The following is a 72,089-nucleotide window of genomic DNA, read 5'->3' as shown; positions in this document are numbered from 1 at the left end:
TAGATATAAACTTTGCTCCTTCATCCAGTGGGCCTTTTACATTCATGAACTAGTTGATGAGTTGGGCGTCCGTAAGATGAAGGTGTACTGAGAGTTCAACCTAAATGCTCCTGAAAGCATAACTTTACCACGATCTTTCTTTGTCAGTGAGTCAATTGTTGCGGTAGATAGCATCAACAGTTTTCATACTGGATGTGATTGGTGAAGAGAGAAAGTTCCTCAATCATGCAGGGGCTTGTGATGTAGAGAAAACCCGTTAATGAAGTTTCACGGAATCACCTCAGGTTGCCCAGTATATATTGAAGGAGTTAGTGCCATCCATGTGTGAATGATGTTGCATATGCTTCAGAAGTCTTATCATGGGAAAATGAAGACTTATTGTTTAGTTACACTTTGATCGTGCTGGTGTTGAATCAATGTGTCATCATCGAGATATTTGTGCTGAAGCTGTACTCTTTGATTGGGAGTACAATTTGATAGCTTTTTAGATGCTTGAGTGTTTAAGCGTATATTCCTTAAGCATCGAATATCTTAGGGGTTTGATCGTCTCGTCCCTGGAGTATCTTCTGTTGATTCAACATCCATTTCGTTGCAGTAGTGGGATTCGACACTTGTGCAGATATTAGAGCTTTCTGATTTTTTGGAACACATGAACTAGCAGGAGAAACGCCCGAAGTGTTCTTTGCCATGTTTGGACATCATCTCGGTAATGAATGTTTCAGTGCTTGATTCGGAGGAGCGTCAGATTCAACCACTTGGTAAAATACTAATGTGGTGAAGTTACCATTCATAACTTCTTGCAGAGTTGCTAGCAGAATTGAGTCTCCATGCTAGGATAGCATGTGAGGAAATAAATGACATAGACATGGGATGAGACTTGCCTGAGTGCGGAACCTTTTAATGGATGTATATGCATCTTTTGCAGGTTCTTTCTTCAACCTCGTCAAAGTTTGAAATTCCTCCAAGTACTCTGATGATGGAATGTCCGTCAAATCTTCTGGATCAGAACTTTCTTCGTTGGAGAGACGTGTAACCAAAGGCGCTCTGTAAGTACCCATATTTTCAGCGTGGATCCACGCTCGTCTGAAGGACATGTCATATCCTGGATCTTCCTGATTATGTGAAACTTGGTTTCTGTCCAGTGTTGAACTTATGTTCACTTTGAGAGTGATGTAGCCATAAGTATTCCGAGCGCTCCTTCAAGGTCTCTGATTGAGATGGGAGCATGAGTAGCTTCTTGTCGACTGATGCCTGCGGCTCTGAGGTTTTCAGTGGAATGATGTTGATGGCGGTGCCGGCATCGATCAACGTTCTTCCAAATTCGTTTCTTCGACTGTGGTAAGCAGTCCCCAGTCGTACATCTCTTGGTTTGTGGCTGGAGGCTCAAGAAGTATTTCCGGAATGGACTTCTTGACACGATGTGGTTCAGTGCTGTGAACATGTCTCTCTTTTGTGCCTTCGACAGATAGAGCAATTCACGTTCGACCAAGGATTGAACTGCCTCTTTGATAGGTTGTTCAGAGAGTGTAAAGGTTATGATTGGGAGAGGATTCTTGTGTACTCCTCCAGTGCCCAGTTGAAGCTATTTGGATCAACCTTCTCTTTGGTGACGTGCTTCAAAATATTGCAGTTACTTGTCGAATGATTGATAAATCTATGAAGGTGACAGTACCTTGGATTCTTCATGTTGGCTCTCTATGATGAGCAACAGTTTGATTGCACCGTCTTGAACCCAGACTTCCAGTAACTCGATCACTCCTTCATGAGAAGTTTAGTCTGTCCGATCATTTTCCCGTTCGTTGATGCCAGGTCGAGGTTTGTGCAAGATTGGTTATCCTTCGTGATGCTTTTGTAGGAAGAGGTGTTGGATGTCGCATGTTTGAGCAGAAGCTTTCCTTTTTCTTCCTTGAGCAACAACGTTCATGGAAGGTTGGACATCGTACTGTTTGTTGATCAGGCGTCGGCTGCTCCGAGGTTCCTCGACCTTGTAGACTTTGCTCAGTAAAGCAGGTGTAGTAGTCGCTGATCGTTTTGGCTGCTTCATGAAGTTCTGAGAAAGTGTGGAACCGGAGGTTTTCCAGCAAGGCTCTGTAGATAGGGATCATTTTGTTGACGCACAAGTCTACAAGTTGTTGTTATGTGACGTTTGGGTCGTGGAAGTCCAAGGCTTGAATTCTGAACCTTTTAACATAATCATCATGATGTTCGCTGCTCCTTCGAAACATCCTTCCTATATCAGAGAGAGTGACTTGCTCTGACACGAAGAAGTATTTTCTGTAGAAAGCATTAATCATCTCTCCCCAATCGGTGATACTTCACGATGCGATGTTGTTGTACCAGGTGTATGCCCTGCCTTTCAAGGATTTTGAAAATTTCTCCAGACGGATGACATGGTTGTGCTCGTGTTCGCCCAATAATTCCAGAAACCGAGAAATATGTTTTTGAGTGTTGCATGTTCCATCATAAAGAATGAATGTTGGAGCGGTATAACCTTTTGAAAGAGGAATCCTCTGTATGGCAGTATGGAGGTTGGTGACGATGGACGGATGATGTCTTGTCTTTTCATCGATCCTCAAAAAATCACTCCATATCTTCACGAGTGATGAAACTTGCAGGTTCCGTTGCTGGAGAGTCATCTGCAGCTTTGCGAAATTCTTCATCATGTACAACATGGATTGGAGAGATTTCAGGATCAACGGTTGAAGATGTTTCTTTAGCTTTTCCTTTCTCGCGCTGAGGATGAGTTCGTTCAGACGCAAGCTTGTCTGTGAGAGTTTTAATATAAACACACAACTGCTTCTGTGTTGCAGCCACGTCAGTCTGAACCTTCGTGAGATCAACTATGGTAGGCTGATTTCCTCTGGTTTCTTCAGGAGACCGACCGAAGAGTGGATTGTTGATGGCGCCAGTTGATGAGTGCCAAATATTGTATATATTTATCCCTTTTTGTTGGCATTTTAACTCATCTTTTATGCATTAATTCTACATTTTATCCCATATTCTGTATTTTCATTGTTTTCAAGAATAAATATTTTTCTTACTTAATTTTGAATTTTTAGGTAATAAATAAAGTTCGGATGAGTCGCGGAGCGAAAAGAGCAGAAAAGTAGTGAAAAGCCGGGAGAAATCACGCAAGGAAGCCGCGAAGAATGGTGCGCACAACCTCATTTTCTACACACAAAAGCGCCTCCGTTCTCAGCCGTCAGATCAGTTCCCAGAAGCATCCGATGGTCGCTCCTTCATAGAGCATCAAAATCTGAAGTCTCTGCCAAGCACCACAGCGCTGAAATTCCAAGCCTTCAGATTAGATGGTAGTTGAATCCAACGGTCGCTCCCTTTATGTTCATCAACGTTTGATATCTCCGCCTTACACTACAGTACCTAACCCCATCAAGTACCGTTCATTTTGTTGTATCATATAATCCAACGGTCGATCATCGCTTGCCTCCGCATCACCGTCCGATCTACCTACCAGCTTCGCATCCAATGACTCAGCGTCGCAGAACATCAAATTTGATGAAGCCGCCTCACACCCTAGTGACCGAGCACCATCCACCTAACCAAACAACCCCTTCTCCCAACCAGTCGACCTTCTCCTCCACCCACCCCTCTGCAGAACCATCTCCCTGCAACCATGTCCTGCCACCACCTTCTCCACCTCTGTCACCACCTGCTCCGCCACCCACCTCTGTCACCACGTCAAACAATGATAACCCATCATTGTTCCCATCCCCCTAGTCCATCTAATTCACTTATTTCACACATTTTCAACCGAAACCCTAAAGTGTGAAATAGGTAAATTGGGTTGAGCTAGAGTGAAATTGAAGGCATGGAGAGGTAGAGAAGGACAAGTAGAGTAATGGGTTGCGTTCAATTTGATGTTGCTACATCAAATTAGGTAAGAATTCACCAACCCTAGCTCTGTCAGTTTGGGAATTTTTTTTGTAGAACCCTAATGTGTTGTGGGTATATATAAGACTGTGGGTATGTTGTAATAGTTATGCTTGGAATAGCCAGCATCCAGGACTTTCATGTCCTGTTAATGTTTTTAATTTCAGCTCAAACTCATTTCTGTTCATGTGTGTTAGTTTTAATTTCATTTATTTTCATATCCTGTTAATGTTGTTCACTGTTAATGTTTGGATTAGCCGACATCCAGGACTTTCATGTCCTGTTAATTGTTATGTTTGTGTTCATTGTTAATGTTTGTGTTAATGTTTGTGTTCATTGTTAATGTTTGTGTTAATTGTTATGTATGTTTGGACTAGCCTACATCCAGGACTCTCATGTCCTGTTAATTTTCAGTTTACAACTCAATTTCAATTTCATGTTCATTATGTTCTGTTAATGTTGTTTTCTTTTTCAATTAGCTGCTTTGTTTGATGTTCATTGTTCCATGTTAGACTTTTCATATCCTGTTTGTTTCCTGATTAATGTTAATGTGTGATGTTCCTGTTGTTAGTTATCCTCATTGTTTTGTCATGTTAGTTCAATGCAAATGTATCTGTTAGTTGCTGCTCACTATGAAATAATGGAGTGTTAGATTGAACTTTGCTGCATAGTGTTAATTGAGTAGTGGGGAGAAACTAGTGCTCACTAGTGACAATGAGCAAGCTAGCTCTCTTCCCACTCTAAAAGAGTGCCTTAGTTTAGCTCCATGTTAGCTTAACCATCTTCCCCTGCCTTAGGCTAACTGCCTTTGTGTCATTTTCACTTTGCTCCTTTGTGTTTTGTTTTGTTTTTGCAGTTTAGTTTTTCCATTGCTTTTGCCTTGTTGTTTCTTCCCTGCCCTGCAACTCTGTTGCTTTTCTCTGGTTTGCTTCCAATTTGGCCTAGAGCCACTGTTTACCACCCCTTGTGCTGTTGTGCACTGCTTGTGCAGCTGCTGCTGCTTTCCTTCCCTTGCAGCTGCTGCTGCTGCCTTTCTGCATTCTTCTGCTGCAGCTCCACTCTCCTGCTACAACTCTGCTGCCACTTCTGCTGCACTGCTGCTGTAGCTGCTGTTGCTTGTTCTGCTGCAGTTGCTGTTGCTGTTGGCCTTGCTGTGCAGCTCTTGCTCCTGCTGCTGCCCTGCCACTTCTTCTCCTGCTGCCTTCCAAGGCCAACTGAGTCCAAAGTCCAACTGAGCCCAAGTTCAAATCAGTGAAGCCCAAAGGCCCAGATTCTTGACTGAAACAAAAGCCCAAGGTTTAGTTCACTAAGGCCCATTTCATTAAAACCAAAGCCCAAATTCATTAAGGCCCAATCCAATTCAGGCTTAATCAAAAGCCTAAGTTTAAGACCAAAGCCCATTTGCATTTCAAAGACCAACTGAGCCCAAACTCAGTTCATTTTATTGTGAACAAACCCATTAGTACTCAAAGCCCAATTTGAGCCAAAAGGCTTCATAGCCCAATAGCAATTTAGGAACCCAATTAGCTAAAACACTTCCAAAACACACCCGATCTCTGTGGATCGACCCGTACTTGCACGAGCTATAACTGACGACCGTGCACTTGCGGTATTACTGTAGGCCCCCGTTTTCATTGCGCTTAATTTCTATACCCTTTTCGGGACTACCAAGTTTTTGGCGCCGCTGCCGGGGATTGGTGTTGTGTTTTTCTTGTTGTTTTTTTAGCTATTTTTGCATTTCACTGCGTAGCATTTGCATCTGCATCTGCTTCACTTCATTTGCTGTTGGACCTGCTGTTCTGAGCCTGTTTTTCCTCTGCTGGGACGCCACCAAGGAAAAGAACCAAAACCCAACTGGGTTTTTGCAACAATATCAGAGCAGCTGGGCTGTGCTAAAAAGGTAAGCCTAAACCCATTCCATTGAGAGAACCCAACCTGTGGGCTTCCAAATTTCTTTAATTGTGGGCTTGTAATAATTAACCCAATTTTTTGGGCTTTTTTATTTTTCTATTTTGGGTTTGTAATAATTTATTTGTGGGCTTGTTGTTTAATTTGTGGGCTTGTTTAAATTCTTCCATTGGACTTGTATTTTGTATTCTGGGTTTAAACCCAGCTGAGCTTATAACCGATGTGGACTTGTTTCACTCAAGAGTGACCTCGAAAACCAAAGTTTAAAACAAAAGTCGGGCCTTAACAACTGGGCCAAAATTAAACTTTCAAAATTAAAAAACTTAGTGTTTCTTGGGCCGCAGACTTCATTCCATTAGAGGACAAACCGTGGGCTTGCTCCCAATTCAAAAACAAATTTTATTTTCTTAAAAAAAAAAAACAAAAAAAAAAAAAAAATACTTTACTCTTTTTCCTGTTTAAAAACCAAAAAAAAAAAAAATGTTTTATTTTTCTCCCATTAAGTCCAAGTTAGTGTTTGAAACTTTCCATGTCTCTACACTTTTTCTTTTGGGTTGATCCTCAACTCTTTAGACTTTTGGGTATGGTGATTTTGTTGTATATAATCCAGTAGATAAATTTCTTTTAAAAACCCTTTTGTTCCTTTTGATATTTTGCTAATCCAATATGATCTCGGCTGAAATATGTTGGATTTTGTGCCTTGAATACGGAGTTTAATTCTGCTTTCGCCGAAATCGGGTATATCTCTCTCCTTTACTCTACTCAGCCCATGTCCCTTTCCATATGTTGCATTTTTAATATGTCTTTATATTTTGAAACATTGAGGACAATGTTAGTTTAGGTTTGGGGGTATAGAGTAGATACCATGATAATATGCTATAATTGAAAACGAACTCCTTCTTTTGAAAAATTGAAAAATTCCAAAAAAAAATTGAAAAATCAAATTCTAAAAAAAAATTAGAAAATTAGAAAAATCATAAAAATGGAGCTCATTTACCTTGAATGTTGACTCTTGTGCAAATATGTATTTTTATTAGGAGTCTTAGTCTAGATATTTAGGCACCCTGATTCTAGCATAATTCACATAGTGATAAGAAATTTGCACGCGCACAATCTACCAATACATGTATGGCCTCGATCTTCAAGGTGTTTGATAGGAAGTTACGATTGCCAATCACTTTAGAATAATGAACGAAACTTGACTACTTGTTCTTTGGTTGGTTGGGATAGAAGGTGGAGGTTACATTAAGAAAAACAACCATCGAATTTAACTGGGTGCATCAAAAGGGCTACCTCTTGCAAAGTGTCATGTAATCTTTTGTTTCCTTTTGTATATGTATCAAAGTGTTTCCTTATTCAAAAAAAAAAAAAAAAAAAAAAAAGAAAAAAAAAGAAGAAAAAAAAACACAAAAAAAAAATAAAAAAAAAAAAAATAAAAAAAAAAAAATAAAAAAAAAAAAAAAAAATCAAGTATTTATCATTCCATCATCTCTTGTTCCAAAAATAAAAAGAATAGTCAATGTAAATAAGAGTCATGTAAAGAGTCATCTTTTGTGTTTTATTGTAATAAGCAAGGAAGGGTGTATGCCATTGATGTACAACGCGAGTAATTGTGAAATACCTCCAACTCATTCACAATTCTCGTAAAGTCCGGACAGCTAGCTAGATTTCGACCTCAGTTCTTAGCCTGAGAAACTATCTCTTGATTAGTAGTCATAACTTCAGATCTTTCTTTACACATGTGTAGATACACTTTACACTCTTATCACATGTCTTTTTTTTGTTATCAGTGCTAGGATTGTGCCTTCGATAGCTAGATGACATCTCCATTTTGCTGTGAGCTTAACTGTTTTGCACATGTCACATTTGATGGAATCTGAGCTTATATTTTGTCCTTAGGTTTTGTAGGCACACCTCTGGTAAACCTTCACGAGACTTCAACTCGTCCACTAGGGACACTTAGTGGTTTAAAAGGCTTAGTGCATACGCTAAATGCATTCGAGAGACCAGCGACAGTGGTATAGTTAGGATTTCCTTAGTTTTGTTTACTTGAGGACAAGTAAAATTCAGGTTTGGGGGTATTTGATGAGTGCCAAATATTGTATATTTTATCCCTTTTTGTTGGCATTTTAACTCATCTTTTATGCATTAATTCTACATTTTATCCCATATTCTGTATTTTCATTGTTTTCAAGAATAAATATTTTTCTTACTTAATTTTGAATTTTTAGGTAATAAATAAAGTTCGGATGAGTCGCGGAGCGAAAAGACCAGAAAAGTAGTGAAAAGCCGGGAGAAATCACGCAAGGAAGCCGCGAAGAATGGTGCGCACAACCTCATTTCTACACACAAAGCGCCTCCGTTCTCAGCCGTCAGATCAGTTCCCAGAAGCATCCGATGGTCGCTCCTTCATAGAGCATCAAAATCTGAAGTCTCTGCCAAGCACCACAGCGCTGAAATTCCAAGCCTTCAGATTAGATGGTAGTTGAATCCAACGGTCGCTCCCTTTCTGTTCATCAACGTTTGATATCTCCGCCTTACACTACAGTACCTAACCCCATCAAGTACCGTTCATTTTGTTGTATCATATAATCCAACGGTCGATCATCGCTTGCCTCCGCATCACCGTCCGATCTACCTACCAGCTTCGCATCCAATGACTCAGCGTCGCAGAACATCAAATTTGATGAAGCCGCCTCACACCCTAGTGACCGAGCACCATCCCCTAACCAAACAACCCCTTCTCCCAACCAGTCGACCTCTCCTCCACCCACCCCTCTGCAGAACCATCTCCCTGCAACCATGTCCTGCCACCACCTTCTCCACCTCTGTCACCACCTGCTCCGCCACCCACCTCTGTCACCACGTCAAACAATGATAACCCATCATTGTTCCCATCCCCCTAGTCCATCTAATTCACTTATTTCACACATTTTCAACCGAAACCCTAAAGTGTGAAATAGGTAAATTGGGTTGAGCTAGAGTGAAATTGAAGGCATGGAGAGGTAGAGAAGGACAAGTAGAGTAATGGGTTGCGTTCAATTTGATGTTGCTACATCAAATTAGGTAAGAATTCACCAACCCTAGCTCTGTCAGTTTGGGAATTTTTTTTGTAGAACCCTAATGTGTTGTGGGTATATATAAGACTGTGGGTATGTTGTAATAGTTATGCTTGGAATAGCCAGCATCCAGGACTTTCATGTCCTGTTAATGTTTTTAATTTCAGCTCAAACTCATTTCTGTTCATGTGTGTTAGTTTTAATTTCATTTATTTTCATATCCTGTTAATGTTGTTCACTGTTAATGTTTGGATTAGCCGACATCCAGGACTTTCATGTCCTGTTAATTGTTATGTTTGTGTTCATTGTTAATGTTTGTGTTAATGTTTGTGTTCATTGTTAATGTTTGTGTTAATTGTTATGTATGTTTGGACTAGCCTACATCCAGGACTCTCATGTCCTGTTAATTTTCAGTTTACAACTCAATTTCAATTTCATGTTCATTATGTTCTGTTAATGTTGTTTTCTTTTTCAATTAGCTGCTTTGTTTGATGTTCATTGTTCCATGTTAGACTTTTCATATCCTGTTTGTTTCCTGATTAATGTTAATGTGTGATGTTCCTGTTGTTAGTTATCCTCATTGTTTTGTCATGTTAGTTCAATGCAAATGTATCTGTTAGTTGCTGCTCACTATGAAATAATGGAGTGTTAGATTGAACTTTGCTGCATAGTGTTAATTGAGTAGTGGGGAGAAACTAGTGCTCACTAGTGACAATGAGCAAGCTAGCTCTCTTCCCACTCTAAAAGAGTGACTTAGTTTAGCTCCATGTTAGCTTAACCATCTTCCCCTGCCTTAGGCTAACTGCCTTTGTGTCATTTTCACTTTGCTCCTTTGTGTTTTGTTTTGTTTTTGCAGTTTAGTTTTTCCATTGCTTTTGCCTTGTTGTTTCTTCCCTGCCCTGCAACTCTGTTGCTTTTCTCTGGTTTGCTTCCAATTTGGCCTAGAGCCACTGTTTACCACCCCTTGTGCTGTTGTGCACTGCTTGTGCAGCTGCTGCTGCTTTCCTTCCCTTGCAGCTGCTGCTGCTGCCTTTCTGCATTCTTCTGCTGCAGCTCCACTCTCCTGCTACAACTCTGCTGCCACTTCTGTTGCACTGCTGCTGTAGCTGCTGTTGCTTGTTCTGCTGCAGTTGCTGTTGCTGTTGGCCTTGCTGTGCAGCTCTTGCTCCTGCTGCTGCCCTGCCACTTCTTCTCCTGCTGCCTTCCAAGGCCAACTGAGTCCAAAGTCCAACTGAGCCCAAGTTCAAATCAGTGAAGCCCAAAGGCCCAGATTCTTGACTGAAACAAAAGCCCAAGGTTTAGTTCACTAAGGCCCATTTCATTAAAACCAAAGCCCAAATTCATTAAGGCCCAATCCAATTCAGGCTTAATCAAAAGCCTAAGTTTAAGACCAAAGCCCATTTGCATTTCAAAGACCAACTGAGCCCAAACTCAGTTCATTTTATTGTGAACAAACCCATTAGTACTCAAAGCCCAATTTGAGCCAAAAGGCTTCATAGCCCAATAGCAATTTAGGAACCCAATTAGCTAAAACACTTCCAAAACACACCCGATCTCTGTGGATCGACCCGTACTTGCACGAGCTACAACTGACGACCGTGCACTTGCGGTATTACTGTAGGCCCCCGTTTTCATTGCGCTTAATTTCTATACCCTTTTCGGGACTACCACCAGTGCCGTCACTTGCAGGGGTGATCACTGGAGCACCAGTACTTGGAGGAGTAGTAGTAACATGTGGCATGACATTGATGGCTGGAGGAGTGGTATTAGCAGTACCACTGAAGCCTGCAATGTTGAGAGGAGTAGTACTTGCGATTGCAGTATCACTAGAAATTTCGATGCGAGAGTCGGGTGTTGAACCCGGATTGGTAACTGAACCGGACCTAAGATCAACCATCTTTGTGAGATTGCAACCGAGATAATGATCTCCCACTGTGGTCGCCAATCTGTAGATGGGAAAAAACGATTTGCTGGTTTTAAAGAATTGAGGAGACGACCGTACGGAGGAGACTCCTCGAACCGAGCGAAATGTTAAACCTCACACGGATGCACCGTTGCAAAGGGGGTGCTTTAGATTCGAGAGATCAATCTGTAGTACTCCGTCCTAAATCAAGACAATGACCGTTCCAGAGTAAATTCAGTCACAAGAGAGGATGGGTTGATCTGTAGGAGGGAAGCTGAGAAATGCGTGGAATCAATGGTAATCAAAGATTGTGGGTGTGTGAATTCTGAATATGATAAGCTCTAAATGATTTAAATTCCTCAATTGAGAGTAGTTGCTCAATTGATGAGTTGATGATCTCGTGTTGTCAGTTTGACGTGAGATTGATGATACTGATGATGTTGATGATTCAATCATGATTCATATACTTATTTATATTACTGGAATTTTAGACACCATGACCCCATGAAGTGTGATAGTTGATGGAATCAAGGAGTGGGGAAGTGGAGATCGTGTTTGAAACCAATTGTTCAATGTGTGGAGACTTGGTCGATTTTCCACCCACTACCTCTTGAATTCCTTCAACTGATTGCACGACTTGCTCACATTCCATCGTGTGTTTAAACACACGTGTCGTAGACTGCCAGACCAAAACCCTAAGTGATATCCCCCCAAAGTGACACGATTGACGTCTCGTGGTATGTTAGTCAATTGATGACTTCGTGGTTTGATGGGACGATGAGTCCATGTAGTTGCTGAGTTGAACATGATGTTCTGAAACTCATGAGTTGAATATGTCATGAGACAGAGGTATAGTTCTTACGATGAAGTGAGCAAGTATTTCTCATTCGATGGATCGTTGAATATTGATTGTTGAACCAATATTCCTTGGTTTGAGCAAATATTTATCATCTGATCAAGTGTTGCTCATGTGATGAATTGTTGAATATTTGATCGTCTGAGCATGTGTTGCTCGTCTGATGGATTATTGGCAGCGTACCAAAAATATTAATTAGAATACTGGTCGTTGAACCGAGCATAATTAATAAAATTTATGACCACGAGGCCGTCGTAAAATTGTTAAGGTTGGAATCTGGAATGATGATCCTTGGATTCAGAAACCCTAATTTGATCAATTAATGATCAATTCATGGTTCGTCAGAAGTTTAACCATAGGACGAAGGAGGGAGCGACTATATGTCGTGGATCAACCATGTAGTGTCCATATGCTCACGTGAGTAAATACGAAGAACTCCTGAAGAGTTGACGATTTATTGGTGGAAGAATGATTAAATGCTGGCTTAATCATTTATTCAAAAATGCTCGTCTGAGCCTTAGGTGAGAAAACCTAATTAATTATGATGAGGTGAGGGACCGACCATGGAGTCATGAAACCGGCCTTGGGTTGTCACGTGACCGCCTTACGATCACTTCATGAAAATCCAAAGTGTTTGGAAGAGTTTTGGACCTAATACGAGCAATTGTGCAAATTAGGTTAAAACTGTGAAAATTGATGGGACCGGCTTCCGTGATCCAAAGAGCCAATCTTGTTCGGTCAAGATAGCGTGCTCGTGTCCCCAAGGCGTCCGCGTCCCAGTTCAGAGAATTTTGATATTTTCTGGCGTGCAATTGAGCATCCATTCGAGAAAATATGCCAAAATTAGGGTTTCGACGAAACTGAGGAAAACACCATGGGATGATGAAAAATAATTATAAAATAAGGAATGAGGAGGCGTGGGACCGCCGTGGTCAAGGCATGGTCGGCCGATCGTGACCACGGTCCCGTGGTGCCTTTTTCTTAATTTTATAATATTTTGATGATTTTTATGAAAAATTCATGAATTTGGAGAAATTTGATGAATTTAGGGAGTTTCCATGAATTGAAGGAGTTTTCATGAGTTCATGGAAGCAAATTATTAAAATAATAAAAAACACGGGTGTGTGGGATCATGGAGGCATGGCCGGCCGGCTATGGACCGGTCCCACGAGTTTTTCATAGCTTTTTAATATTTTTAGGTATTTTTGATGGTTTGAGGGAATTTTTCCTGATTTGAGAGAAATACCATAAAATCAAGGAATTTGATGAATTCAAGGAAAAATAGGATAAATAATAATAAAATAATAAATCAAAGGGAGTGTGGGACCGGCTAGGACATGACCGGCCGGCTAGTGGCCCGGTCCCACAAGTTTTCATAATTTTATTTTATTTTATCATTATATGATGATTTGTGCAAAAAATACCATGAAATCAAGGAGTTTTTTCATGAAATTAGACAAATAATAATAATAAAATAATGAGGATCCGTGAGGTGTGGGGCCGGCTGGGTCCAAGGCATGGCCGGTTGGCCAACGGTCACGCCCCACACTTCTTTTCTTAATTTTATATTATTTTTTACGAATTTATGAAAATATCATGAAACCGAGGAGTTTCCTCGAGACGAAGGAGATTTGATAAAATGAGAGAATTTCCATCAAATCATGGGAAATAATAAAAATGAATTAAAAATATAAAACTGGCGTGGGATTGACCACGACACGGTCGGTCTGACGTGTGTCCGTGCATAGGTTCATCGTTTCGTTGTATTTTGAAATACTCGTTCGTGCGGTGACTGTTAGTGCATCTTCTCTGAACACACTTTCACCATTTGGATCAGGGATTACTTAGAGGTAGCTCAGACGCCCGGTTGTTGATTATTTATTACTAATTGTGGAATTCAATGGAGAATAATTCACAAAACTGAGTAATAAGATGTTTATTATTAATTCATAGGATCAGCTGAGGATTCGACTACGAATTCAGAATAATAAAGTGAACATTACCATTCCATGGGATCGTAGATTCGACCATAGAATCGGAGTAATTAAGTTTTGTCTATTACCATTTATGAGACCAGTTGTGGATTCGATCATGAAATCGGAGTAATGAGATAATATAGTTATTGTTATTCTATGAGATCAAGTCGTGGATTCGATCATAGAATCAGAACAATTTTCTATTGCCTTTCCATGGGACCAGTCATGGATTCGACCATAGAATAGGAGAAATTGTTATTGCCATTCCATGGGACCAGTCGTGGATTCGACCATGGAATAGGAGCAATAATAGATTATTCTGGGAATTCAGTAGTGAATGTCACGACAGAATTAATCTTAATTAGGAATAATTAACTTTGTGGCTCTACACTAGCAGAGCAAGCTGTCTAGGAGCATTAATTATCCCGATATGAGCTTGTCGGTAAGTCATATCCTTTATATAGTCAGGGTAAAATCGTTGTTTGTTCCTGAAGACGTTATCGCTCTATACTAGCAGAGCAAGCTGTCTGGGAGCCGTCCATCTCGTGATACTATACAGAAATAATCACTGAAAGTGTTCAGTGTTCATGAGATATGTCGTTGTCCAGTCGTGAGACTACATATCTACATGTACTCTGAGAGAAAGTACTCTCCGTTCATAATTCGATGAGAGACCCGTGTCTCAATACTCACGTCTGATTGCTGGATCAGAGCTTCATATAGTTATCATTTCACGATTTTATCCCTTGTCTAAAATCCACCATCTACAGTTATGCATCGAATATATTCAATATGCATGAAGCATCGCTGTTTTAAAGCTTAACGGAGTAAGTCACGAATTAAGCGTCTTAAAACAGCATCACGTCCAACCATGTTCGAGTGACCGTTTGGAGGCTGCATGGGCGGGTCATTCCTTGGCCGATCACTCTACAGGGAAGAGTGGCGGACGGTGATCATGGTGATGCCTCACTGGTCGCCCAACTCCTACCCTAGGCCGTTCGTCCAAGCTAGCGAAGTTGGATGAACGAGATGGCTTGTGACCGTTGGATTAGGGTTTGGGAGTGCGCAAGCACCCACTTTCAGCTGAATCGAATTTGAGCTTAAGGAACGATTTTGGAGGGACCGATTGGTCATGCATGGAGGTGGCCCACCGGTGCTCACGTCCATGCTAGCTCGTCTCGCGAAGGTGCGATCTAAACCACTCGATTCGACCGGCGAAGAGGAGTATTCGATATCTGTTTCCAATAGGAATCCTGTGTCGCAAGGGATTCCTTAAGGAGGCGTGACATGCCACCTTTGGGCGCACGAATCGAGGCTTCTGGTCCTGCCTTGCTCTGGTTGGTCGGACATAGAGGTATACGGTCCCACGGTGATCATGTAGATACTCTCTGGACCTCCTTAGTCTATTCCTGCACCCTTCATCCAGGCTGGCGAAGATGGACGCTCGTGATCGATTTACGACACATGTAATATGCCGCAAACCCTAATTAGGGTTTTATGTTGGTCGCGCGCATGCTACTTTGGCCGGACGAATTGGCATGCTATGCTCTTCGTATGGACTGGCTGATCAATTTGGATTTCCACGGTTTCCTAAAGCATCACTCCAGCCATGTTTGGGAAATCGTTTATTGCTCCATATCTTGGATGTGGGAGAACCGATCAGGTAGGTGGAAAGTGGTCCCGGCAATGGGTGTGACAACACTTCACCAATTGATCGAGGGACAATCCAATCCGTCCAACCGTGCCTGCGAAGTTGGACGGTCGCGACTTATTTTGAGACCATTTTTTGACAGTCTTGCGCATGCTAGCCACTCCATGCCTGCTCGACCATCCTCTTCAAGGTTGGCGTTTGGCGGATATTTGGGGGTAAGGCATGCGTTCGACCAGCCAGGGCATGACCGGGCCCGCTGGTGGTCATTATGGTGATAGTCTGCTCCTACAGAGGATCGTCTAGGCTATCGAATCATGCGGCCAACCTGCGTGGTCATGATTATTTCTGAGACTAGCACGGGAAGTCCAGATTATACTCAATCGGGCTAGTATAACACACCGATAGGAATGCTCAATCGGGCTAGTATAACACACTGAGAGACTTTACTCAATCGGGCTAGTATAACGCACCGAGAGATAGCCTGTACGGGAATTTCGTGCATGCCTCACTATTGACACTCAGAGATTCGTGTTACTCTGTTAGGAGCAACACTCAGTTCTCATGCCGCATCAACGGTGAGGGTTCCCGGGAACAGCACAGGAAATACAAGGCTAATAAAGCATTAATTAATTATGCTATAAATCCACAGAAAATCGGGATTGTTGCTACATGCTCTGTTCTGGGTGTATTTAATTCACAAGGATTGTTGCCACATGCTCCATTCTAGGTGAATTAATAAAGTGAAGAAGTATCCATCACTCAAATGGCCTTATCCTTTACAGGATGTCAGCCTATTATATTCGGCTTTTACAATTTTAGCCTTAAACGAAAATCCACCATCAACAGGAAGATGATTTTTGCAGTATTAATCTTTATGGTTTTATATATTGCAATATGTTATGGGATATATGTGTTTGCATCTGTGAACTATAATGTCCCATACGATGTCAAAAGTTATCTCCTTCATATGTCGATATGCATGTATTGATAAAAGATCGATGAACTTTTGACTAAAACAAAAATTGAACCTATTATGTCGTTATGCAAATAATTGATGGAAGATGGGATGAATTTTTGTCTATAAAGATTATGTCTATTATATGTCGTTATGCAAATAGTGATGAAAATAGAATGAATCTTTGTCCATTCCGCAGTATTGATCTTCTCTGATCCATAGTTTATGTATATATACTGTGCGGCTCCATGAGTATTCTTATGTGAGCATTTCCAACTAAACTAATCATGAATTCGTTTATGGTTAACTTGGTTGAGTATTCCGATTATATAGTCTTCAAATCAGGTTTGCAATCAATGCTACCTTGGTAAAAAAGCATTCAATATTCGCCGTTAGATGAAAAGCTGGTTAGATTCAAGCTAATATATTTCAACCGTTATATTAAACTTAGCTTGCTATACACAAATGAAATGTGACTTCATTTAGATATGGGTAACCGTACATAAACGTGTACACATGGTTGGCTCAACAATAGTTAATCGAAGTTAGCCGTATGAACACTTTCATATCAACCTTGTTCATCTTAATCATTACTAGTTCAAATGAATCAAATGAAACTAGTTATAGAGTTTTTCAATTGTTTATATTCTCATAGAAGTATACAAGACACAATTGAAGCAAAATCGTTATTGATTCACTCGAATCAATTCATGAACATTATAGCCACGGTTTGCAAAATATTGCATTCCTTATTATATAAATGTATTTTTCATGAACAAACTGTTTTTAGAACTTATCCCACTCAAGTATGCAAACAGGTACGCATACCTAAGTAGCCGGACTTGGTCTGGGTTCGCCAGTATGTGAATGGGTACGCATACTGTCGTACACAACCAAATTTAGTTGAATTCCCGGACTTGAACTGTTAAGCCGGTACGCATACGGGTATGCATACTAAGTTCCCGGATTTCAACTATCAAACCAGTACGCATACGGGTATGCATACTATGGTTCCCGGACTTGGAATAACTTGCAACAGTTAGCATACAAGTACGCATAATGTGTTATATCCAATAAATGGTTACTCATTCTAAACTCCATGTTAATCATTGAAACATTCTTGGAAGACGGGAGTATCTGTCTCACACAAACTATTAGCTTCAAAGCAATTTTCAAGTGATCAACAGATCAATACGAAACATTCTGAGTCTACATCAAATGACTGTCTCAAATCATGTAAGATGTTACCAGGCGATTTTCACATGATCATATTTTGACTTTCGTCAAGAATAAAGAACTTGGTTAAAGTGAAAGCTTACCAACACATATTTCGAGAAATATATAAGCGAGTTAAACTCGCTCGAAATATCAAATGTGTATAATATAAAGTCTATATAGCTATACGACTTTTTTTATCAATATGAGATAGAATAGAAATAGACTTATGAGTGGTAGATGAGTTCAAGTCTCCACATACCTTTTGTTGATGAAGTTCCACAAGCTCCCCTTAGTATGTAGTGAACTCACTACAAATTGGATTATCAGGAACAACTTTGATCTCTAAGGATAGAGATGATTTTGGATATTTAGAGGGATATAGAAGATTAGGAGAAGAAATAGACGAATTATGGGGATAATAAGAAGACATTGTTAAAGACAGAAGTTGCAGAAGGATTTAAGAAAGAAGGTAAGGTTTACATTTTCATTAACTAAACTTCTCAGGTACAGACTCTAGAATATAAAGGACAACTACATAGCCCACATGAGATACTCGTGACAGAGGTTAACCGCATCCAACAAGAGGGTGCCCCTGACGGGTGGCCCATATCAAGACACGCTAACAATACATCTAAGGGACATGACAAATACCCACCCCTCCAAATCATCCTTGTCCTCAAGGATGGAGGATGAGAATTTAGCTCGGCTAGATAAGAGGCACCATTGCCGAAACTGCTTCTCCAAACTATTAGTACATATGAATGCGACCCTGGCATACTTAAAGTAAAAACTCACAACCCGTTGATCTTTTTCAAGTGAACTGCTAGACCCATCTTGGTCATGATTCCATCATAGCCACAATCATCGTCAAAATGATAGTGTTACTGGTTGTATAAGCCCCCTTAACCAGACTTTCTTCATTACCAGTTGAGGGTTGAATATTAATCTTCATGTTTATTCTCTTGTAATGACCTGGCGACATGTGGAGTTGTAGTCGCAACTTGATCCTCACTGGTAAAAGACTAAGCTCCTTATTGCTGGCAAGTAACTCAAACTTGGATATCGAATTGTAGCTTGTGAGGGTATACTTCCTTTTCCGAGGGTCCACAGAAGCATTCAATGAATTATCAAGGTAATAGAACAAATCCAAATTTCATGAGATGCATTTGTTAACTGTATGCGATTTGCAGACTCTTCTATTTCTATAAAATTCCCAACTGAAGTATTGCATCTCTTATCAAAAATACCAATACCGGCAAATTTTCTCTCACTGTTCAGATCAGCTGCAGTTTGAGGACATATCTCGTAACTCCAAATCAATTGAAGAAGAACATAACAAGACTGGCTAAGAGTGTTCCCATTATCATCACATCAAGTGTTGCGAAGCCCTGTACAACTAGCTTTACTTTTCTTATTCTGACCTCATAACCAACTTCAAATCCCCAACTAGAGGTGATAATTTTCGAAACGAATGTTGATCCTGTCCATCCACTAGCTGAGAAAGCTCTTGCAAGATTATGCCAAAACTCAACTAACTCGACTACTCATTGTACTATGATCATACCAAGAAGAAGACCATAAGGAACTCCAGTGATTTCGCCGAACACGAATTCCCATTCTGCCAAAACCCCTATTTGGTTGATATGAGATTCCAACGGTACATTTCTTGACAGTGGAAAGCAAGGTTATACTGTCGTTAAACCATCTTGAGTTTCCCACCAGTTCGAGACAAGATTGTGCTGCAAAATAGTCTTTACTCTATACTGCACAAGACACTCTTCCATGCTATGATACTCCAACCCATGCATAACTGATGCTTTTCGACTGCCAGTAAGGATATAAATGAAAACTTCTTCAATTATCCTTTTACGTTTTAGTGCTTCGACTATTAGACCTGCAGTAACAAATTCTTTCTCGCATCGCTTAGGTAAAAGTAGTACCAAGGGATGTTGCTGGCCGCAGTGAAAATGTAGCTTAAAAACCTTGCAACAATAATAACTCTGACGTTGTTCTCTCCTTGTCTCCATCTTCACAGGCAAAGCATTCTGAAGTTGTAATAGAGAATGGTTCAGATCCCGAGTTAAACTCCAATCACTATTACCACACACGGTAAGATCAGATAATCCAACTGGCTCTAAGAAAACAAAAATATAATAACAAGAATTCCCCGTGCTCTTTAAACTGAAAGAGAACCAAGTGAATACAAACACATATAAGAATACCAAAAGGTTAAACCCCTTTTTCTTTGTCCCTTGTATAACCAATTTAGTGCAAAGACCAATAACAAGCTGCAACATTTCTTCAAGGAACTTGTAATTAACGTGCCTCGTGCTCCTAGAAGTATAACATCGCCTTTTGAGAGTTTTTTTATCTTCATGAATACCTTCCAAGCCACTGTCATATGTACAGGAGAACTGCAATTGTTCACCTTGCCGTGAAAATTCATCAAACAACTTACTACAACCACCTGTTGCACCTTCTACATTAAGAACCTTAAGCACCTGGAAATATACTTTTCCACCTTGCCATGGCATTTGAAGACTCAAGTTAGTAGTCCAGAGAACATCAACTTGGAGTTGCAGTTTTTCAGATAGCTTTCTAGCATCACCACAATCACCATTTTTAACAAACCAAACCACATTCATGTAGTTGAATAAGAATTCAAAACAGAGCCCAAGTTCCAGAATTAGATCATACACTGAATACCCACTTTTAAGTACGTCACATGCTTTACCACGATTAAATAACCTTTGAGCAAAATCAAGGCTATAGCCAATACACTTTACACTTGAATATTGGTTGTTGGTGACAGTGAACATCTTCGAATTGTAAAGCTGCTCATAAACAATATTCACATTATACTCATTCATCAGGGTTAACCCCATAAGAAAAAACACACCATAAATAAGAGTATTCAAGCATAATTTAGAACTATTCCCAATCGATTATAGCAGCCTTCCTCTATCAAATACCCTTACAGCAATCAATGTGTCACAAGCTTCACTATCTCCTTGAGATGTTTTCACAAGTACTGCAACTTCACCAATCGTATAACTACTTGCATTCGAAAGAACCAGCTCATTGCAATGTATTTAAGTAATCTCTGAGATGAATCTGAACTTATTGCAACTAACATCTTCGAATAGGAATTCCTCAAACTGGTCTCACACATTTTACCACGATCGAACAATATACAACCATAATCAAAACTAGGTAAAATAGAATCGAACTCCGAGACAAGGTCATCGAACTCTCTTCCTTTACCAATTATCATTCGGGTATAATTAATACTAGATGAAACATCACTGGCTCCATCGATTGTTGAGAATTTAAGTATCAGACAGGAATTACAATCATCTATTGCTAGAGAAGTAGAATAATTTCGAGTGACACCCTTAATAGAATTGTAATCTTTAGCTCTCCTAACTTCAAAATACATACCATCATTACAAAATTTATTACCAAAAGTGAATGGTTTACCTTCTTGGTAGTCCATAAACATTGTAGACGCCTTGCATTTCCGAACCCTATTAACATCACTAGATCCATTGACACCATAGAATTCAACTATGGGTATAGATTGAAAATTACCTTCATCTGTTGCATTAGGAGTTGAAGGATTTGGTGAGAATTATGTTTCTGAACTTGAATAGAATCGAGTGGAATTGACTTCAAATTGACATCAACTTTGTCCCCAGTCAGCTTCGACTCAATAAACTCGGATTCAACTAAACCAGTGTCTTCAGATCCAGACTTCAATTTTCCAGCATCAGTTATCAATTGTGAATCGGTAACCGTACTCTCAATTTTATCAGTAAAGCTTAGTCTGTTGTTGAAAACCCTTTTCAAGTCAGCTTGAGAGTCAGAACCTGGCGGTGTTACCAGTAATTCGTCACCGGATCCAAGTTCCTTCTTCAACAAACGTTCTCTGAAATCTTTAAACTCAGTAGCTATCATCGTTTTCAAGGAAGATAGGAGTGCAATTTCAAACTTACTCATGCCAGCAGTCTCAGAATCGACTGCTCTGATAACACTTGTAATGAACCCACTACAAATTGGATTATCAGGAACAACTTGGATCTCTAAGGATAGAGATGATTTGGGATAGATAGAGGGATATAGAGGATTAGGAGAAGAAATAGACGAATTAGGGGGATAATAAGAAGACATTGTTAGAGACAGAAGTTTCAGAAGGATTTAAGAAAGAAGGTAAGGTTTACATTTTCATTAACTGAACTTCTCAGGTACAGACTCTAGAATATAAAGGACAACTACATAGCTTACATGAGATACTCGTGACAAAGGTTAACCGCATCCAACAAGAGGGTGCCCCTAACGGGTGGCCCATATCAAGACACGCTAACAATACAACTAAGGGACATGACATAGTAGTTCTTCGTCTTCAATTGATGAGCGGTCTGAAGTCTAAATCTCAACTACACATTCTATCCTAATCCAAGACATAACTATAAGTAGACTAGAAATCAAGACTTATAGTTTTGACAACTAAACTTGACAAACAGGCTTGAGATAGCAACGCTTGCGAGTTCGACCGAGCAGTGCTCTAACATCTGGTACTGGGAGTAATACCAGCAGGAATGATTGGTGTAATACTATTACTAGCACCACTAGTATTCGTAGGAACATGCTTGAGATTTGAAGTTACCGAACCTGACCTAATATCGACCATTTTTATTTGATTTTTTGACATCGACTTCACAACCGAGAGATTGATCTCTCGTTGTGGTAACCAACATGTTTTAAGTGCAAAACAAATAAAGTGAAAGTAGGTTAGTAACAATATTTTTATGACTTATAGATATCACAATCGTATGGAACTTGCATATATCAAGAAATGATCGTACAAACACCACTTCAGTCATAAAGAGATGAGATAGGGTTGATCTTAGGGAGGTATGTAGAGAAAGAGCGAGAGATCAGTGTGGTGATGTGATTATGGGTGATGTTTTCGAACTGTAGATATCAAGTTCTTAGACTTTGATGTAAACTACTTCTATGAGAACTCTCTGATCTTTTTGAGAGATTACTTGGTATTTTTGAGATGATTTTTGAATAGGTTGAGCTGCCTATTTATCTTTGGAGTAGCACACTGTCTCTCTTGAGAAGTGGAAAACATGTTGAAAATAGAAGAATCGAGAAGATTCGAGAATATTGTACATGCGTAGTAAAATCCTTTCTGCATTGTTGGGAAGACTGATTTTTACATGTTCACTTATCCCTCATTTCTTTCCACATTTATCACGACTTAGTCTCTTTCTGTTATGAATATGAGCTGACACATCGTATCTGTCGTAGACCGCTATAACAAAAAGCTAACGAATACCCCCCCCCCCCCATATGACATGTTTGATGTCTCTAAGAAATCAACAAGTAGAGTTAACATGCTACTAATATTGAGTTGACAGAGTCGTATAAGACTACTTCGTCAAGTACATGGTTGATGGGTCTTGTAGAGACTCAATGATTTTTAGCAAATCGAGTAGAATAAACTACTTTAATGAGCAATGGGTTACAAGAAATAATAGGCGAGCGATGAACTCTACGCAATAAGAAGCGAGTGACAATCTTTACGTAATAGGTTGTGAGCGATGATTTATAAATGATATGATGTGAACGATGAGATGTAAGTAGTGTACTGTGAGAAAGAATCTCTAGTAATGCCAGTTGTGGGCAGTTGAGTATGCATACTCAGTGGTATAACACTTCATGTCACTAACACATGGATATGAAGGAGTAATAAGTAATGATGTCAAATATTGACATATATAGTTGAAATTTTTTGTCGTTGAATGCTCGTCTCCCGAGGTGTTGTATTAGAGTACCAATAGCTTACGACCTCGACTGTAAACGGTTTGATGCGCAAATGAGGCGTCGGGATAAGTAAGGCACTTGTGCACATCGTCGAGAGGTGCTAGGGCTAAAGGAAGTAACACTTATTAACCAACGACGAGATGGTTCTCCATCACTGGCATGGGAAACACTAGTACGTATAACACCGGCGATAGGATAATGCTCTTTCCACGACTGCGAAAAGTGAAACGTTTGTTCCATAACCACCAACGATGAAGAATGGAAGCGCTAGAGGTTTGGTAATGTTTGCAATATGCACCAGCATAATTCTAGTTTTTGGGTTTATCAAAGATAGCACAAGGTGCGAGGTAGGGGATGATGCCTATACCCTGGCCATGCCCATGCCCATGCGATTGGCACTTGGATTTTCGTTTTGTCCTATATTTCATAGTATATACCCTCGTATTGCATAAGTAACATTTATATTTAATCATAGACATTGTTATATACCATCAAGGAATTATTTTGCAGGATTTCTGTACCGTGGTATATACCCTCAAGTTGTTGTATCCTAGAGGTCAATATGTTTACAAGCTTAATAATTATTTAAGGACAAAGATAAGGAAAGAGTAATACAAGAGCTTGTTCAGAATATATATACTATGCATAGCCAGATGTTTTGGAAGAATCGCAACAAACACCAATAGTTTTCTGGTGTTTGTTATTATATAAATAATTTTAAGAACAGATACTTGTGTTACATGACATATATAATTTTATGATTTTGGCCTGCAAAAACCCATAATCAGAATTGCCAGCGTGAATCTGGTCGATTATAAAAGCAAAACAAAAAAGTCAACGGATATTGGAGCATCATATTTCCATTTCATTTAAGTAAATTTTTTATTGGATCTTTCTGAAGCGGAGGTAGTAAAATAATTGTTTCACATTTCAACTAATCTCTCGATTAGTAAAAAAAACAATACAAATTTAGGGATATGTTTCTTTTAGATATTTTTCATTTTAATGAATGAATCGATCAAATCAAAATCATCTGACTTTATTAATCATTTAACGCTTTTGTTTTTCTTGGAGTTCAACATCACATATTCATAAATAAGAACATCAATCTTAAATGATATTGTATTGTTAAAGAATATTACTCAATAAATACTTTTATAGACTTGTGGAGATTTCGAAAGAGTAACAAAAATTATTAAATTTCCTAGAGTTCAGCAGAATTGAGGAAAATCTTGCGGAGTTATGTAGAGTTATCTAATGTCTTATACAGATCTGTAAAGTCACGAAGAGTTGTAAAAATAAATTTCATATAGAAATTTACGAAATCCAAAGAATGTATAAAAATCTGACATAATAAAATACAAATATCATAGCTTATTTATTATAGTAACTTCAACTGGAAACAAAATATATTAAAGAAAAAACTAAAATTAAACATAAATAATATTATTATTATCTGACATCTTTTATTTATATTCAATATAAAATGCAATAAGTAGTAATGATAAAAATAATTACTATTACACATTTTTAATTAACAGTTAGATAGTGCCAAATCATATCATATAATTATTATGCATCTGTGACAGGGGTTTTACATACTGTATATTTATGAAATGATATAAAACAAAAGAATAAAGATACATTTAAATTTTTCGAAAGTTTTCTAGAAACTTACATATTTTGCAAGACTTTTATTTCGGCAAATATATAGACAAAAATCACTCAAAGTATTCAAAACAGGTAAGTATGCAAAGCCTTTGAATTTTCAAGTTTACAACAAATAATACAAATTTTAGAAGACCTTTTTACAAGCTATTACCAATAACATACACTTTGACAGAGATTCAAAAAGTAGACAACCAATAACACAATACTTTAGTTTAGAGATCCATTAAAGTCTTTGAGAATCACTGAAAGTATTTATTGAGTAAACCTATGTTAATAATAAGAAAAGTTGGGAGATTTATTCGTTAAAACATGCAAATATAAAATATTGACGTAAAGTATTTTAATTCTAAGAGAAAAGATTTAGAATATATTTTTACGTGGAATAATTTTTTATCTATTAACACATCAATTTCAAAAGCTTCTTACAATATTGCAAAGTTTTTTCTAGTAATACCTTCACTATAAAGGCATATATGAAGAAGATAAAAAAATGATTTGTTTATGGGGTCTATGGGCAATCAATTGCTCGACTCACTGTTTCACATACATTTAATGGCTTGATTACCTAGATTTTGGGTTATGAATATGATTTAAAAATGGTTAAGTTTATGGTAATAATCAATATCTACAAACCAAAGATAAATAGATCACAAAGGTACGAGTTGAAATAAATAAAGCCTTTTGAAAAATCACATATACTTTCTTTATGTAAGGATAGCATGGAGATAAGAAATACAAATAAACAATTAAGTAGACGATCTGGTTAGAAATTATCATCCATATTCATAAAAACATTTGTACAATCAATATTCAATTCTTATTCAATTTATGGATCAAATGTTTAAAATATTGAGCGAAGCCTTCTCCCGATAAAAAACTATAATCTTCGTAACTAGCTGATATGAATTGAGAATAATATTAAGTTTCTTAAAATAATTTGGGCTACAAAACTCATGAAATTTAAGTGCAACATCAATTAACAACTATAAGGCCTTTACACGAGGAAGAAGATGAACCAACTTTTAAATTTGAAAACACTTGGAAAATCATCCTAAAAATACACATGGAAACTATATTCGCCTCTTTCCTCACTCTGATTTCTCGCATGCATATGCATGTCTCTCAGTCTAAAGGACCTTCTATCAATGTGTCCCTATCTATTTATATGACAACAATTGTTTCCCAAAATCATAGACTGCTAGATGATGATGAAGTGATGCTACTTTGAATTTCGTAATCATGATGAACATATCCCTGCGACAGTATATCTACTAATCATTTTTGTTGTTTCAAAATGAGAATTAATGATCTAATTAATTTATTATATATATATAATCACATAGAGAATGCTAATGGCAATTCAGATTCATGAGAACCAACAGATAAAGAAGATCCTTCACCATTACTAGACGAGGACCTTGTTGGGCCAATACGTGACGATAATCCACCATCACCTTCGTGATCTAAATCTGAATCCCGATCGTCATCATCAAGCGATTCAACCCCATCGTCATGATTATCGTCCTCTTCGTCACCAACTACAGTTGCACCACCAAATCGAACATGTCCAGCACCACCATTATCGGCCCCGAGATTAGACTCCGTCGATGATCTCGTAGATGTTGATGCACCACTTTTTCTTCCCCCATTACCATTTGAAACTACTGGTGCAACCTTGTTATTGTTATTATTGTTGTTATTTTTGTCGGAATTTATGGATCCTAATACAAGTTTCTTTAAACAAGCATAAATTAAGGTAAGAAGCCAAAAAATCCAAGGGATACCAACTAAAATCATCCCAGCAGCAGGATACCATGCAGAAGATTCAGATTCAGGAAGATGTATATACAACGCAAGAAAGAAACCTCCAGCTACTATACAAAAAAATAGTACACATGACACCAAATAAATTCTTACATCTCCTTGTTTTTTTTCTTGTTGTTGTTTTGTTAATGCCATTAATGGAGACCTTGATCAAAACAAAATTCCTTCTTTCTCTGTCTCTTTTTTTTTCCCCTAACTTTGGGTTTGAGTTGCAGAGAGGTGGTGTATGCGTATTGTGAGGTATCAAATGGTGGGGAGTAAGAAGCGTTTAAGGTTGTTAATAATTTGTTTGTTTGGTCATTCAACTCTTGACACATATCTTACCTTGTTTAACCATAACTAACCTAATATATTCCTTTCATATTTCATCTTTGCTAATTAAGGAAAGCAAATAGTTAAATATCTAAAAAAAACTAAAAAGGAAGAGAGAATTAAGGATGTGATCGTTGATTTTACCTCTTAAAATATATTATCACATGTAATAATAATTAAATAATTATAATCCTTTGGTACTGATGAGGGGATGATAAGAATGTACCCCAATTATGTACTTATGTTATTAAGTTGATGGAAATATTCTGAAGAGCTTAGTCAACATATTTTCTTTTTATTATTTTTAGGATTTATTACTTTTCATTTACAAAATTCACTTTGGATTTTATCTGCATTTTTCAAATATGTAAAATGCAAACATATATGCCAAGACTTATCAGTTTATGTAATAATGATGTTATAGGTGTTGCGATACCAAGACTTGTTAGTTTTAGTTTTGTTTAGTCTCGTTTCATGAGTCCGTCTTATAAAAAAATAATGCAAACATATATGCCAAAAATAGTAATTCAGATTGTGCAAAAAATATTACGTAAAATATTAATATAAAATAAAGATTTAACTTATCTTTAAACATTTTAGGTATTTTATTTTTCAATTATTAAAAATGAAATATGAAAGAAATATATGAAGTTAATTATGGTTAAATGATGTAAGACATGTGTCAAGCGCTGATACAAAACACAAGAATTGATTATATGGTACAAACGATCAGCACCCTCTTAGACACTTTGTGGGAAAATTACTGATGTCCAAATTTCTAGGTATTATTTGTCGAATAGTTAAAAATTTCCAGGTATATGCTCACCAAATTTGCAATACTGAGAGTACGCTTTAACACTGTGGATGAACATTGTTTCGCATTTGATTGATGAAGATACTAAGTCTTGGAACCTACAAACTTGAATGCTCGTTTTGATATTAACACTGTGGATGTTATTCCTAAAATTAGAAGTCCTTTTAAATGGGAAGGATTGTCTTAGATGGCAACCAAGCTCAAATGGTGAATTTTTAGTCAAACCAGCCCATAGAGCTATTCTTAATAGTAGGAACCAAGAAAATTGATTTAGTAACTCAGTTCCTATCTCTTGGGACCATTTTTGGAAATTTAAACTTCCTAATTATATCCTTCACTTTCTGTGGAGGTGTTTACAAAAATGTCTCCCATTGGGAGATAATGTGTCTTTTTTGTAATTTCCACATTGAAAGCATGCAACGTATTTTTCTGGACTGTACTTTCTCTAAAATTGTGTGGAATGCTATTGATCCTACTCTTATTCCTGTTATTACTAATGTTGATATTCATGAATGTCTTTGCAACTTGTTCCAAGTAAGTAATCAACTTGTTAATATTGAATGTGTTCTCAAATGGTTTGCTTTTATTACGTGGAATATTTGGAAATGCAGGTGCAAGAAAGTATTTGAGGTTCAGCAGGAAAATCTTAGTCAAGTTGTCCACTTAATTAAATCTGACTATGCGGAATAGAATAGAGTGGCTATTTCAAACAGTACAAATGTTATCCCTAGTATCATGCAAACCACTAGAGAATGGCAGAAGCCTAATAATCTATTTATGAAGATAAACTGTGATGTTGCTTTTGATGATCTTCCTAAGTCTGTAGGTATTGGACTAATAGGTAGGTCTTTTACGGGTAGTGCGGATGGAGCTAGATGTTGCAGTACTAAAGCATTAGATCAAGAACAGACTGAAGTAAAAGCACTGCTGGAAGCTGCATTAAGGGCGAGGCAAAAATGATATCGATATGTTCATCTAGAGGGCGACTGTTTGAATGTTATTAGTGCTTTAAATGATAGATCAAAATCAATAACATGGACCACAAGAAACTTGATAACTGATTGTGGAAAATTCTTTTGATAGTTGGAAATGCACTCATGTGCTTAGGGATGTTAACCATGTTACACACAAGCTTGCAAAACATGGAAAATAAATAATCTATGAGGAAGAATGGTCGAACTCCTTCCCTGCTTGGATACTATAGTGCATCCATATGGATGATTCTGTGTAACCTTTATTTGATCAATAAAATTCCTACTTTATATTAAAAATAATTAAATACACTTAAAGTTTCAAAATTATGTGTAACCTTCTTTTATCACATTTTAAATTTATTTTCTACCTTATTTGTTCTTTTTCTTTCGCAAACTTATTTATACAAGTTCCTAATCCAATGCGTATAAAACACATAAAGTGTGGCTTGTTAATTATATATTCGTTATTATATATTGTGGTTTCGTTAGTCGCGTACGTGGTTCATGAGAAATATAACAATTTGCATAGGTTTTTTGGCCGAATCACTTTGGGTTGTTAAGAAAGGCAGGCCGATAATGAAATTAAATTTGGCTCATAGTTTAATATGTGATTTTGAAAAGTTTTAAGAATTGGTTTCTTCAAATTGATTTTTTTTTCTAAATTATTTCATATGAAGATACCGTGTTTAGTACCTCACAAGGTTTTAGATGTTTGTTGATGGGTTAAGAAGGAATCATTGTTGCAGTTGAAACCCTTATTAATTCAGGAATGATGGATGAATACAGGAGTTGTGTACATGGAACAGATTATGGCCTGAGCATGAACCGATTGAGGAACTGTGTTGCACCATGATGGTGCAAAGAACTGAAGGCCTAAGCAAATCAGTTGGTTAGATGACTAGCTCTTTGACTCAACCTGACATGGCTGAGTTGACTCACTGGTCTGAACATTGGCCGATGACCAAGTTTGACCGGTGACCGGCTTGACTTTCCCGGTCACCTTGGGTGTTTTCCGGATGGATTCCTGCAGTTTTCGGCCACCAATTTTGACCCAAAATACCAGAGAAGGTATTTTGACACTTGAGCTTGGTGGACCCCTTGGAGATATACTTTGAGAAGACTTGACCTAATTTGAGGTGTTGGAAAGTATCCTTTTGGGAGAAACATATAAAAGATAAGATTTTTCTCTTTCTCTAGAGATCTAGCCACCTGTCCCTTAGAGAGAAACATATAATTTTTCACATGATTTTCTTCTTTTATTTTGATATGATTTCCAAAAACATGTGTAGCTAGTTTTCTTCTTACTGGTTAAAAATTAGTTTGTTTTCATAAAACATGATTTGGTTTAATGAATTAGTTTTGTCTCAACTTTATTGTTCATGATTCTCTATAAACTGATTACGGGTTGATGTAATGCCCACTTTTCTGGATTTTTTTATGACATAATCGGTCTTTATTTGCCTCATATACAAACCGATTATGATAAGGTAGTTGTTTCCAAGAATTCTAAGTTCACAATCAGATTATACGTGCCTACATATACTCCGATTTTTGCCGCAAACGACTATTTTTCTTTTTTTGAAATTATAGTTGTTGGTCCCTTGTGTATATACAGATGATAACATATTATCTATCATACACTACTTTATTCATATAAATCTTTCTTCATTATTCATTTTTTTCATTCAAAAATGTCAAATCCATCATCATCAACTACCAATTTATTTGTACATACTTAGAAGATGCAAACGAACTACTCCATCATCATCAACTATCAATTCATTTGAAGACATACTTAAAAGAAGCAAACGAACTACCACAACATCGTCAAATACTGCGATGGAAGAAGAAGACGTACTCAAGGCAAACAAACAAGGTCAAGTCCAATTCTTACTAATGCATAGGTTAAAGGATGTTGAGGAAGAAACCGAATGGGTTAAAAATTATTACATTGTCAAGGATATTCCCGAAGAACATCGGCATAAGAGTATATTTTGGATCCAAGTTACAACTGGTCCTTTCGTTCCAAATATGGACGGTAACTACAAGAAACCATGACATAGTTATGAGCCAGACCACGTTTGTTCAAGGACTATTCACGTTAAGAAACTATGTTATAAGTATAACGAGTTTCTCTCTAGGCATAAAGGAGACAGGTTTGGGGCACATGATGCTTATACCAAATGGAGAGGAGAGAAGTTTTATCATTTCGAAGCCGCATTGATAGTTGAATCTCGCACTAAGAAATAGAGAAATTTTATTTTGTGCAGTTACAAGATCAATGTGGTAGTCTAGTACCATGCTAGTTTATCATCGCAATGTACTAAGTTTGAAATTTAAGAGTTTATGCAAAGTGGGAATAGACCACAAGCAAGGCATGTTAGATTAAATGTAGTCTAATTGTAGAATTAAAAGTTATTTATTTTCCAGTAACTTATTTCATCCGAAATCGGATTACATTTTCAACAACATAAACTGATTCCGAATAAATCCCCAGGCAGGATTTTTTCAGAATCAGTTTATAGGAACATCAACGTAGTCGATTCGTGTTTGAATTCAGAATGGGTTTATAGTTCATGACATACAAACCGATTATGAAAAATCTGCAAGAATACTAGCTTCAGAATCAAACTTTAATAACATATAAGTAAACCGATTATCGTAGAACTTTCATGAATTTAACATAACCAAAAAAGACAAATCACTTTTATTTATTAAGCTTGGTTCAATTTGCAATATACAATATACGAAAGCGACAAAATATAAGCATCTGATAGTTCACGTTCTTAACAAAAATCAAATACTTATACCTACACTTGGAGACCCTTGATTTGATCCGGACCGACCAATTCTTCCCGGAGCTTCATGTTGGGCTCGTATTTTTTCAGTCATTCCTTTGTGAGCTCCGAGTCCTCATAAAATTTACACACTGGTGATAATGAACAATCTTCGCGTAGCCTAAGACCAATATAATGTATGTTGTTATGGTTGAATAAAACAATGCTTCGATCCTTAAGTGATTCATCCCAAATGGTGTATCATCCGTTACTACGATCATCAAACTTTGATCACCACGGCATATCTCCTTCAAACATCCAAATAAAACTCACACCATTCTCCTGATCCATAAATCCCCATGCCACCGTGAAAGTTTGCTTATCGGAAGTGTGGCAAGCAATATTTAGCAACCACATATTGTACTTGTTTGTCTTGTATATACAATCTATTAACAAAATAGAAGCATTGAGCCAACTTGATCATCTCCGGATGCGCGAAGAAAATACGAGTCACTTTGCTTTCCACTACTTGATTCCTCATAAGTGTTACTATATCAAGCTTGTTATCAAATTTAGTTGATCAAAATTATGTCTTGATTTCTAGTCTACATTTAGTCAAGTTTTGGATTAGGATAAAAGTGTGTAGTTGAGTACCAAACATCATTGCGTTCTACCATTTGAAGGCGAAGATCAACCAAAGCTTTTGGAGAACTTCATCAACAAAAGGTAAGTGAAGACTGAACCACCCATTACTCAAGTTTTCACCTTTCTATCTCTGAGACTATGTTGCATGACTAAAGTGGACTTTATATGCACAACAGAAATTTCGAGTCAAGTTTATCTTGCTAATTATTCTCGAAATATGTTGACTAAGCTTAAGGACAGTTGTTCAAAACTTGATGAATTTGGTTGAAAACAATTTATTTTTTATGAACTAAATCGTGATTCAAGTTAATCATTTGAAAATAGCCTGTAACATTGATATGTGTCATTGATGTTATTCAGGAATGTTTCAAATTGATTATTAGAGAGATATAGAACTACTGTAAATCTGGATACAAGATAGTACACATACCATATTAGATACTGGCGTAACTGTTATAGGTCCGGAGCCGCAGTACATGTACCCAGTTTACGTATCGCCGTAGCTATAGTTCGGCAACGACTTTTGGTACACATACCGAGTATGCAAGCCCAAAAAAAATATGTTGACTCGTGAACTCAGGATGGTACACATACCTAGTATGCATACCGAAAAATTTCTGTAGACTCATGAACTTGTTTTCTTTTAAGGGTTTACAAACCCAGTACACGTACCATGAAAAAATAACTCACAAACTGGAAAGTAAGTACACGTACCAAGTATACGTACTTACCCAGTCGAATATTTTCAGATGCATCAGAATTATTTCTATGAGATAATCGGCATTTGAACAACACTCTAAAAACACATCTACACATATTTGATCACATTATAACCTATGGTTGTGACTCAAGATTAAAGTTTAAAGTCTTATATAAAAATGGTTAAGCTTATAGTTCGCCTGGCTAGTTTCGGCTAACCTTTCATGAACAAGTCATGATACGCGGTTCGTTTATGGTTCATCCTAACCAGAGTATATATTTTGTTGTGGTAATCTCAAATCAAAGATTAATCTAACGATGGATATTGATTGCTTGATTCCAAATATTCCTTAGCTTAAACCTAAAGCAACCTTTGACTTTGAAAGTCTATAAAAGGAAAACCTCAAGCAACTGGGATCTTCGAATCCCCGACACTTTTCTTGTGTGTCCTAGTTGTAAACTATAGCCGTCATGTCCTTTAAACCTTTTTAGGTTTAGCGACTAAAAAGAGTTCGCTTAGGGATTTGTGAAGCCAGATCCGACTATCTTTATCTTGATAGTTCGTGTATCTTGATCTTGGTATTGATTATTGAGTCTCACTCCGATTAGGCAAGATAGATAGAAATCACAAATTTTATTCGTCTTAGACTTTCTGATTCCACAAGTATATTCCTCTATACCGATTCTTTGTTGAAATCAGAGTAGGTTTTACTTGTGAGGTGAATAATAATCTAGGTTGCTCTTCGGGAGTTATACGTACCGGATTTTGAGGTTTGCTAGACTTTGTCTATTTCAAACGATTTCCTATATCACCTTGATCTTTTGTTCAAAACAGAAATCACATATAGGCTTATCCGTGGGAGGCAGATTGGTTTAAAGTCTTCAATTGAGTTGAAGAAACTATTAGGCTGTAAAGGACGTCGGCTAAGGGAATAAATTGCGCAGAGTCTTGTGAGATTCAAGAGGTGTAAGGAGCGCGAATGTAACTGAATTACTGTGACGGTGGATTCGGTCTCAACTACATTCCAGTCCGAAATATTGATAATAGGCTAGAGTCTGTAGCGGCTTAATACAGTTTGGTGTTCAAGTCTGGACAAGGTCTCGGGGTTTTTCTGCAATTGCGGTTTCCTCGTTAACAAAATTTCTGGTGTCCGTGTTATTTGTTTTTCCGTATTATATTGTTCATCTTTACCATTAAAATATCACAGGTTGTATGTAAATCAATCAAAGTAGATATGTCCATCGAAATTATTGGATACAACTTGATTGCTCTTGGATATTGATATTTGGAATCGTCCAAGTACTCTCATAGTATAATCAGGTTCATGGACTTGTCTCCGTTTACATATTGATTGTGAAAGAAAGATATATAACCTCTTCATTTAATTCCTAATTGAGATTCATTAATTAAGTTGTAACTCTCAGAATTGTATTTGAGTTTAGTCCATACAAGTTGCCTAAGAAATAGTTGGTGGTGTATTTTGGTGCCCCCCGCATTTTCACTTTTCATCCTCCTTAGTCTTCCTAAGGATGTCACTTGGTTTACACGCTTTCATCGACTTTATTGTTTCCAATTGATGTGGTTTCAACCTACAGACGACAGAGTGTCCAATAAGAGATTCCAGATCATCATGGTTATGACAACCATTCACCACTTTAGAGAGCTTGTATACATTGTTGGGTCTATTGACTACAATCTTAAATGGGAAGCCATACATCTTTGATTTAGTCATGTATTCCCTAGTCGTCTTCTTCACATACGACATGTCCTTTTCCTTGTGAATTTCTTGCTTTTCACCTCTCCCGCAAACAAAATCTAAACGACCACGACTTGAATGACGACCTATAACTAATGCGCATTTGATCTCTGTGCCCTTGTCCACAAACCATTGCTTTGCATCGTCCCTCTTTTCCCATTCCAAATCAGTGTGATAGTGGCAGAGGTATTAGGACCCAGCTGAGATACGGGTTCGGATTGATCTTCGTCGAACGCTGCAACAATCTACAACATATATCAATAAGTTAAGGATACAAAACCAATATATGTGTAATAGTCGAGAAAATCGATCTTAAACAATCGGTATATATGTATAAGTATATCAACCGATTAAAGACGTCATTATTTTAAAGAAAAATTCCTCAATTCACATTGCGTAACATGTAATTCGATTTATGTTCGCATTTTCTTGTACAATTTTGCCTTCACAATCAGATTACATATATTCGTACATAAATCGATTGTAAACTTTGTTTTTTTTTTTTTTTTAAATATCCAAGTGAAGGAATCGGCATAAGTACATCACCAACAAAAACTGATTTTTCACCTACCAATCCCGCCAAAAATGTACTACAATCGGTTTAACCAACATCTTTTTTGTTTTTTGGGGTTATATTTATACATATGTACCACATAAATCAAAAAAGATAGAGAAACGGATTAAACTTGATTCCTCGGATATCTTTACGTTTTTCCGTTTTTAATAACATATTATAAGAAGAAAAGAGAAACAAATTCACCCATGTACTCTTTGGAAAGAGTAGTTCTATATGAATCGCATTAAAAACCAACCCAAAACCGTATGTCCCAAAAAGTAAATTAGCGTACCTTTGGAGAATAATGGGTCCCGTCTAAATGCCATGACACCCAGCATAAAGTTATGTGTAGACGTTTTGGTTATGTTTGTTCTAACGGTTCACATAGAATTTTTGCTTTGGAAATACTCCTCAGCTGGTAGGTTTTTAACTTTGGGAAAGCTTTATAGAAGTGAAGGAAGATTAAAGGGTTATAGAGAGAAAACCAGGAAATGGAGAAGCTGATGATGGGACTAACTGGGGAAAGCGAAACGCTAAATCGAATGGACCTCATCTCTGCAAATCGTCGTATAAATCCAGGAGATTTTCCAACTACTTCAAGTTCAATGATTACGATAAAGAAAGAGGAAAGAATACCTCAATGGAGTAATCAAGAAACTAAGGATTTCATCTCAATTCGAGCCGAATGAGAGAGAGACTTCACAGTTGCTAAAAGAAATAAAGTTCTTTGGGGAATTGTTTCAACAAAAATGAAAGAAAATGGTTATAAAAGAAATCATGGTCAATGTAAATGTAAATGTAAAAGTCTTGACAATCGTTATCAGGTAATATAATTCGATTTAGAAACCAGTGGATTATTTCAAATTTTCCCTTTTCCTGAAATTTATTAGTTTTGTGATTGAATTTGTGTATGTTTTGTAACTTATCGGCTTTGAAATTTATTAGTTTCACTTGGGTTTTTTTACAGGGAAAAGACATGTCGGAGCCATAGAATGGTTGACAAAGCTCATACTTTTGTTGCGTCAAAGCCTGCGGAAGCGTTAAGTTTGCACTACTACGAGGTATCTCAATATCGCCAAGAACACATTCACACACACAAGAAGAACAAGTATTTAACGTGGTTGAATCCTCGGGAAGGAATAACAATTTTATATATCACCGTATAGGTTGGAATATACAAAGCTCAAGCAGAGAAGAATAGAACTCTTACTAGTTCTGGTGTGTTTTCTCTAGTTCTCTCTATGGCTATTTATACACATCAATAGGACCGGACACATTCCTTAACAAGGATTACTTTCCTACAAGTATAGGGTTTCCTAACTTATCTCTAAGAGACAAACCTCTTAAGTTGTTGTACTTAGGACACAAGTACTTGGTTTCCTTAACCAACAAGATTTCCTAATCTAGACCTTGACCGTCTTACCAACAATTCTCCACCTCAGATCATGCATTCATGCATGAGACGATCAATAGATAAATCACCTCCATCTTCCAACGTCGATTGAACCATCACTGGATGCCTACGTCCTCAATAGGATCAAACCCGACCGTAGTTCTCTTAAATGGCCTTGTTAGAAGGCCTCCACCTGGTTCCTAAGAACCTCTACCCCAAAAGGGTCTCTTACCAAACTGGAAGGATGTGGATCAATTTCGAACAATGTCGAAACTTGATCCCAGATACTACTTTAGTCAACATATCAGCTGGATTGTCCTTGGTATCGATCTTCACAAGTAGAATGTCTTCTTATTCAAGAATTTCTCTCACAAAGTGAAATCGTACGTCTATATGTTTGGTTCTAGCATGATGCACTTGATTTTTAGCCAAATAAATTGCACTTAGACTATCACAATGCACATGCAGATCGTCTTGCACAACTCCTAAGTCATCTAGCAAACCTTGTAACCATATAGCCTCCTTAAATGCCTCTGTCACTACCATATTGTATATGGTGGATTTTCGACAAGGTCTAAAATCGTAAACTCATAATTATACGAAGCTCTGATCCAGCAATCAGACGTGATTATTGAGACACGGGTCTCTCATCGAATTCTTAACGGAGAGTACTTTCTCTCATAGTACATGTAGATATGTAGTCTCACGAATGGACAACGGCATATCTCATGAATACTGAACACATTCAGTGATTATTTCTATATAGTATCACGAGATGGACGGCTCCTAGACAGCTTGCTCTGCTAGTATAGAGCGATAACGTCTTCAGGAACAAACAACGAGTTTACCCTGACTATATAAAGGATATGACTTACCGACAAGCTCATATCAGGATAATTAATGCTCCTAGACAGCTTGCGCTGCTAGTATAGAGCCACAAAGTTAATTATTCCTAATTAAGATTAATTCTTCCGTGACATTCACTACTGAATTCCCATAATAATCTATTATTGCTCCTATTCCATGGTCGAATCCACGACTGGTCCCATGTAATGGCAATAACAATTGCTCCTATTCCATGGTCGAATCCACGACTGGTCCCATGGAATGGAAATAAACAATTGTTCTGATTCTATGATCGAATCCACGGCTTGATTTCATAGAATAGTAATAACTATATTATCTCATTACTCTGATTTCATGATCGAATCCACAACTGGTCTCATAAATGGTAATAGATAAAACTTAATTACTCTAATTCTATGGTCGAATCTACGATCCCATGGAATGGTAATGCTCACTTTATTATTCTGAATTCGTAGTAGAATCCTCAGTTGATCCTATGAATTAATAATAAACATCTTATTACTCAATTTTGTGAATTATTCTCCACTGAATTCCACAATTAGTAATAAATAATCAACAACCGGGCGTCTGAGCTACCTCTAAGTAAGTCCCGATTCAAGTGGTGAAAGTGTATTCAACGACCGGGCGTCTGAGCTACCTCTAAGTAAATCCCGATTCAAGTGGTGAAAGTGTATTCAACGACGATACACTAACAGTCACCGCACGAACGAGTATTTCAAAATACAACGAAACGATGAACCTATGCAAAATAGGGAAGAAAATAATAAATAATTAAAAATATTGACCAGGGTGCTGAGAGCACAGACACACGACGGACTGACCGTGTCGTGGTCAATCCCACGCCAGTTTTATATTTTTAATGCATTTTTATTATTTTCCATGATTTGATGAAAATTCTCTCATTTTATCAAATCTCCTTCGTCTCGAGGAAACTCCTCGGTTTCATGATATTTTCATAAATTCGTAAAAAATAATATAAAATTAAGGAAAGCAGTGTGGGGCGTGACCATTGGCCAACCGGCCATGCCTTGGTCCCAGCCGTCCTCACACCCCACAGTTCCTTATTATTTTATTATTATTATTACTATTTCTCTAATTTCATGAAAAAACTCCTTAATTTCATGGTATTTTTTGCACAAATCATCATATAATAATAAAATAAAATTATGAATACTTGTGGGACCGGACCACTAGCCGGTCCCACACGCCCTTTGCTTTATTTTTTATTATTATTTATCTTATTTTTCCTTGAATTCATCAAATTCCTTGATTTTATGGTATTTCTCTCAAATTAGGAAAAATTCCATCAAATCATCAAAAATACCTAAAAATATTAAATTTTTTTGAAAAACTTGTGGGATCGGGCCATAGCCGGCCGGCCATGCCTCCATGGTCCCACACGCCTGTGTTTTTATTATTTTAATATTTTTCTTCCATGAACTCATGAAAACTCCTTCAATTCATGGAGACTCCCTAAATTCATCAAATTTCTCAAAATTCATGAATTTTTCATAAAATCATCAAAATATTATAAAATTAAGGAAAATGCACCACGGGACCGTGTTCACGACCGGCCGACCATGCCTTTACCACGGCGGTCCCACGCCTCCTCATTCATTATTTTATAATTATTTTTCATCATCTCATGGTGTTTTCCTCAGTTTCGTCGAAACCCTAATTTTGGCATATTTTCTCGAATGGATGCCCAATTGCACGCCATAAAATATCAAAATTCTCAGGACTGAGACGCGGATGCCTTGGGGACACGAGCACGCTATCTTGACCGACCAAGATTGGCTCTTTGGCTCACGGAAGTCGGTCCCATCAATTTTCACAGTTTTGACCTAATTTGCACAATTGCTCGTATTAGGTCCAAAACTCTTCCAAACATTTTGGATTTTCATGAAGTGATCGTCAGGCGGTCACGTGACAACCTAGGGCCAGTTTCATGACTCCATGGTCGGTCCCTCGCCTCGTCATAATTAATTAGGTTTTCTCACCTAAGGCTCAGACGAGCATTTTGAATAAATGATTAAGCCAGCATTTAATCATTCTTCCACCAACAAATCGTCAACTCTTCAGGAGTTCTTCGTATTTGCTCACGTGAGCATATGGACACTACATGGTTGATCCACGGTCCCATGTAGTTGCTCCCTCCTTCCTCCCATGGTTAAACTTCTGACGAACCATGAATTGATCATCAATTGATCAAATTAGGATTTCTGAATCCAAGGATCATCATTCCAGATTCCAACCTTAATAATTTTACGACGGCCTCATGGTCATTAATTTTATTAATTATGCTCGGATCAAAGATCAGTATTCTAATTAATATTTTTGGTACGCTGCCAACAATCCATCAGATGAGCAACACATGCTCAGACGATCAAATATTCAACAATTCATCACATGAGCAACACTTGCTCAGATGATAAATATTTGCTCAAACCAAGGAATATTGGTTCAACAATCTATATTCAACGATCCATCGAATGAGCAATACTTGCTCACTTCATCGTAAGAATTATACCTCTGTCTCATGACATGTTCAATTCATGAGTTTCAGAACATCATGTTCGACACTCAGCAACTACATGGACTCATCGTCCCATCAAACCACGAAGTCATCAATTGACTAACAAACCACGAGACGTCAATCGTGTCACTTAGGGGGATATCACTTAGGGTTTTGGTCTGGCGGTCTACGGCACGTGTGTTCAAACACACGATGGAATGTGAGCAAGTCGTGCAATCAGTTGAAGGAATTCACGAAGTAGTGGGTGGAAAATCGACCAAGTCTCCACATGTTGAGCAACTGGTTTCAAACACGATCTCCACTTTCCCACTCCTTGATTCCATCAACTGTCACTCTTCATGGGATCATGGTGTCTAAAATTCCAGCAATATAAATAAGTCTCTGAATCATGATTAAAGCATCAACAGTATCATCAATCTCACGTCTCATCGACAACACGAGATCATCAACTCATCAATTGAGCAACTACTCTCAATTGAGCAATTTCAATCATTCGGAGCTTATCATATTCAGAATTCACACACCCACAATCTTTGATTACCATTGATTCCACACATTTCCCAGCTTCCCTCCTACAGATCAACCCATCCTCTTTTGTGACCGAATTTACTCTGGAACGGTCATTGTCTTGATTTAGGCCGGAGTACTACAAATTGATCTCTCGAATCTAAAGCACCCCCTTTGCAGCGGTGCATCTGTGTGAGGTTTAATATTTCGCTCGGTTCGAGGAGTCTCCTCCGTACGGTCGTCTCCTCAATTCCTTAAAAACCAGCAAATCGTTTTTCCCCATCTACACATATACTCTGCCTCCGTAGTTGAAAGCGCTACAGTAGACTGCAAGATTGATCTCCAACTAACTGGTGCCCCTGCTACGGTAAATACATAACCTGTAGTTGAACGTCTCTTGTCCAAATCACCAGCATAGTCAGAATCCACATACCCAACACACAACTGATTGTTACTTCTATCCTTCACAAACTCCAGGCCAACATCAACCGTACCATAAAGATACCTCAAAATCCACTTCACAGCTTGCCAATGTCCCTTACCAGGACAATGCATATAACGGCTGACCATACTAACTGCATGTGAAATGTTCGGCCTTGTACATACCATCATATACATCAATCTACCAACAACCTCAGCATATGGGACTTGGGCCATATACCTTCGCTCTTCTTCTGTAGTGGGAGACATACGAGCATTCAACTTAAAATGAGCATCAAGGGGAGTACTTGCAGATTTAGTTCCTTCGTAGACACCAAACTAACACTTTCTTCAAATATTCCTTTTGAGACAAACAAACCTTACCCTTCTCTCTGTCACGTTGAATCTCCATACTAAGAATCTTCTTAGCCTCTCCTAGATCTTTCATCTCAAACTCAGATGACAACTTGCACTTCAAATTATCGATCTCTTTCTTGTTATTTGATGCAATCAGCATATCATCGACATAAAAGAGCAAATATATGAAAGACCCATCATGTAGCTTCTTGAAGTATACACAATGGTCATAGTGACTTCTTGTGTATGTTTGGCCCATCATAAACTGGTCAAATCGCTTGTACCATTGTTTTGGAGACTTCTTCAGCCCGTACAATGATCTCTTCACTTTACATACACACTCTTCTTTTCCAGCAACCTTGAACCCACTCGGCTGAGTCATATAGATCTTCTCTTCTAGATCACCATGTAAGAACGTCGTCTTAACATCTAGCTGAACTAGGTCTAAATCATATTGTGCTACCAAGGCCAACAAAATACAGATTGATGAGTGTTTTACCACCTAAGAGAACACCTCATTGTAGTCAATACCTTCTCTTTGGGCATAAGCTTTTGCAACTAACCTTACCTTGTAGCGTACTTGATTCACCATCCTTCTTTCTTAGCATATACCCACTTGCACCCTATGGCCTTCTTACCGTTCGTAAGCTTCATAAGAATCCATGTGTCATTCTTGTAAAGAGACTCCATCTCGTCCTGCATTGCTCCTTCCCATTCTTTACACTATGCACTGCGTACAACTTCTAAATAGGAAGTAGGAGTACCATCTTCAATAACTGGTAATGCATAAGCAATGTAATCATTCATCCAACCAGGCTTCCTGGTTGATCTTCTCGGTTTGCTGGTTGATATGGTCTCCGTGACCGCAACTTATGTATCTTCTACTGACTCTTGTTCCTCTTCCTCAACAGTGTCACTATCATTTGGAACTTCAGTAGTTACCTCTCTTGCAGACCCAATGTCTTCATAAGTATTCTGAATAGATACAGACTTAAATGGAATTGGTGGAGTTGCATCAATCTCCACCTGCTGCAAAGGCTCACTAGTACTGGTGCTTCTGTCCTCCACCTGCCGAGAACCCCAAGACTTTACCATAGACATCTCATCAAATGTGACATCTCTACTCATGACTATCTTCTTCTCAACTGGATTCCAAATCTTGAACCCTTTTACTCCACTCTTCTACCCACAAAGATTCCTTTCACAGCACGACTATCAAGCTTATTTTCACTAACATGATACCAAGAAGGACAACCAAAGATATGAAGTGAGTTATAGTCATAAGATGGTTACCAAACCATTTCTCCATAGGAGTTTTACCTTCTAATGCAGCTGATGGCAACCTATTAATGAGGAAGCACGCATACGTAACTGCCTCAGCCCAAAATGCTTTACCTAATCCAGCATTAGATAACACACATCGTACCTTCTCCAACAAAGTACGATTCATGTGTTCAGCTACCCCATTATGTTGCGGTGTCTTCTTAACTGTGAATTGCCTCTTTATCCCCTCATCCTGACATACTTGCAAGAACGGATCACTCTTGTACTCTCCACCATTGTCCGAACGTAGTACTTTGATCTTTCTGCCAGTTTGAGTCTCAGTTGCCTTTTTCCACCTCAGAAAGATTTCTAGGACTTCATCCTTATGCCTCATGGTGTACACACATACGCGCCTAGAATAGTCATCAATGAACGACACAAACCAATATTTCCCTCCCAATGATGCATTCTTGGAAGGACCCCAAACATCTGAGTGAACATAGTCAAGAACTTCACTAGTATTGTGGATAGCTGTGCCAAAGCTTGTTCTTGTTTTCTTTCCCTTTACACAATGTTCACAAAATGTTAACTTGCAGGCAATAGCACCTTTCAACAAGTCTTGTTGAATCAACCTATGCAACGACTTCTCACCTGGATGTGCAAGTCTCATGTGCCATAACTTCGGCTTATCGGTAGTTGCACTTTCGATGTGTTCAGAAATAGACACATCCCCTGTTGTTGTACTCCCAATCAAGTAGTACAAATTATAATGACGTGTGCCCTTCATGATTACCAAAGATCCAGAGATTACCTTTAGAACACCATTTTAAGCGATTATCTTATAGACCTTGGCTTCCAAAGTTCCGAGTGAAATCAGATTATTCTTTATGGCAGGTAAAACTCTTACCTCCTTCAGCTCTCTAACCATACCATCATGCATCTTGATACGAACACTACCAATCCCAATCACCCTGCAGGTATGATTGTTTCCCATACGTACTTCTCCATCAAGCTCTTCAAAACTTGAGAACCAGTCCCAATATGGACATATATGATATGTTTCTCCAGTATCTAATACCCATGTACCATCTGTAATAGCACAAGCTGATGGTGTCACAGTCAACGAGAAATCAGAAGCATCATCTGATTCTTCATTACCTTTAGCAATGTTCACCTCGGTATTACTATTATCTCCTTCTCTTGCCTTACGCTTGATACAATCCTTAGCCCAATGACCAAAGTCACGGCACCAAGCACACTCATCTTTCTGCAGTCGCGTCCTACTCTTAAAACGTCCTCTACCTTTACCATAAATACCAGTTTTCTTTGTCCTATCTGTTGAACGACCTCTTGAAAGAAGCAAGTCATTGTTAGCTTCACTTGCAAGGTCTTCACGATCTATCTTCCTGAACTCCTCACTACGTAATGTTGTAGTGACCTCTGCATATGTCATCTTGTCCTTGCCGTGCATTAATGCTTTAATCACGAGTTCATACTTTTCAGGAAGAGAGTTTATCAGACACAAAGCTTGTTCCTCGTCGTTGATCTTCTCATCGTAGTTAACCAACTCAGCAAGAAGTTTAGAATATGAATCTAGGTGCTCGGTTAGGGTTGCACCTCTCTTCATGTTATAGCGATACAAATTCCTTTTAAGATGTATCCTATTGGCCACGTTCTTCACAAGGTATTCCTTATCTAGCTTTTCCCATAGATCCTTAGATGAAGTCTCGTGCTGATAATTAACTCTTACTGCAGTTGCTAAACACCCTCGTATCGAAGCAAGACATCATTTATTCATCTTGTTCCACTGCTTTTCAGACATCTCCACTGGCTGACCTTCTAGAGCTTCTTCTAGGTCAAGATAAACAAGAGCATCCATTACGTCCGTTCTCCATAAACCAAAGTTATTGGTTCCTGTAAACTCTTCTACCTTGAGTTGTGATCTATGTGAATGAAGTATTTCTTCTTTTGTTTCTTTATCTTTATTTGTGGATTCTGAATGTTCTCCTAAAGGATTTTTCGGATCTTCGTCCCCGTCAACCATTGTTCACAAACAACCAAATATAGACAAAAAACAAAAAAACAAAACCTTTGAGATTTATATTACCTCAAGCAATCTTCAGAAAAATACCTTCACTTCAACTGCAATTCGAGTACCCGTATCCAAGAGCGTCTCCTTGCTCTGATACCAATTGTTGCGCCAAAGCCTGCAGAAGCGTTAGGTTTGCTCTACTACGAGGTATCTCAATATCGCCAAGAACACAATCACACACACAAGAAGAACAAGTATTTAACGAGGTTGAATCCTCGGGAAGGAATAACAATTTTAAATATCACCGTATAGGTTGGAATATACAAAGCTCAAGCAGAGAAGAAGAGAAAGCTCTGGTGTGTTTTCTCTAGTTCTCTCTATGGCTATTTATACACATCAATAGAACTGGACACATTCCTTAACAAGGATTACTTTCCTACAAGTATAGGGTTTCCTAACTTAGCTCTAAGAGACAAACCTCTTAAGCTGCTATACTTAGGATACAAGTACTTGGTTGGGAAAATAATCGTTTGGTCCTTTTTTAGGTGGGCCCATGTCAGTTTAGTCCTTTAGTCAAACGCCTTTACTGTTTGGTCCATAATTATTTAAAAATATTAAATGGACAAAAGTACCCTTCCGGGTTAATTTCTACTTATTTTTTGTAGCAGTTCATTCGTCAAAATGAACTCCTGTTAATTTCTACTTATTTTTTCAGAAATCACCTAAAAACCAGAGTTCACTCCAGAAATGAACTCCATATAAAAACCTAAGAAAACCAGAGTTCATTCCAGAAATGAACTCCATATAAAATCATAAGAAAACAGAGTTCATTCCAGAAATGAACTCCATATAAAATATAAAAAAACCAGAGTTCATTCCAGAAATGAACTCCATATAAAAACTTAAGAAAACAGAGTTCATTCCAGAAATGAACTCCATATAAAACATAAAAAAAACAGAGTTCATTCCAGAAATGAACTCCATATAAAAAACCTAAAAAACCAGAGTTCATTCCAGAAATGAACTCCGTATAATCACCTAAGAAAACAGAGTTCATTCCAGAAATGAACTCCATATAAAAACCTAAAAAAACAGAGTTCATTCTTTACATGAACACACACAAAAAAATCCATAAAATTCAGAGTTCATTCGTAGAAATGAACTGCAGTAGCATCATCTTCATCATCTTCGTTGTCTTCAAACAGCAGCAGCAACAGATCCATGAAATCGTCGTCATCGTTTTCTTCTTCTTCATCATCAACAACAACATCAAATTCAAGATCTTCAACACGAGCAGCAAACATAAAAAAATCAAGATCTATCGTCTTCATCGTCATCTTCAACATAAATCTATCGTCGTCTTCATCATCTTCATCATTTTCATCATCTTCTTCAAAAGAAAACAGAGTTCATTTCAAGAATGAACTTCATCAAATTCATCATCTTCAACAATAGCAGCAACAGCGATGAAGAAAAACATAAATCTATCTTCATCAAGAAAAAACATCAAAATCTTCATCACAAACCAGAGTTCATTCCTGAAATGAACTCCATCATCTTCATCTTCTTCATCATCATCATCAGCAGCAACAACAACTCATCTTCATCATCTTCATCCTCTCCATCATCAGCAGCAACAACGGACGGAAAAACATCAAAATCTTCATCACAAACCAGAGTTCATTCCAGAAATGAACTCCGTCATCTTCATCTTCTTTTGTAGATCCTAAACTTACCCAAGCATGTAAGATGATAAAGGTTCATCATCATCATAAATAGCAGCAGAATCTTCAACCTCACCGTCTTCATCATCAAAACAGAAGCAAAACATCAAAAAAAAATGCAAAACTTCATCGTATTCGTCATCGTCATCGTTCATCGTTCATCTTCTTCATCACTAGCAGAGAAAAAAATAGAGAGAAGAGAGAATCGTTCATCATCATCTTCGTCTTCTCATCACTAGCAGGAAGAAAATAAAAAAAGAAAAAGAGAGAGAGAAATTCAAGATCCGAAAATATAGGAAAGAGAAAGTAAATCTGAGAATGATTCTTTTTCTCTTACTCTTTGACTATATATATTGCCCTTATCCAAAAGGGTATTTCTGCCACTACAAGATGACATTTACATCATCCATGACATCACCCTAGGCCCGAACTATAATTTTTAGGACCAAACTATAATTTGTATTACCAAATAGGACCAAACAGACAATTGACTAGGTCAATTGGACTAGACTCTTTCTAATATATTATTTGGAGGACCAATTGGTATTTCCTACTACTTGGTTTTCCTTAACCAACTAGATTTCCTAATCTAGACCTTGACCGTCCTACCAACAACTTTGATGAACTCCCTGCGGTGTTTACCGAATGGGCAATGAATAGATTACTACTCGAATCGGAGTCAGGAACAGTGCAAACAAAGAAGAAATCGCAGAAGATTAATGAGAGATATAGAATTTTGGAAGAATTTTCAGAAGAAGATGATGCGGAGGAAGATAGTTTTCAAGAAGAAAGAATTACAAACGGAGGCAGTAGTAAAAGAAAAAGAAAAACATTAACAGGTAGGAATCCAAGGAATACTAGTACGATAAATATGAATAATAGTGGAGCAATTGGAGCTCAAGAAATGCTTCGAGAATTTTTACAACAACAACAAAGGACGGAAATGCAATGGAGAGAAATGAGGGAGACAAGAGCAATGGAGAGAAGAATGTTTGAACTAGAATGGAGAGCATCGTTGGAGAAATCGGAGAGAGAGATTAATAGGTGAACAAGCTTGGAGAGAAGGAGAAGAACAAAGAAGAGTTAGAGAGGAAACCAAAGCTGAAAAAAGAGATGCTCTGTTAACTACTCTTTTTAACAAACTCATCCATCATCAAGATTAAACAAAGAGAATGCAATTGTATCCGGAATGTTCAAGTTTCTAAATTCTTTACAGAGAGTGAAAATACTGTAGTTTTCTTTTGTCCCCTGTTCTGTTTGAGCTTAAATTTCAACCATGGATGTGAAAGAGAAATGTGAATGCTAACTAAAAGTTGATAATTGACATAGGAAACGGAATCAGCCCAATGATTTTTACGGCTTCATAGCCCTTCCTATCACAACACCAAGCTTCACAAACTAAAATAAAAACAACTAGTTGATGTAAATACTTTGACGAAAACAAGAAAAAGGGTCATGGACAAAGTGGGTTGCAAATATTTTTGCAGCAAATTATTCATATGGTTTTTATCTCCGTCAGCAACTTAGCATGAGTATCCTCATGTGCAAAATTGGAAAAGCTACCGTAGCGGGGACATCTGCAGTTGCAAATGCAGACAATTTATGCATAACAATAACAGGCAAATATCAAACTCTCTCATCTTTGAAATATATAGATTTGTTATTTATCTCCACAAGTACAGACATGGGTTACACATTCAGATGTTTGATGGCTTAAATTTATATATTCCAGATTTTAAATGAGTACAGATGACATATTAAAATGGTTTGTAGTTCTTCTCTCTTTGTTGCTAAGGCTTTGTAGTGCTTCTCTCTTTGTTGCTAACGCGTAATCACTCAGGTAGAGTCACTTGGAGGCTTTTCCTTTGGATGTTTGGACGAGTAGTGATCGCCAAGTTGATTTGCATTAGCTAGTTGCACCTGAAAAACAAAATATGACAGATAGTTATACAGAAACTCAACAACATAGATGCACATTACTGCCTTCACAAAGGGCGAAATGCAGAGAATAATGCACATGTCTAAATGCTTCTTTAATTAATAAGCACCAAATGTGATGCAGCAGCCCTGGTGTATATTATATGGAAACAACTAGATTTTCATGTTTCTTTATTTCTTAATGCTTCCATCCCACACATCAATGGGGAATACTTTGGCTCAAGAATCACATTGAGCAAGGATACTAACTCGAAATAAAGCTCCAGGAATGTGTTTGTACTTTCCCCACTATAGGACTCACAGCAAGGGCTTGGTTAAAAGGTGCCAATTACTAATGTCTACTGCTGCCTCCACTGTCAGAAAACTAGATTGAAAGAAGAAACAGTGAATTGTGAAACCTTCATCCTTTCTATAAATCATAATTTGTTGTCTTTGGTGTCATAACTGCTCTAGATAGAAGCGACTGTTAAACATATGAAACAAGAGAAAAAGAATTCACCATCCCAAAATGGTTCAGGTGGAGGACTGAAAATGATCATCCCTGAAACACATATCCACTCGGATCACCCCTTTCTTCTGATTTTAGTAATAAAACTTGACGTCTATACGAAACTCATCTAAGTTAACCTACCCAGGGTCCAGGTCAACTAAAAACAAATTCAATTGATGACTTTGTGGAATGGGTCTAGTTGATCATTTTGTATCCTAATCTTGATCTTTGACTGATCGTCTTTTTAGGTATCAGAACACTGTGGAACTGTTAACTTAGTATTCCACTACTGTTAACTTAGTATTCCACTATCCCATACTTTGTTGGGATATTAGATGGTTGCTGGGTAAAGTAAATATATCAAGTTAATTATGAAAAAATATAGAATGTTGATTTTTCTTCGACAGAGTTTTAAAAGTTTGAAACTAGAGAAACATCATCATCAAGTTTGCTAGAATTCTGATTTGGAGTGCTAATTATCTGACTAGAAAGATACAACGGCGAAACATAGATACGCACTCCAAATCAGAATTCTAATGGACCTTGAAGATGGTGTTTCACTGGTTTCCAACTCTTTAAACTTTGCTGAAGAGAAAATCTTCTCTCTACCCTTTCTCAGGCTCTGCTCGAAAAGTTTTTTCTTAGGCCTTGTACTGATATCTTTCAAGTTCAGTAGCATAACACCACCTAACCTCTCATACTAAGTAGGAGATAGTGGATTATTAAGTCCATCATTCCACAACGTTTTGAAACTAAAGAAGAGAATCAGTTGCTCCTGCATCATGAAGACCAAGATAAGATAAGTCCTTCAAATTTAGTTTCCTAGGTAGTGAATTCTTGAATCCCCATGATGGGCAAGCAGCATTAACTACTTTTCTTAGTCAGTACCATCATTTTACCATAGTCCTACTCCTACCTGCCGTATGCTTATCTCTCTTTGTTCACCTTCCCTAACATTCTATTATTTATAGTCTTCCATCCAGTATAAATTAAACAGATCGGACATCTACAAGATCACAAAAATCTACTGCTCTTTTTACCTTTAGATCTTATTTTAAGCCCTACAATATCTTTTGCGAATTTACTATGTCCCTCATATTTTTTACTTGTACCCACTAAAATCCTACTGCACCAAGGGTATCTCCTAATTTCAGGTTTTCTAAACACACTAAAAGCAATACATATCTATAATCCAAAGCATAAGCAGTCTCCAATATTCCTTGATCCAGCACAAAACTATATCATCCCACCCAAAATTCAAAAATCCAGAGAAAAAGGAACTGAAATATCTATATTTCAGAAATAATCTGATGCCGAGATCATTGATCTATTCATATGTAAACTGAAACAAGATTAGATTTATATGAGAATTTGAAATTCTGAGGAAAATTTTCTAGCGTTTGGGGTGTATGAGATGGAAGAAAATTAAAATACCTTGCAAATAGGGCAAACGACTTTCAGAGCAGCAGCCCTAGCTTCAAATTGAGATCCTTTATTTTTTTGATTCTTCTCTGCATTTTTTTTCTGAGCTTCGATCTTCTGCTTTCCTCTCGTCATCTCTCTTTTTCTGTCTCAAGTTTTCTTCTAAACATCAAAATCAGACGTGAGGTTCATCCAGATTTTATAATAGACTAGTGAATAAAGGGAGAGATTACCTTCTTCTTTCCAAGTCCCACTTTTGGAATCAGCCTATCGGGTTAACCTGAGTTAGCCAGCTTACCCATATTTGACTAAGAGCTTCTACAATGGTCATGTGATCAATCTTTTATCCTATATTTTACCCATTTTTCTAAAATATAAGGAATTATTATAGGACCTATGGACCATAGATGTGCGGTCCATTAGACCACTAGAATTTTTCCTTCTACTTGTATAAATAAAACACTAAACTTATGTAATGAGTTCCTCTTTCTATTTAACGATAAGCCTTTCTCTCCTTTCTTTATCACTCCAAAACGTTATCATGCACGATCTCTTTTCCACTAAGATTCTTTTTCCGACATCCAATCACAGTACATTTTTGGGAATCTGCGTTTGTACGCCTTGTTTCTTTTCTACGGCGTTTGAAAGGTATATCGCGGATCTAAAGGTGGATTTGGATTTTTTGTTCTTCTCTTGCGAACAAGAAGCAGGTCGTTCCACTTTCTTCTCCTCATAAGGTACATTTTTCCATTTTTTTTAGTTATTATAAGTTGGAAATCTACCTAAATCGGTGATATTTGAAACTATGATTCTACTTTGTCTTGATATTGATGATTTTTATAATAACAGATCTCTCTTATTTTTGTCTTGATATTACTATAATATACATTTAATAATATACTATCAGGCTATGCATCTATATTTTTGTACTTGTCTATTAGTATATCCATTGATCTGTTTTGTCCTAATCTGTGTATCTATATATGTATGATTTTTTTTGTCCTTGGTGAGGGATTTTATCCTAGGCTGTGTTTACTACTTCCACTGTTTTAAATTGAATGATATCACGTGTCTAAAATTTTATTTTATTTTTTTCTACACTTTTGATGTATGATTGATTGCTTTGTACGCGTCATGTGATAACCAATTTTTTTTTCTTATTATTTTATTATCCATCAAATCTGTTTTTCTTTGTCTGCCATACCCCTTTGTTTGTAATCATGATATGATAATATGATAATTATGTGTTTATGTGAAGAATTATGTAGTATAACTCTGTTCACATGCTACCTCCTGTTTCGTCTTTATGTGTCAAATGCTTTTGTCCGATTGTAATTACAAATTTTACCGCATGTCTGTTTGTCCTTCAATTTTTATTTTTTTTATTTTTCCTTTGTCTGCATTAAATATTTTCATTGATTTTGGAAATAAATAATGAAATACCTGTTTTTATTCTTAGAGCTATATAACGTATGTCTTTATTATCTGTCTGTTTACATTCCTTTAAATCATTTAACGGTAACCTGTGAGTCCATGATGTCTATGGTGTCCACATTTTATGAGTGTATAAATGCCGTGCGTTCGTGTTTAGTACCGTTATTTGTCTTCTTATTTGTTTTCGTATGCTTTATGTGTAAATGTATGCTTTCTTTGTGAATTTTAGGATAAACTTGTTGATATCATAATGGGTAGCGTTGACGCTAGTCAGTCGATCGTTGACTGGGTCACCAATATAAACCATAATGAGATTTGGTTTCCCAATCCATAAAGAATCTTGTTTTTTGGGATATAGTATTGGAGCGGGTCATATTAATGTCTTTTAACCTTGCCTTATGTAGATGAGCAAGAAGGAATATATCCGACAAGAATTCGTATAGTTGGGCATAGATGGGCTTGAGTATCACCGTTGGATGGCTGATGTGAAGATCGCTTTTGTGGAAAAAGAATGCACCCACACCATCATACCCTCTACTGACAAAGATGTTGTCCCAGCAACTGAACAAGAAAAGGCTGAAGCCCTTCGATATTTGAAGGTCCACATTGACCCTATTCTCCTTTGGGGATACCAACACATGATGTGTCCTAAAGAACTGTGGGATGCATTAGCAAGCCGTTTTGGGAGCATTGAGGATTGTATTCTCCCATAGTTGAATGAACAGTGGAACGACATCCGTTTTCTTGATTATGTGAAGGTAGGTGATTTTCAAAGAGATATGCTTAATCTACAAGGACAACTCAATTTCTGTGGGATAAAACTCACATATAAAGATTTGATTCAAAAGACATTGTCTATTTTCCCTTTGTCATCTGTTATTATATCCAACCAATACCGCATAGAAGTTGATAATAAAAGAATAACAACTTTCAGCAAGTTGATCAACCTATTGCGGGTGGCCGAAAGGCACAATGAAGTTCTAGCAAACAACAATGCTAGAGCCCCCGGAAAAAAGAAAATTCTTGAGGCTAACTATGGCAAGGATAACAAAGGAAAACACCCCAAAGAAAAGAGGGTTAAAATGCTGATTCATATTCTCATGCTCCATACTCACGTGGGGATAATAACCCACGTGGAAGAGGACAAAGGGGTCATCGTGGAAATGACCATTGGCGTGGAGGCCATTCAAATACCTGGTCTAGAGAATTTACTTCTGGACCAAGTGGTAGGGGAAATACTGTTGAAAAAACACATAAGAACTCCATGTCCAAGAAGGTCGAAAATGACAATGCACCTTGTTACAGGTGTGGAATCTCCGGACATTGGTACCAACAATGCAAAGCTAGTTCCAAAGTAGCAGCCAACTACAAAAAGTACCGGGAATCTATAGATCAAGAAGCTCACTGTGTAAAAGAACATGATAATGCCCCAGATGTCAACTTCACCATCCCAGACTTCCAGGGCAAAAAGAACCATGCCCTTATGGAAACACCTGACTTTGATTGATTGTTATTTTTTTTTTAATTAGCCTTGGATCCTAAAAACTTGTTTACTTTCTTGCTTTGTGGTTTAGCAGACTTTGGTTAAAATATTTGCTTTGATGACTTAAACTATGTTAGGTAGTCTTAAAGTATCATTTTTTGTTGATGGATCAGTGGTTTTTATGCTTTGGATTATTATGGGTACTTAATTATTATGCTTTGGATTTAATTTTTACTGTGATAATCTATTGCATGATTGAGTTATGTGACCGAATTATCTGAAGTACCATTTACTTGTAGGAATGTCATCCTCAGAAGAGATTGAGTGCCCTAGCTGATAGTGGCACCACACACACTATTTTAAGAAATAGGCAATTATTTGTTGATTTAATTCCGTATAAATCCTCTGTGACTACGATGATTGGATCGTCACAAGTGATCATTGGGCGAGGTAATGCTCAATTTTTGTTGCCAAACGGCACGATGATCAAAGTCACAGAAGCCCTATATGCACCAAGAGCTAATCGTACCTTGTTGAGCTTCAAAGATATCCGTGCAAATGGTTATCACTTGGAAACTCACTGTGAAAATGAAATTGAATATATTAATATTATCTCTAATACATGTGGAAGAAAACGCATTTTAGAGAAATTAATGAGTCACTCTAGTGGTTTGTACACTACTACTATCCGGATTATCGAATCACATGTTGTTACCAACGATGAACTGTTGAAAAGTGACTTATACAAGCTTTGGCACGACCGCTTGGGGCACCCAGGTCGTGATATGATGATCCGTGTTTTAAAGAACTCACACGGACAACCTTTCTTTCGAGAAAAAAGTAAATGAGACAAAAGACAATTACAATGCAAAGTAACGTCTGCCAGCCACTGCCATCTAAAGAAAGTTATGTGCAACCTCTCTCTCATTCTACTTCGTGGACTTTGTCAAAAGCACACCAATCATTTTGCAAAGCTTGTTCTTTAGCAAATACAGGAGCGAGAACATCCTATGCTAAAGATACAAAACAAAACATTCCATTTTTACAAAGAAAACAAGGTGATATTTGTGGACCTATACATCCAGAGTGCGGACCATTCGGGTATTTTATGGTTCTGGTAGATGCTTCGACCCGCTGGTCACACGTTGCATTATTGTCCACAAGAAATGCTGCCTTTGCAAAGCTCCTAGCACAAATTATACGTTTGAGGGCTCACCACCCCGATTATCCAATCAAGTCTATCAGACTTGATAATGCTGTAGAATTTACATCTAAAGGATTTGATGATTTCTGTATGTCTATCAGAATTGACGTAGAGCACCCTGTACCCCACATACACACTCAAAATGGTCTTGCAGAAGCTACCATCAAAAGGTTACAGATGATAGCTAGGGCATTGGTTATGCGTTCCAACCTGCCTATTACTGCCTGGGGGTACGCCATATTGCATGCAACATTACTTATTCGCTTTATACCCACTATTAGCCAACCATTTTCTGCGTACCAGTTGGTAACTGGATATGAGACTGATATTTCACATCTACGCATTTTTGGTTGTGCTGTATATGTGCCTATTACGCCCCCACAACGTACTAAAATGGGTCCCCAAAGACGATTAAGTATTTATGTTGGATATGAATCCCCAACAATTATCCGTTATTTGGAACCTTTGACAGGCGATCTCTTTACCGTTAGATTTGCGGATTGTCACTTTGATGAGATAACCTTTCCGTCCTTAGGGGGAGGTACGGAAAAGGATTTCCTAAGGGAACGACAGGAATTGTCATGGTGTGTCCCCACCTTGTCTCATCTTGATCCCCGCACCTCACAATGTGAAAGTGAAGTGCAAAGAATTATTGATCTTCAGAATGTGGCGAACTCAATGCCTGATGCATTCACTGATATTGCTAAAGTGACGATATCACACATACCAGCTGAAAACGTGCCTGCAAGGTTAGAAATCCCTAATACGGGAAAAGGCACCTTATATAGAGGTGTCAAACCTACACTTGGTGGAAGTGTAGCTGAGGCCGTGGCCCCCCAAAGGAAGAGGGGAAGACCACCTGGTTCGATGGATACCCACCCAAGGAAGAAAAGAGTGAGTAAGGCACAATCCGATCCATACATCATCAATATAGATAATCCCTCTCATGAAATTGTCTCTGATTATAGTTATGTCCATGAATCAATACTATAGGACGCTCCGATGTTTGAAATGATTCCAGAGAACAAAGAAATCTCTATAGATTATGAGAGTGCATACTTGTTGATGGAAAGATCCTCCACGCAGATTGATGATGCATTTGCATACACCGTTGCTCAAGAGATCATTGAGCACGATGACATCGAACCACGCTCTACTGCAGAATGTCAAAAAAGAGCAGACTGGCCTAAATGGGAAGTTGCAATCTATGAAGAATTAAATTTCACTGGCAAAGATACGGGTATTTGGTGCGGTAGTGCTAACCCCACTAGGCGTAAAGCCCGTAGGACATAAATGGGTATTTGTCAGAAAGCGAAATGAGAAGAATGAAGTCTTGAGGTATAAGGCTCGCCTTGTGGCGCAAGGTTTCTCACAACGCCCTGGAATTGTTTATGAGGAAACATAGTCTCCCGTAATGGACGTCATAACGTTCCGCTACTTATTTAGCTTGGTAGTTTCAGAAGGACTTGAAATGCAGCTTATGGATGTGGTTACATCATATCTCTATGGGGATCTAGATTCAGAGATATACATGAAAGTGCCTGATGGCCTTCCATTGCCCGAATCAAGTAACTCTAAACCACGGAGTGCGTTTTCAATTAAGTTGAAACGCCCACTTTACGGATTAAAGCAACCCGACGGATGTGGTATACCCGTCTAAGTGATTATTTGATTGGGAAGGGATATACAAATAATGAGTTATGCCTCTGCGTATTTATAAAGAAAACGAGTTCCGGATTTGCAATTATAGCTGTTTATGTTGATGATATGAACATAATAGGTACTCTTGATGAAATAAGAGAAACCGCAAGCTACTTGAAATCTGAATTTGAGATGAAAGATCTTGGGAAAACTCGGCTTTGTCTAGGACTTGATCTAGAACACCGAGCCTGTGGAATACTAATCCACCAGTCTGCATATGTCCATAAGATACTCAGGAAATTCAATATGGACAAGGTGCATCCTGATAGCACTCCCATGATTGGTCGAAGTTTAGATGTACAAAAAGATACTCGACCTGATATATCATTCTCAGTGAACTTGTTAGCTAGATATAGCTCAGCGCCAACGCAGCGTCATTGGAATGGTATAAAGAATGTATTCAGATACCTTAAAGGAACCATTGACATGGGTCTATTTTATCCCTATGAGGACGAAAGGAAGATTGCTAAAGCAAACCCCTACACCGAAACCCCAGATAATGTTTTGGTTGGTTTTGATGATGCTGGGTACCTCTCTGACCCACATAAAGCTCGATCCCAAACTGGTTATGTATTCACCATAGGGAACACAGCGATATCCTGGAGATCGACCAAGCAAACTCTTGTAGATACCTCCACGAACCACTCGGAGATCATTTCCCTACATGAAGCGGTTCGTGAGTGTATATGGTTAAGGTCTATCATTACACATATTCGAGGTACTAGTGGTTTGAATTCTACCACTAAAGAGCCAACATGCATTTATGAAGATAATGCAGCTTGTATCGAACAAATGAAGCAAGGATATATCAAGGGTGATAATACTAAAAATATTTCACCAAAGTTCTTTTACAATCAGCAACAACAGTGCCTCTTAAACATTCGAATCAACAAAGTACCGTCTGATGAGAATGTGGCAGACTTATTTACTAAGTCACTTCCTAAGTCCTTATTTGAAAAGGACGTAAAGAGTATTGGACCAAGGAAATTGTCTGAACTCCCTTGATTGCAATCAGGGGGAGATGGCGACACCAAGGGGAGTATCTAACGATATGATGTCGACATCAGGGGGAGCGAGTGTCTGTTGAACTATTTTTACCTTCACCGAGTTTTATTTTGTCCCAATGTGTTTTGTTACTCGGAAAGGTTTTTAATGAGACAATAACAACACCAGGTTCATGACTCTCCGATTGAAACTATCTTTTTCCCACAGGGTTTTTATATTTTAGGTTTTTCTGAAGAGAAGTGGCCAGCTTTATCAACACGTTGTACTCTTTTCCCTTCGTCAAGGTTTTGTTCCATTGGATTTTCCTTGTCAAGGTTTTAATGAGGCAACACATTTGAAGTTCCGCTTTTGAACCGCACAAGGGGGAGTGTTATAGGACCTATGGACCATAGATGTGCAGTCCACTAGACCACTAGGGTTTTTCCTTCTACTTGTATAAATAGAACACTAAACTTATGTAATGGGTTCCTCTCTATGTTTAATGAAAATCCTTTCTCTCCTTTCTTTGTCACTCCAAAAGGAATCAAAAAAATCTTTCTCCAACCCTCTTGCATTTTGACCCTTTCTTTGAGGAGCCGTAATATTATTAATTTGGGATATTTAACGTTTGGTAGCCAGTAAATGTCCAACACCTAGCTTTGGCACCCAATATTCGAAATATTAAGGGTTGGTACCTTGACCCGTCAAAGACTGTCAAGTCAAAATGTTGACTTAACTGAAATAAAGTTTTTGTAACAGAACATGTCTTATTACCGTAGTAACCTTGAAAACTAAAACAATGACTATATGTCCTAACGTCAGTTGGTGTACGTGTCGGAATCTGAACATGGCACCCGAATATATGGCCATGATTAAATCATCTTAGGTCAATTCCTAAACCCAAAATAATTTCCATTTCCGTTTCATCTTCTTTTTTCTGTCTCTCTGTAACCGCGAGAATAGAAATTAGAAAAATACACCCTCATCCCTTCGTGAACCAGACAACATTAGGAATGCCCTTATTTCCATTTCCGTTTATTTCTCACTTAATCCTAGAAATCTTAATTTGATTATTACTCTGATATTTGATTTTTCAATAGTCAATTAGATCTCTAATTTGAACAGGAAGAAGAACAACAAGAATTTTGAACAGGTAGGCTTTGGGAAATATTATTTAATTTTATTCCTTTTGTATGCGTCTAACTGTATATTGATTTTGATTAATTATTAATAGTGATAGTGATTTTCTTAGGGTTTGGATTATTGATTTCGTGAATCTTCCCCAGGATTTAATTGAGAAGGAAATTAGGTTTTGAAGAGTTTGGATTTTTTATTTGATTGTTGATTTATTGATGGGGTTTGAAAAGGGGATGTTGGTGGGGATATTGATCGATGTAATCAAATTGATTCAAGTCTGGTTGGATTTGATTTGTGTGAACACGTAAATCACGAAGGCATCTATATGTTCACAAACAATGTTCACACTCTATGTGCCCACTCGAACTGATGAAATGACTGTACTGATTCCTTGGCTCAAAACCTTCGGGTTTATCATAGCCTCATCTAATATCATCACTAGAGGCGTTCACATAGAGGAAGATAAATAAAACGTAGTACAAAAGTAAAATCCCTGGAGTATCAAATGAACGTATAGTACTGAAATGTAAATAAGACTCGGATTTACGTGGTTCAGCACTAAGGCCTACATCCACGGGGTTGTCGTTTTCACTATGCATTGATGATTACAGAGGTAGTCGAATGACTTTGGAGTTTACATAGGTTTGTGAATTGTAAAAGATAAACTTACACTTACAATTCTTCTCTCTCTCCTCTCTCCACTCTTTTCTCCGATCCCCCTTACTCTCGGTGGAGAGGGGGTATTTATAGGGTTAGATTGTGGGACCCGTTTCTGAGGGCCGTTGGAACCTTATCTTCTTGTGCTTTGTGTCCATCACGCGGAGGTCTTCGTTCATTACTTAATTACGCAGAGTAATCCTCGTTCGTTCCACGGGTTGATCGACACGTATACTGCTCAGAGTATTTAATGTGGGTAGTTGAGACGCATGCTCGTGTCAGACAAGTGTCTTCTGCCCCTGTCACATCCTTGTCAGTTAACCTTCTCTTCACTGTTGATCTTAGCTTCTTTTGGGGATGAGATAAAGTAACTCTTCGGGAGTTATTTGGTGCTCCGCAGTACATCGTGTTTTCGATACATCTTTTAACTTCTGCCCTTAGATTTGTTCGGGCAAAGATACGACGTCGACGGGACGGGCTTCTTGGCTGTGGGCGTGTGTCATCATGTGTTTGATGACTTTGTCCACATATTCTCCACGTGTCTTCCTGTATACACGTGTTTGATGATGAAATATGTACACACAATTTGCCCCTTTTCTTCGGGCTTGAGTGTTTAGTGGGAGCATTGAAGAAAACAGACGTTACATATTCTTCCTCTCTCCTAATAACTTCTCCTAGATACTTGGGCATGTTTCTTACTTGTGCATTAACTGCTCATTTAATGGGCACGTTTCCCCTTCCTCCTTTAATTTCCTTCTCTTTCTTTCGAGTATATTAAGGAGAGAAGAAAAATTAATTTCATTCAACGCTCCACAAAATTAATTTCATTCTCCCTGTCAGTCTTCATTCTTTGTTCTTCAACCATTAAATTCTCTCTGCCCTAGCATTAATCACGCTCGTTTCTTCTTTGTTTCTGGTTTGTTGTCTTCTTTCGGGATTTTGTTTGTGGTGGTAAGGTTTCTTTTCTTCGATTCTGTTGTTTTAAGTTGTGTTGATTGTAAATTTTCTACTGCTGTCGTCCCTTGTTTGTGATGAAGAACATCTTTTGATACATGTATGTTAGTTTTCCCATGTTCTTCTTCTCAAGTCGAGGAGGCCATTGTTTTGTTTTGATTGGATTTTTAAGGTTAAGGTTTTAGGGTTTTGGGGAATTCAAGCATGTATGCTAGTTTTAGGGTTTCTGGGTTATATTGAGATGAACTGCTAATTTTGTGGTTTTTTTATCTTTGGTGATGTCCTCGTGTTTGGTTCTAACTTGTTTATGTTGTACATCTTCGCAGCCATGTCTGACCGTCCGCGACTTCCTTATCCAACTCCGGCATCCAGTCTACCGAGATCCCCTCCTCGTAGAGAGTCTGATACATATTCACCTGGGGGAGATCTCTCTAGATCGTCTCAAATGGATCCCCGTGGAAGTAAAGTTTCGTCTTCTTCTGGGGCGAAGGCCTCTCCTCCTAGGAAAGGGGATCCATCGAAGAGTCCTTCCGGGTCTCGATATGCTGCTGGTCATGTTGCTTCTCGTCCTCGTGATGACTCTAGGTGTACGCAGACACCTCCTCGTGGTGGCGCCTTCGATATTCCTCCTCTTCGTTCTGTAGCGCCCGTGCAGCACCCTCTGACGCCGCCTCCAGTACATTCTTTCAAAGGGAAGAACTCCAAAGGTGGTGTGCCGAGAACTGAATCGTCTAAGAATCCTCCTTTGAAAAGAAGAGCTTCCGAAGCTTTTGTTGGTTCGTCCGATCCCGCGTAAGAGGATGACGCTGCCCCGGTGATACGCAGCGTTTCGGTCAGCAAGAAGAAAGTCACGTTCAAGCACATTGACCTTGAAGTTTTCAAGGAAAAGCATGAGCTTCAAGCCTTCGAGGTTCGTTTCTATGCCCCTGAGGATGATATTACTTACGAGCTCATCTCGAAGTATCAATTTGATGAGTTTCACCTGTTGACTACGGTTGGAGCCTTCGAGGCGGGTCTTATGCTGTCGTTGTATAAGTCTGGTGATTCTTTTTATTACGATGTGTTATCTGGTCGTGAAGACTCTTCCACCAATACTCACAGTCGTTCCGTGTCGCAATTATCGGGGAATTATCTCCGTGCACTGAGGGAATGTTATCTGCGGAGTAAGGGGGAGACGACGATGACATGTTATGTTCCAAATCCCGCTGAGAGGGAATGGTATACTCCTGAAAAGTTCAACAACTCCTTTGGGTATTATGTCAATAGTAGGAACCGTAATCGTGGAGTGTTAGCCTTCGGAACCTCGCTGCTCCTCGGGGCGAAATTCGTCTATTAAGTGAGGTGAGCGATGCCAAACTTAAATATATGTTCCAGGCACCGAGGGGTCGAGTCAGCGGAAACTTTTTCCCGCGCGCGAAAGGATCAAGCGTGACCATGATTATGAGTGGCACGCCACTGTTATTGAAATTGTTGGTCCTTGGGCGTATGGCTGGATTTCTGGTCCGCGCGGTTGGCGTCCTTCTGAGAGCAGCAGGCCTCGTGAATCTCCTGCTCGTTATGGAGATTTCTGTCCTGGCGTTTAAATTTCGAAGGCATGAACTTTCCTTATGCTCTCGACGTCGTTGAAGGAGACGAGGAGGAAGGTTCTGGTGCTATACTTCCATCGAAGAGTGCCACTGCCAAGGTATGGTTATTGTAGATTCTGGCCGCGCCCCTCCTTTTTTGAAAATCAAACTATGAAAAATAACTCTTTTTGTGGAACGTGTTGGTTTGCAGGTGTCGAAGAAGAAAAAGATTGGGCCCAAGCAGTCTTCTACCATTGTACGGGTGAGGCTGAGGTTCATGAAGAAGTTACCAGTCCGGTGAACGAAGAGTTTGCCGAGGATGAAAATGTCTGATGGGGAAGAACGCACTGATACTTCCCCTCCTGATGTCGAGGAAGAGGTTGGTGCGGGTGTGATGGTGTTGTAGGAGAAAACCGCGTGGTGGCGACGAGTGTTATCGCGGACATGTCTGCTCCTGCTGGTGAGGCTGCGGAAACTCTCCCCACCATTTCTCAAGAGTTCTCTTTGACAGGATATATTCCGCGGGGAACTCTTTGACGATGCCCTGATTTTCCCGAAGACTTTTCTTTGCTTTCCCCCAATGATGATTGGGATGTGCTCGGGGGTTCTGGTAAGGAAGATGCTGTTCAGAATGAGGGCGCGGATGATCATAATGCGCGTGGTGCCGAAACTTGTGCCGATGGGGCAATGTCAGCAAGGGGAAGTCTGTGGTTGACTCGCCGTCCGAGGATTTCCCTCATTCGCTGATGTTTGAGGGTGAGGATGCCATAATGGATTGGCTCAAGAAAAAAGTCTGTGTTTGTTCCTCACCCTGCCCCGGTGGTTGCTGGTGAGAAAGATTCCGATGCTTATACCCGTCGGATGATGGAACTATCTCCAGGCGCGTGTTGCTGAGATGTGGGGGAAAAGCTTGAGTGTTCCAGAGGCTACCCTCGTATCGGACCCTCCCTCTTCTGTTGCTGACATGATGGCCATAGCCGATGGGTACCAATATGGTTTTCCCCAGCAGCGTGTCTTGGAGGTAAGTCTCGTACATATCTCTTCGTGACAATTGAATCCTTCGGTGTAATAATGTTTGCCGTTTGACGTGTAGATGATGAGGAGTGAGCATTGTAACCATGTGTATCAATTCTTTAAAGCGAAATCTTTGAAGCTGGAGGCTAAGCTTCGTCACAGAGAAAAGGCATTATCTGCGGCTGAGGTAGATAGAAGAACTGAAGAAAAGCCTTAAAGAGAAAGAAAGGTGGGTGAAGCGGAGGCTGGTCTTCGTTCAGAGCTTGCCGCCGTTCGTGCTGAGTTAGAGCAAACTCGCGGCCAAGTTTCAGCTTTCACAGGTTTGGTTCTTCTTCATCTTTTATCCCTCGTAATTCCTCTCTACTACTTAGTTGTTCTGTCTGAGTCTCCCCCCTATCTTCAGTGGGTGGCGTCCCCGAGCTGATATGGCTTCGAAACGAAAGGGCCGGCAAAAATCTCGTATCAAAGAGCTGGTCGAAAAAATTAAGAGCGAAGCCAAAAAGTGGGACGCTCGAGCTGAGGGATGGCGCGCAAGGCATGTTCAGATGGTTGATATGCAGAATCTGTATAATCATGACCGTACTTTGTTCAATGGTACGCTGCTGTGGACACGTGAGAATCTGCGGGAATCCCGTGAGCGTACTTCGTTGTTGGAGTCTAGAATACATCTTCTGGAAGAGGAATTACAAAAGGCTCGCTCCCTTCCTTTTCCGGGAATTAAGGAGAGTATGTGTGCTTACTAGAGAAAGGGACGATGCCAGAGCCGAAGTTGGGGCTCTCAGCAAAGCCCTTGCTGCGTCTCGCGCTGAAATAGCCCGCCAGGCTGAGTCTGAGAGGAATCTCGAAGTATGTATGTACAGACTTAGCAAAGGGGTAACAGAGATAAACAACGAAGTCAACCACCTTCGTCACATGGATTCGATGAAGCAGGTAGAATTAGATGCCAGTCAATTTACTCTCACCAACCTTCAACTAGATTATAAGAAATTATCCGAGGAATATGACTATCTTGATGAAGCGCGAGATGCGGTTGTTAATGAGTATGAAGAGGCTTCGGCTTGTGTCGAAGGTATAACCTATTTCGTCGAGTGTGATTGTGTCTTTTCTGTGCTAACTCCCTTGTGTTGTCTTTTTCAGAGCTCGAGGGACAACTCCGCGTTGCAAATGAAAAATTTGAAAAGGCTCAATCTTCCTTAGCGCAGCAGGAAGAACAGACTAATCATTTTAAGAGTTTGGCGGCATCCCGCGAGGAGGCCGTTGGTGCTGCTTCTAAAGAAGTGAATCGTCTATCTCGTTGTTATCCAAGCCCACCAGCGGACGACAGTTATTATGCATAAGGCTCGGTGTCAATTGGCTGAGGAGACAAACAAGATGCTGGAGAAGATTGAGCTTGGCCTTAAGACCGAGCATGGCCTCGTGAAGAGCTATCCGCGTCGTCCGTACCTGCCTCCTTGCCTGGCTCCTCGGGACCCTCATCTGGTGGGAGCGTCCCTTCAACTCTTCGGAACAACCCTGCTGATGGGGCGGCATCATCTAAGTAGAGACCGCGGCATCATTAGCCTTCCGTTAGATTTTGCTAGTATTTTGTAAAAAGAATATTTTTGATGTGTTTTCCTTGTATTGGCCTTGCCGCTTTTTGTAACCAACCTTTATGAAATGGATCATTCTTTTGATATACCTGCAATATCAGTTTGTTGTTTATTTTAAGCATTGTGAGGAAGGACACTAAAAACAAAAGAAGTGTTTTAAGTGTTTGGGTGCGATACCGAAGGGAGGTACCTTCGTGATCGTCTTGAGACCTGTCACCCCGCTGGCGAACCCTTGGCCAGAGGATTCCCAGACGGTGGGGGCGAGGCAACGTTCTAGGATATGGGGTTAAAATATTTACATACACCCATTCCGTCGACCCGTTGCCTTAAGATTGGTTGGGTATCTCTTTCTGCTGGGTGCCTTCCCCCGGTCTTACACTTATGGACACTGATGGGAGCCCTGAGAGATTGTAGATTAACTACTTTCCCCAATATTGTTGATAGTTTTGTTTACTCGAATTTCAGAAAGCTTGTTTGATTGATAGGTTGAGGCCTGCTACTCCTCGTCCAGAGATAGAAACATGTAGAGCGGTTACGCTGCCTTCTTCTTCTGGTATTCTTCACGCAGATGCAAAGCTGCGTTGCTCCTATGGGTAGTATGGTTTGAGCCACTTAGCATTCCAAGGATGCGGAGAACCTCGCCTTTCAGATTGCGAAGATGTAGGAACCGTTTCCCGCAATGTCGTGTATTATAAAAGGTCCTCCCACGTAGGTGCTAGCTTTCCCCATTTCTTTTCTCGTTGATACTGTGGGATTGTTCTTAGCACATACTGCCCCTCTACAAAATTTCGAAGTTTTACCTTTTTGTTGTACTCCCTTGCTAGTCTTCGTTGATAATTTTCCATCTTCTGCAATGCTGCTGCTTCCCTTCTTCCTTCCAGGTCGTCCAATCTCTAACATCATGTCTGTTGTGAGATTTTTCTCCCATGCTTCGGTCTTTGTGGTTGGCATGAGGATCTCTGTTGGGATGACTGCTTCAGCTCCATAAGTGAGGAGAAACGGGGATTCCCCAGTGGCAGATCTTCGTGTTGTCCTGTATGCCCATAACATTGTGCAACTGTTCACACCATCGCCCCTTATGTTCGTCTAATTGCTTTTTGAGGATAAGGGCGAGGGTCTTGTTAGTGGCTTCCGCTTGTCCGTTGCTTTGAGGGTATATGGGGGTGGATTTGTTCTTCCTTATTTTGAAAGTATCGAAGAGCATGTCTATATTTTTCCCTGTAGCTGCTTACCATTATCGGACACGATTTCTGCTGGTATGCCGAACCTGCAAATGATGTTTTGGAATATGAAAGTAAACACATCCACGTCTCTGATCCTGGCTAAGGCTTTAGCTTCCACCCATTTACTGAAGTAGTCCGTGGCTACTATCAAAAATCGTCTTTTCCCTGATCCTTCGATGAAAGGCCCGACGATATCTATGCCCCATTTTGCAAATGGCCACGGGCTACTACAGAATTTAACGTTGTTGCTGGCGCGTGTATCTTTTTGGCGAAACGCTGACATTCTTCACATCGTCGGGACATTCTTGCGGCATCCTGTATCATTGTGGGCCAGTAATATCCTTGCATTTTTGCTTTGTCGGCTAGTGATCTCATGCCGCTATGATTCCCTGCGTCACCATAATGGATGTCGTTTAGAATTCGATGCCCCTCTTTCCTGGACAAGCAGCGTAGTAACGGTCCGAGGAAGGATTTCTTGTACAGGATTCCATCCCGAAGGTCATATCTTCCTACTTTGGAGAGTATTTTCCTGGCTTGTTTATGATCCGCGGGTAAGTTCCTTCAGAAACGCATGGATCACCATTCTCCAATCATCTTCGTTGCTGAAATCTTCGTCTTGATTTGCTCTTGACAGGATATCTCTCTTCGTCAAAATCGTTATGGATGTCTTCTCCTACCTGGTCTTCGATATTTTCTTCCACTGTATCTTGATTGGTAGCGAAGGAGAATTGTGATGCAATCGAAGGCTCGTATACCCTTGTTATTTAATAGCTTCGACGCTTTTGTCCTTCAGCATGGATGATATATATGCTAGGGCATCCGCGTGCCTGAGATCCCTTCTGCATAAGTGCCGGAACTTGATGTTCGGAATTTGTGATGCCAATGTTTGGACCAAGGCCATGTAAGCTGAGAGGGTGTCGTCGTACACATTGTACTCGAGCCCTATTTGCCGTATGACAAGCTGCGAATCACTTGTCAGTCTTACATCGGTTACCCCCATTCTATTATTAAACGGAGGGCATGTACGACTGCCTCGTATTCGACGATGTTGTTAGTATGCTCTTTGAATTCTAACCTGAGTGCCTGTACGATCCTTTATCCGGTTGGGGTGGTGATGACGATGCCTATTCCTGCTCCTTTCTTATTTTTGGAACCATCGACGAAGACTTCCCATTGTCTTTGACTCGCGGGTTCGAGGATATCCATTGGATCCTTGCTTTCTTCCTCGGCTTCTGGTATTCCCTCAATCTCCTCGTCGTTGTCCAGGAGGAGGTCTGCTAAGAAGTCCGCCAAAACTTGGGATTTTCGGGAATGTTGAATTTCATGGATGATGTTGAATTGATCCAGGTGGGTGTTCCACTTGGCTATTCTGCCCACTTTTCCTGCGCTTTTAAGGACTTCTTCTAGTGGTGCTTTGCATGGGACCCGAATAAAGTGAGTTAGGAAGTAGGTTCTCAGCTTTTGAGTAGCCCATACCAATGCTAGGATAAGTTGTTCGATCTTCGTGTAGTTCCTTTCTGTCGAATTCAGGGTCTTACTGACATAGTATATAGGTTGTTCTATCTTCGTATTGGTTTTGACCAAAACTGCGCTAACTGCGTCTTCCGTCGCTGCTATGTACAATGCCAAAACCTCATCAGGATCAGGCTTCTACAGGATTGGAATTGAAGCGAGGTGTTCTTTGATTTTCTGGAAGGCCTCTTCGCATTCTGCGGTCCATTCAAACTTACTCCCTTTTTTGAGAATATTGAAAAAACGTTTGCATTTGTCCGAGGATCGGGCAATAAATCTGCCCAAGGCTGCTATGGACCCATTGAGATTCTGCACTTCTTGTAAATTCTTCGGGGACGACATTTCTACTATGGCTTGAATCTTCGCTGGGTCTACCTCAATGCCCCTTTTTGTTACCAGATATCTGAGGAATTTCCCTGAAGTGACACCGAAGGTGCATTTATCTGGGTTTACTTTCATGTGATGCTTACTTATTGCTTCGAATATATCTCTCAGATCCTGATGGTGATCTTTGCGCAGCTTACTTTTGACGAGCATGTCATCAACGTAGACTTCTAAGGTACTACCAATCCATGGCCTGAAGATAGCATCGACCATTCTTTGGTATGTTGCCCCTGCGTTTCGAAGTCCAAAGGGAATTCTAGTATAGCAATAAAGGCCATGTGGGGTGTAGAATGTTGTGTGTAGTTGATCTTCTTCTGCCAGGGCTACCTGGTTGTAACCAGAATATCCATCCATGAAAGACAGCTCTTCGTATCCTTCTACTGCTTCAACCAGCTGATCTATGCTTGGAAGGGGATAGTTGTCCTTTGGACATGCCTTGTTGAGGTTAGTAAAATCGATGCATATCCTAACCCCTCTATTTTTCTTAGGAACAACGAACATGTTGGAGATCCATGTAGGGTACTTGACTTCTTTGATGAATCCCGCTTCTAGTAGTTTCCGAAGTTCTTTTTCCACTGCCTTATGGTACTCCGGTGCAACTTTTCTTATTTTCTGCCTGAAAGGTGGCGTGCCTGGTTTGATGCGCAGCTCGTGTTGGATTATTTTCGGGTCAATCCTCGGCATATCTCCTAGCTTCCAGGCGAATACATCCGCGTATTCTTTAAGTAATTTGGTTAAGGAATCTTCTCTTCTTCGTCCATTATGGTCCCTACTTTGATCATCTTCGGGTTTGTTTCCGTTCCTATGTTGATTTCTTTCACGGGCTCTACTGGTGTGAACACCGGTTTCGGATCCCCGAGGACTGGGACGTTATTTGATTGCTATTTGGTATGCTTCTGTCCTTTGTTGGCTGCTGAAGTACCTGTTTCTGTGTTTAGGGAATTATCATCCTTTGTCAAACCCCTCCCTGTGGTTTCCTTGAGGAACAGGTCTATGGCCTTTTCTTTCGCGGCTTCTTTCTTTCGCGGCCGTAGCAAAAGTTTTGCTGGCTTCTGCAGCCTTCAGGGTTGCCGCTGCCGTACTGTACTTTGTCGCCGCTTCTCTGAGAGCCGCGGCTGCAACGGAGTTAGCATTCATCGACGAAGTGATCTCCGCGGTATCCTGCCTCTGACTAGTCATTTTGGATTTGTCCCCTTTCTGCTTGCTTCGAGTGATGACCGGGGTTTTTCTTGTTGCTTCCTTTGATGAGGCTTTGGACTTTCCTGCTTCCTGCATCTTTTCCATAGTGGGTCCTTTTGTCGCTTTCTTTCTGCACAAGGGAATTTCAAACAGCGGGAAACAGAAATGTCTGTGCGGATCGGGTTAGTTTGAGAAATACCTTACTCCAAGACAGGGAAAAACTGCCCGATGGCCACAGAGAAAACTCTTAGGGGGGCTCATTCGATTAAAACACATGAGTTAAAATACACGTGCTAAAGTCTTATTAAAGTGTGGATTCATTGAAAGTACGTGGAAACGCGAGAAGATCCCTTTTAAAAATGCATGTAGATCCTTTGAAGATTTACGAAAACCCACCGGAAAGACATGTCCCTACGAGATAAAAAAAATGTAAATTCATGGATCTAGGTAGTAAATCTTTTAACCAATAAACGAAGATACTGCCGGAGCTAACGAAGATAACGGGTGCGTTTTTTTAAATATGGTAAAATAAATACTGTCAGAGCTAATGAAGCAGAGCAATCATATGCTAGTTTAAGATGAAATCACAGGATAAGATAAATCTTTTACCGGGACGAACTCCCTGTTTCTAGCGCCAAATTTTGAACACGTAAATCACGAAGGCATCTATATGTTCACAAACAATGTTCGCACTCTATGTGCCCACTCGAACTGATGAAATGACTGTACTGATTCCTTGGCTCAAAACCTTCGGGTTTATCATAGCCTCATCTAATATCATCACTAGAGGCGTTCACATAGAGGAAGATAAAGAAAACATAGTACAAAAGTAAAATCCGTGGAGTATCAAATGAACGTATAGTACTGAAATGTAAATAAGACTCGGATTTACGTGGTTCAGCACTAAGGCCTACATCCACGGGGTTGTCGTTTTCACTATGCATTGATGATTACAGAGGTAGTCGAATGACTTTGAAGTTTACATAGGTTTGTGAATTGTAAAAGATAAACTTACACTTACAATTCTTCTCTCTCTCCTCTCTCCACTCTTTTTTCTGATCCCCCTTACTCTCGGTGGAGAGGGGGTATTTATAGGGTTAGATTGTGGGACCCGTTTCTGAGGGCCGTTGGAACCTTATCTTCTTGTGCTTTGTGTCCATCACGCGGAGGTCTTCGTTCATTACTTAGTCACGCAGAGTAATCCTCGTTCGTTCCACGGGTTGATCGACACGTATACTTCTCAGAGTGTTTAATGCGGGTAGTTGAGACGCATGCTCGTGTCAGACAAGTTTCTTCTGCCCTGTCACATCCATGTCAGTTAACCTTCTCTTCACCGTTGATCTTAGCTTCTTTTGGGGATGAGATAAAGTAACTCTTCGGGAGTTATTTGGTGCTCCGCAGTACATCGTGTTTTCGATACATCTTTTAACTTCTGCCCTTAGATTTGTTCGGACAAAGATCCGACGTCGACGGGACGGGCTTCTTGGCTGTGGGCGTGTGTCATCATGTTTTGATGACTTTGTCCGCATGCTCTCCACGTGTCTTCCTGTATACACGTGTTTGATGATGAAATATGTACACACAATTTTCTTGTTAATTCATTGATTGGGTTTATAATTATGTATGCTTATGTGAAATTATGGATGGGTTTTCACTGGGTCTCATTTGCTTGATTGTGGTGGTGATCATGATGGTGGTGGTGAGTGTTTCTGGTTCTAATGCATGTTAGTGGTGGTGGTGGTGGAGATATATAGTGGAAGTTCACGTGAGGATTTCCTCTTGGTTCCTTCAAGGTTTGTTGTTGAATGAGTTTGGGACGACTTCAATTTTCAATTATATGTATACGAGCATGGTGCTGATGATCGTAGGAAGTTGCTTGTATTGCTGCCTTTGGTATGGGCTGAAGAAAATTTTCAGGATGCAACTGTTGTACGTGATTCACTCGAGAGACAAGAAAGAAAATCGTGGTAGAGAAATTGTGAAAGTGGTGTGAGGAAAAAAAAAATTCCCTTTTGCTGATTTTTTTTATTTTTCAACGGTGAGTTAACGGCATTAAGAAATTAATATTAGTTTTAATTTTAATTATTTAACTAACAGAAAGTTACGTCGGTGGTTTGACTTGACAGTCTTTGACGGATCAAGGTACCAGCCCTTAATATTTCAAATGTTGGGTACCAAATAGGGGTGCACATACCCTACCCATACCCGCCAACCCTACCTTACCCGCCAGTTTTTTAACCGTATCCTATCCTATCCACTATTTGGCGGGTAGGGTGGCGGGTAAAGATTTTCTTAACCGCCAGTAAACGGGTAGGGTGGCGGGTATAGGCCATATCCTACCCACCCTACCTAGAAGTGCACATACCCTACTCCTACCCGCCAACCCTACCCTACCCGCCAGTTTTTTAACCGTATCCTACCCTATCCATTATTTGGCGGGTAGGGTGGTGGGTAAAGATTTTCTTAACCGCCGGTAAACGGGTAGGGTGGCGGGTATAGGCCATATCCTACCCACCCTACCCGTTGTGCAGCCCTAGTACCAAAGCTAGGTGTTGGACATTTGTTGGGTACCAAACGTTAAATAGCCCTATTATTTTTTCATTAAAAATTTTATTTGACAATAAAAAAAAAAATTATCCATTACTCCTTTTTTTATGGGAAAAGATCATATATTAACTAGCAAATATAATACAAAAGATTTACAAAATCATTTTTATCAAAAACATTAGAATCTATGCTAATTCTTAGAACTTTTAGTCCACAGTTTAGTTCTTATTTTGGCGGCATAATAAATTTGGTAAACAGAATTCCCTCCAAGTACTAGGTCATGAGCTATCTTGATTTTCCTATAAATAGATGAGAATAGGAAAACCCTATTTCATCTTTTCTTCTTTATTCAATCGCTTGATAGAAATTAAGATATAGAGAAAAGTTTGGTGAGGTTCAATCTTCTGTTTTTCTGTCGTTCTTTTCTTCGATTATCATATATTTTCGTTCAGATCCGTTAGATCTAATTATCATCCAAGGTGAGATGTAGTTAACCTATATTGTCTCAACAAATGTCCAATATCTAACTTTGTTACCCAATATATGAAATATTAAGGGTTGGTACCTTGACCAACCGTTGACTGTTTAACTCTTTCTTTGACCATTTTATTTTCAAATTTTTATTAAAAATATATTTGAAGTTACCAATTTATCCCTAATGAAAACCTAGAGTATTTCAAAAGAACGCTTTAACAGAGAGAATACTCGTTCAGCGTAATTTTATTTGAAGATCTTTGTGCACGGCCATTTATTGATCCACCTCTTCCGAGGGACAGGGAGAATGGTGGATTTTGCAGAATGGGAGATGAAGCTTCAGAAACCGGGGCAGTTGGATTCAACCATCGATCAAAAAAAAATGTTTGTCTGAATACGGTGTTGATTGTCCGTCAATGGGAGATATATTATGGAATATGGAGTATCTTCTTCAGCTGTAAGATGCAGTCCAATCCCAAGCCGCCATTGAAGCAAAGACAATCAAGTTGAAGTAGTTTGGTGTTAAATATCCGGTGAATGATTGAAGCTATTGCTGCTACAAAAAAATCCAAATCAAAAAGAAGTTAAAAAAGAAGTAGAATCTAAAAAACGGGTTTCATTGATGTATTTGTTAGAAAGACAGTGGATAAAGATTTCCTGTCAACTCTTTAATCTCTAATCACACCATTCACAACGGGCATCTTTATCTCTACTTCCACCTCATCGTCCTCATCCACATTTCAATTCAAATTAGTTTGTATTGCATACAGTTGAGGTTCAATCTATTATACTTCTTTAAAATTCATTGAATAAAAAAAAAT

The 72,089-nt window shown here is 38.9% G+C and overlaps 1 protein-coding gene, 1 long non-coding RNA gene and 1 pseudogene across 2 annotated transcripts; 1 reads left to right on the top strand and 2 right to left on the bottom strand.

Annotated features, from left to right (window-relative positions):
* Positions 1–25,817: 25,817 nt before the first annotated feature.
* Positions 25,818–26,969, bottom strand: LOC113292720 (homeobox protein B-H2-like). Its single transcript, XM_026541589.1, has one exon. The coding sequence runs from the start codon at positions 26,877–26,879 to the stop codon at positions 26,256–26,258; it is 624 nt and encodes a 207-aa protein (XP_026397374.1). The 5' UTR covers positions 26,880–26,969; the 3' UTR covers positions 25,818–26,255.
* Positions 26,970–35,769: 8,800 nt separating this feature from the next.
* LOC113294730 lies at positions 35,770–47,540 on the top strand (annotated as a pseudogene).
* A 461-nt stretch (positions 47,541–48,001) lies between these two features.
* Positions 48,002–50,470, bottom strand: LOC113297558. The gene is made up of 2 exons (XR_003333541.1): positions 50,240–50,470; positions 48,002–48,297 (listed from the first exon to the last, which is right to left on the bottom strand). It is a non-coding gene; the product is annotated as an uncharacterized LOC113297558 (long non-coding RNA).
* Positions 50,471–72,089: the final 21,619 nt, after the last annotated feature.

The sequence above is a fragment of the Papaver somniferum genome, chromosome 7, assembly GCF_003573695.1.
Source record: "Papaver somniferum cultivar HN1 chromosome 7, ASM357369v1, whole genome shotgun sequence".
Classification (NCBI taxonomy): domain Eukaryota; kingdom Viridiplantae; phylum Streptophyta; class Magnoliopsida; order Ranunculales; family Papaveraceae; genus Papaver; species Papaver somniferum.
This window is presented reverse-complemented; position numbering and strand designations above follow the sequence as displayed.

Bases quoted from the DNA above. Each gene is read 5' to 3' on its own strand.
- LOC113292720 (XM_026541589.1), bottom strand. From the start codon at position 26,879: ATGGCATTAACAAAACAACAACAAGAAAAAAAACAAGGAGATGTAAGA.